At 45.8% G+C, this 72089-nt stretch overlaps 1 protein-coding gene across 1 annotated transcript; it reads right to left on the reverse strand.

Moving 5' to 3' along the window:
* Positions 1-11839: 11839 nt before the first annotated feature.
* Positions 11840-55652, reverse strand: LOC139239485 (mu-type opioid receptor-like). The gene is made up of 6 exons (XM_070868267.1): positions 55577-55652; positions 47433-48384; positions 46575-46743; positions 28724-28829; positions 15621-15720; positions 11840-12218 (listed from the first exon to the last, which is right to left on the reverse strand). Exons 1-6 carry the CDS (start codon positions 55650-55652, stop codon positions 11840-11842), a joined length of 1782 nt encoding a protein of 593 aa, XP_070724368.1.
* Positions 55653-72089: the final 16437 nt, after the last annotated feature.

Genomic DNA, 72089 nt, shown 5'->3' on the forward strand with positions numbered 1-72089 from the left:
TTATCCTCCAAACCTTTTCTTCAACTGACTGACTCCGATCCATTCGTTCTACATCTTCAGAACGCTGCTTCGGTTTGTTCTGCAGACCAAACTCCGAGAGACAATTTGGGTTAACACATTGAGTGAAAGCCCTTATGTAAGGCGGGATAAATCTCCACTGATATAATTAGGGTGTAAGGAGAATGATATTAGTTACAGCGACGAAACAAGCAGATTCAGTTCATCACTTTTTAGAATACATGTTGCAATATCACATTTACATTTAGTCAGATATTGCACAGATGGAAAGTGAATCTCTCCAAAGGCCAGGGAAGAAAAGACTATGTGAAATTTTCAGTCTGACAGCACTGGGTGATCGAGAACCGGTTTGCTTCAGGATTATGATTAATTATTTTATAATGTGTTTCAGTTATTTCAGAACATTTCTCTCTAATTCTCAGTATGCACGTTAAGTTTGGCCAGTGAAACTAGATTATGTGGTTGAACCCCCGGTAATATATTTATATCATTTCTGATGACCGATGGCGAACATTGCTCTATTTCCACAGCCGTTAAAATGCTGACACCCTCCTCGAGACTATAACAGAAGTGTAGTCATGCCGATGAATCGTTCCCAGAAATATACAACCATTGACCCTATACAATGTCAGATCTGACCATGTACCTGTTCTTAATATTGAAACATCCCGGAGTGCGTCCCACCAATGTTGCTACACATCCAGGAGCCTGTCTGACAAGTGTCCAAGGGCAGCATCCCTGTAAATGGTGATGCAATCATTGTTAACTGAATAAAGATTTACAAATTCAATAGACTTCCTGGATTTATGGCACAATTCCTGAGAACACATCTGCATATACAAACTGTTCCACAGAACGACTGCAAACAACGCACTCCCAGGAGTATGTTGCAGTGATGTTCCCACTTCCAAGACAGACTAAAAAGAACACACATTACAGGGGATTCTCATTAGTCTTAAACTCTGAATTGTTGCCAGGCACGATAGTTATGTGGAGAAATTAGAGGAACTGGAAATGTTCTCCTTCGGCAGAGAAGTTTAAGCCGTGATTTGACAAAGACGGTCACTATCATGAAGGTTTTTGTAGATTGGACATGGAGAAACTGCTTCCACTGGAAGGAGGGTCAGTAGCAAGATGCTACAGCAGGTAATATTTTCCCATAATCCAGAAAGAACATGGGGAGTATTGCTTTTATGCATCGCCTTGTGCTGATCTGGAACACAATACCTGAAAAGGTAAGGACGCAGATTCAATAGTAACTTTCAAAAGGATATTGGATATATACTTGAAAGCATGATCAGTTTGCCTTTATATTCTATTCATTTATTTACAAACCCAATCCATTTTAACCAACTTCTCAACTTTCTCTGCCACCTTTAAAGATTTGTGGATATGGACACCAAGGTCTCGTTGCTCATCTAGAATTATCTAAGTCGTGCCAATTATAGTTTAATATAATTCCAGATCAGTGTCCCCAAGGGGTATCCCAAGTTGAAGTCCATCTGCCATGCTTCTGCCCATTTCAACATCCTATCTCAAGCATCCTATAACTATCAACATCACTACCTATTACTATGCCAAGTTTTGTATTATCAGTGAAGTTTAGAATTCCACTCCCTACAACCGATTCGAGGTCGTTTATAAAATATTAAAAATAATGGATCCAAAATTGGCACCTGGCGAACACGACGAAAACCACCTCACAATCTGAAAAACAACGACGCACCACCCTACATTGATGGTGTTACTGAGCTCATGTTGCATGCATACCGTCACTTTCCATTTAATTCCCTGGGCTTCCATCTTCTTAGGGACCTCTGGTGTGTCACTTTTTCGAATACATTCGCAATATCCATAGATACAAAATCAACTACATCAGGTCAAATAATGGCAAGAAAACATTCTGGTGATTACCAATTACCGCCCTCCTTCAGCTGATGAATCAATTCTTCTTCATGTTGAACACCACTTGGAAGAAGCACTGAACATACAATGAGCACAGAATGTAATCTGGGTACGAGACTTCAATGACCATCACCAAGACTAGTACCATTATTGGCAGTGCTGGACGAATCTTGAAGGTCATAGCTGCCAGACTGGCCTTTCGCAACACAAAGGTGGAGTGCAATGTCAACCTCCAACAATCGAGAGTCTAATCACCTTCCCTTGACATTCAACAGCATTACCATCGCGGATTCCCCGACTATCAAATCCTGGGGGGTCACTATTGAGGAGAAACTTAACTTGGCTAACTGCATAGATAATGTGGCAACAACAGCAGGAAGCTGGGTATTCTTGGCGAGTGGCACACCTCCTCAATCAGATTTTCTACCATCTACAAGGCACATGACAGGTGTGTGATGGAATAGTCTCCACTTGCCCTGGATGAGTGCAGCTTCAACAACACTCAAAAAGCTCGAAACCTTTCAGGAAAAAGCAGCCCATTTGATTGGCAAAGCATCCACCACCTAAAGATTCACTCCCTCCAACACCAGTGCACCGTGGCTGCAGTCTGTACCATCGACGAGATGCACTGCAGCAACTCGCCGAGGCTTCTTTGAAATAACCTCGCAAACTAGCAAACTCCACCAGTTAGAAGGACAAGGGCAGCAGGCACATTGGAACATCATCACTTGGAATTTCCCCTCCAAGCTACACAGCAACCTGACATGGTAATATTTTGCCATCGTCGCGGAGTCAAAGTTCTGGAACTCCCTCCCCAACAGTACTTTTATTGCCAGGACAGCAACAGTTCAAGAAAACGGTTCACCACCACCTTCACAAGGGTAATTAAGCGATGGGCAATATATGCTGTCTTTGCCTGCGATGACCACGTCCCGGAATGAATAAAAAAATCTAGGGTTCACCATTTATATCCGCTGATTTGTATTACACGTCGGAGGACTGGAAATTCTCGACACAGAGGTCGCTAGATACTTGTGCGGAGCATAAATGTAGCCAGGAGTGAAGGCTTTCCTTTGCCACCAACGTCAAAATCCGGGTTATTAATTGGCATAGAATTATTGTGAAAGTATAAAGGGTGCGGTCTTCATAAAATATACTGAGGTGAGCATTTTTAGCAAGTACTTAACAAAACAAACAAGAGAGGGACAAGTTCTGAACTCAGTTTTAGTGAATGAAGTTGGGTCGGTGTGTGAGAGTATTTTGGTGGTATTGATCCTAATTCAGTAAGATTTATAGTAGTTATATAAAAGGAGAAAGATACACTCGGAGTTACATTTTTCAAATGGGGAAAGGCCAATTTTTATGAGGTGGGATGTGATTTATCGACGTGGACTGGAAACTACTGAAGGTAAATCAGTGTCGGAGCATTCAATGAGGAAATAGTGAGGGTTCAGAGCAAATATGTTCATATAACGAAAATGTGTGGGACTCAACATCTAGAGTCTCCTGTATGTCAATTAATAAGATAATGCGGAAAGGGATGCTTAAGTCAGATATAGAAAGCTAAATACTGCAGAAAGCCAAGCGGAATGTAGAAAGTGGAATTAAAAGGGAATTAAGTAAGCATGAAAAAATATTGGCAAGTGAAATCAAAGATAACACAAAGATATTTTCTAAATACATGAAGGACAAAAGACTAGCTAAAGACATTTTATGACCAATTAGAGACCAAAAAAGTAACATATGTATGGATTTGGAAGACGTGGGAATGTTCCTCAAAGACTAATTTGTGCCTGTCTTCAAAAGGGCCACAATGCAGACATATTAGTTAAGTTTGGCGTGTGAAATATTAGATTAGATGAACTTAGTTAGAAAGGAAATGTTAAGGAATTTAGCATATTTGAAAGAAGAGACTTCATTAGTCTCAGTAGAAATGTATCCAAGGCTGTTAAGATAATCAATGGAGGAAACAGCGAAGGCTCTGACCATCAATTTCCAATCTGCTCTGGTTAAAAGTGTGGTGCCGGAGGACTGGTGGATTACTAAAGTTGCAAATGTGTTTAAAATGGAGAAAGGGATTCACCGAGTAATTCAAGCTGTGTGATCCTAACATAGACCGTGGGAAAATTATTGCAAAATAATCTGAGGGACAGTATTAATCATCATTTGGAAAGGCACGGATTAATCAAGGACAGTCAGCATTTGTTAAGGGCAAGTTTAGCCTAACTAACTTGATAGAATGTTTTGAGGAGGTAACAAGGATTGTCTATGAGGCAGTGCGTTTGAGGTAGTATGTATGAATTTTAACCGTTGCTTGCAACAAACTCCCACATGGTAGAAAAATAAAAACCATGGGTTCCAAGGGAAAGTGTTAAGTTGGATCCACAACTGTCCCAGTGGCAGGAAACAAAGGATAATGGTTGACGGGTGTTTATGACTGGAAGGCTGTTTCCAGTGGGGTTTGGCTGCGCTCAGTACTTGGTCCCTTGCATTTTGTTTTATATATCAATGATTTAGGGCTCGGCTTTCCATTAGTTTCTGCCCGCTTCCGACCACTTACCACCTACTTAAACGCTGAGGTGTTATAACGCCCATTTATCTCCAATTTACCCCAAAACTAGAAACTAACGTCCATTTATCGCCTATTAATTACTATTTATCTCCAGCATTATTTTTGTAATCAAGTTAACGCCGATAATTAATTAACCGCTCGCACATAGTTTTGTGACATCAATGCACATAATACAGTTTTTAAAGGAAACTAACGCCCATAAACTGCCGAGCAAAACGCTCGCCCATAAAAACGCTGTAAAAATGCTGCATTCACCTGACCTTAACACCGCGGCATGGAATCTATTTTTTTTAAATCGATGGACTTTTCATAGAAAAGGCTGCTTCAATTTCTGGGAAGCTTTGATTTAATCTGTGAGTTATTTTAAAGTGAATATCAAAATTGAAGAAACATCTTATAATATTGTGGACGAATTTACATTATTTTATGAAATTTCGGATGAAAATGTATTATTTCTGAAGAATAGGTATAATTGTAATTGTAATGGGGCCTGCAAGTTCTCAGCCTGTATTGATGACTACTCACATGCTGCAGACTAGAGATAGGAGAAGCTATATTGAAGAGCATTATGTGCCCAATCAAGTAGGGGGCAGATTGAGGAGGAGGAGAACGTACACGTGATGCACTTACAGGGTGAAGCGGTCTCACCTGAACTTGACTGAGAACATGTGCCTTAGGAAAGTGTGAGTGCAAAAGGAGGTCATCGCTGAGATATGCCAGCTCATCAAAGAAATCTGCAGCCTAACAGCACCATCAGAACCGCACTGCCCTTTGAGGTCAAGTTTACATTCCTTTTTTCCATCTGGATCCTTTCAGGCCTCAGCTGGCGAAATTTGCGCTATCTCTCAGCATGCCACACATTGCTGCTTTCGACAGGCGACTGAATGCCTTTACGCTCGGAGGATGGAATTTATAAGGATCCATTTGACTAGTGAGGCACAGACTGAGAGGGCTTTGGGTATCTCCAGAATAGCAAACTTCCCCAAGATACAGGAAGGAATAACACTGTATGTACAGCGCCATGCAAGCCCCCTTTCAGGATGTAGATGTGTTTCTGAATCGAAAGCGATTCCACTCTCTCAATGTGCAGCTCGTTGTTGACCAGAAGTAAATAATCATGGCAGTCAATGCAACATTTCCAGGCAGCATCCTTGATGTGCACATCTTGCGTGAGAGCAGTTTGTCTGAGCTGATTATGAGTCAGCCACAAGGTCACGGTTGGAAATGGGTGATATGAATATGGCCTTACCAGCTGACTAATGAACCCCGCCCCCCCGCCCCCCGCCCCCGCCGCGTAAGCCGCAGACAGATGCCGAGAAGCAATACAATGAAATCTACATAGTCACACACAATGTTGTCGAATGGACAATTGGATTGCTTAAGCTGCACATCAGATGCCTGGACCCCTCAGAAGGTAAATTGCAATAACACCCTGAGCAGGTTGCTCAGTTCATTGTGGTGTGCTGCATGTTGCATAAATTGGCTATCTGGAAGCGACAAGAATTGCCCGAGAGAGATGAAGAGGACGAAGTTGAGGTGGACGATGACCTCGGGGAAGACACTCATGCTGATGTTGAAACCATGCCCCCCACCCCGCTCTGGACCGCAGGAAAATGCCCGTGGTGGCTACACAGCTGCAAGACTGTTGCGTCAGCAGCTCAGAAATGAAAGCTTTGCTTGAAATAATGTGAGTGGTATTTACGCAGTTGCAAGTGTTGTGTCTGCAGCTCATAAATTAAAGGTTTGGGTTACGTTGGTGACAAGTACAGTTATGTTTTAGGTTAACCTTTAATGGTATGGACTCGCCAGTGTTTAATGTTGCAACTAGCTGTATACAATGCACAACAAAGTTAAGTTACATTTATATAAATATGTTTAACGATTAAAAAAAAATCAGAATAATACATAACACAATACAACACAACAATATAGTAATCCCTCCCCCATCCCAACCCAAACATTGTACATTTTAACATTTTAACAAAACAATAACAATATATTTTAATTTAAAAGCCTGCATACCCCACTGTCACCCAAACCATCTAACAATGAAACATTTAAAAACAGCAACAATTTAATCGACTAATACTAAACCGAAACACATACCCACCTCACAGGCAACAATATTAACGTATAACAAACACGACTGCCACCCTCCCTTCGCCAACGCCATTCAGTCCCTTTCCCCATCCAAGTCTGAGCACCACCTCTTCCCTTTCCCCGACCAAAACCAAGTCAATTTGCTGCAATGTTCCTCAAGCCTAGCTTCGATGGGCGGGGGGCAAGGGGGGGGGGTGCGGGGCTGAGGGCGTGTCGCTAGATCTTCCGATTGGGGTGATGATGGTGAAGAGGACATTTCAGTGGCAACATCCTCCCAGCCAGATGCAACAGTTTCCTCCTGGCTCGCATGTGTCTTGGGCATTGCGGGTGCAGCACCTTGGGGAGCATTGCCGAATTCCGCGATCACAAATAGCCCTTTGGCACCAGTGTTCCTGGCTATTCTCTCCACTGCCATGGCTATCCGCGTCATTTTCTCGTACATGTTAGCGGATCGCATGACTAACTGCTGAGATATTCCACCCATTACCGAGAGGAGCAGCTGAACAATCTCAACGCTCCACCTGGGCGATGTACTCGCTAAGATCTCCCGTTCGTGGAGCAGTCCTATTGCACCGAACCAAACTCCGCGGGGACGTAGCCAGCAGTGAATCACTGGAGACACCCTGCGGCAAAGCTCTTGGCCTTGCTAACTCCTCGTTCGCGGAGCACGTGGCCGCAGGAACATTGGGAGCTATTGCCGCTGCAGGCTCCTCCTCCTCCTCCTCACTGTCCTCAGTGGAGAGGAGGACCCGCAGCAGAAAGAGCGAAATTCAGGGCTCCGCGCATCGAGAAATAAGTATGACAGGCTCCATCGGTTGAAACAGTGGTTCGATCTCCATGTCCTGCGCTCTTCCTTGTGCTCGAAAAAAAATGAAGCCAATTCGAGGAGAAGGGGGTGCTCGGGTTACATGGGAATCCAAATGTATAAACAAGCATATGCAGGAAAGCAACTCTAATGTTGTATAAATGATGACAGACTTCACATTTGATCAACATCATGCTGGTACAAAATCAGCACTACAATGATTTTCATGATCCCATCATTATTTACATAATATTACATTACATTTCATAACATTACATAACATTGCATCAATAAATCACTAATGATATATTTTATGGATATAAGTGGCATTAATTGACTTTACATCACCCAATGGTTTATAGTTTACTCACGTGGCATGAAGACAGGTTCCCCCGCAGCACGGGTGGGCGAACGATTGTGGAGTCCCAGAAGTGCCAGCAACCACTCCTCGAGATCAGTGAGGCCGCATACATCTGCTGGGCCGCCACCCGTGCTCCACTGGTCGGCCCTGTTCTTTGAAAGCTTTTTGTGCAAAAGGCGGCGTAAGTTCATTGCCAGGTACAGTTACAGATACAGATACATAGATTACTGTCAGATATAATATTATTTTCATTATTATTATTTATATTATTATTATTACGCAACACTACACAACTCACCTGATTGTCCACCGTAAATGTTATACATATCGCATGCATGGTTACATCTGACGTCTGCAAAAAAATTGTTTAAGATCGTGATTTTTTTAAATGATGAATGAGAGCTGACCTTTTCGAAACGTATAAGATTATTAGGGGTCTTGACGAGGTGGATGCAGAGAGGATGTTTCCACTGATAGGGGAGACTAGAAATGGGGCAGTATATTAGATTAAGGGTTCACCCATTTAGCACTGAGATGGGATGGAATTTCTCTTCCTATTTCTGACGTCCTTATGTTCTTATTGCTAATTAAACTCTCACTGTATTCCCTTAAATTACCCAGTCCTCTATTTCTAACTAAACACTCGCAGTGTTCCCCTAAGTTTCCAGACCTCTATTTCTAATTAAACACTTACTGTGTTCCCCTAAATTACCCAGACCTCTATTTCTAATTAAACACTCGCTATGTTCCCCGAAATTCCCCAGTCCTTTATTTCTGCTGATATACTCACTGTGTTCTCCTAAATTCCCCAGTTCTCTATTTCTAATTCGCACTCACTGTGTTCCCCTAAATTCCCCAATCCTCTATTTCGAATTAAACACTCACTGTGTTACCCTAAATTCCCCAGTCCTCTATTTCTAATTAAACTCTCACTGTATTCGCCTAAATTCCCCAGAGCTCTATTTCTAATTAAACATTCACTGTGTTCCTCTAAATTCCCCAGTTCTCTATTTCTAATTAGCACCCACTCTGTTCCCCTAAATTCACCAGTCCTCTATTCATAATTAAACACACACTGTGTTCCCCTAAATTCCCCATTACTCTATTTCTAATTAAACTTTCATTGTGTTCCCCTAAATTCTCCAGTCCTCTATTTCTCAAAAAACTCTCACTGTATTCGCTAAAATTCAACGTCCTTTATTTCTATTTAAACACTCACTGTGCTCCCGTAAATTCCCCAGTCCTCTATTTCGAATTAAACTCTCACTGTGACCCCTAAACTCCCCAGTCCTCTATTTCTAATTAAACTCTCACTCTTTGCAACTAAATTCCCCAATCCCTTATTTGTAATTTGACAATTACTGCATTTCTCTGCAATTACCTTTATCTGATTTATAACTGAACAGTTGTTCGATTGCCCTACATGCACCAGCTCTCTGCTTCTAATTAAAGACTGACTGTATCCCTCGACATTCACCTGCCCTATATTTGTAATCAAACAGTAACAGCATAACCGAGAATACCCTGATGGACCTCATTTCTTGTCGTGTCCTCGCCGAGCTCATTCTGACCACGTGATCCACCTACTGTTCTCTCGACCCTATTCTGACTCAGTCTCACAAAATTGCTGACATCTCCAATTCCTGATGCACAATGCGAGTTGATACTCTGAATGTTCCCATCTGTTCTCTTACTGACCCACATCCATTCAAATTTGCCATCAAGATTAACTCCTAGCAATTCAAAATTGCTCGCTCTTTTTGAAAGATTTCGCCCCAATCCCTAAATTCCCATTATTCTCCAAGGACCTTGAACTTATTGTATGCGTGTTGCCCGTCATTCCATGGTTGAAAATGTCCAATCAGATTCCTGCTCTTGTCACAGCACTTATTCATTGAGGAGTAAACAAAATCAAATGTCAATATGTATGTCAGACATCCGGGACATAGCTTCCGGTGTACCAGCGCAGAAAGCTGGTCGATGGCTTCCGAATTCCCTCTGTGGGCAGTGCACAAAGACGTGCTCCATGTCTGATCAGGAGCTGCACAGTCGCTTGAATCTTCCAACCCCCGGTGAAGGCGCAGCATTTACCATGACCAGTTCTGAAGGAGGCTAATGACTGTCCATTGGTGCGAGGAAGGTTAGATCCCTCAGGATGTATTATTGGGTCCTCTGTGGGGAACTCAGTCCATCTTAGATTTAATATGGAGTGTGGGAGATTGGGCCTCAGTACCGCCAGGGCAGGGAGAGCGTGTGGGCGTCAGTACTCTCGGGGGAGGGAGATTGGGCTTCAGTATCGCCAGGGCAGGGTGGGAAGGAGTGTGGGCCTCGGTAGCCTCCGTGCAGGGAGGGAGGGCTTCAGTACCCTCTGGGCAGAGTGGGAGGGAGTGTGGTCCTCAATTCCCACAGGGCAGTGAGTCAGGGATATGCGCCTCAGTAGCCCCAGGGGAGGGAGGGAGGGGGTGTAGGCCTCAGTACCCACAGGGAAGGGAGCGAGGTAGTATGGGACTCAGCACCCAGAGGGCAGGGAGGGAGGAAGTGTTGGCCTCAGTACCCCAAGGGCAGGTAGAGAGGGAGTGCGAGGCTCAGTACCGCCATGACAGTGAGGGAGAGAATATGGGCCTCAGTACCCAAGTGGAGGGAGTGTCGGCCTCAGTACCCCAGGGAAGGGAGTGGGGTAGTATGGGACTCAGTATCCACAGGGCAGGGAGGGAGAGAGTTTGGGCCTCAGTACCCCCAGGGCAGGGAGGGAGGGAGTGTAGGCCTCAGAAACCCCAGCGCAGAGAGAGTGGTAGCGTGAGCCTCAGTATGCCGAAGGATGGAGCCTCAGCACCCTCAGTTCAGGGAGGGAGGGAATGTGGGCCTCAGTTCTCCGAAGACAGGGAGAAAGTAAGTGTGGACCTCAGTATCCCCAGGGAGGGAGTGAAGGAATGTGGGCACCAGTTCCCACAGGGCAGGGAGGGAGGTAGGGAGGTAGGTAGTGTGAGGCTCAGTACCCCCAGGGCAGGGAGAGAGGGAGTGTGGGCCTCAGTACCTACAGGGCAGGGCGTCAGGGAGTGTGGGCCTCAGTACCCCCAGGCAAGGAGGTAGTGAGGTAGCGTAGGCCTCAGCACCCCCAGGACAGGCAGTGATGGCGTGTGAGCCTCAGCACCCCCGGGTCAGTGACGGAGGGAGTTGGGCCTCAGTAACCCCAGGGCAGGCTGAAGATGGGGTTGGAAGTCGGAGAAACATAGAAACATAGAAAATATTTGCAGCAATAGGCAATTCGGCCCTTCGAGCCTGGACGAGCATTCAATATGATCATGTCTGATAATGTAACTTCAGTTCCCCATTCTAGTTTTCTCTCCATTTCCCATGATTCCTTTAGTCGTAACGGCCACATCGAACTCCCTTTTGAATATATGTAAAAAACTGGACTCACCAACTTTCTTGGTCGATTATTCCACAGGTTCACAATTCTCTGAGTGAAGGAGTTTCTCCTCATCTCGGTCCAAAATGGCTCACCACTTCTCCTTAGATGGTGACCCCTGGGTTTGCACTTCCCCAACATCGGAAACATTCTTCCTGCATCTAACCTGTCCAATCCCCTCAGAGTTTTATATGTTTCTCGGGGAACCCTCGCATTCTTCTAAATTCTATTGAATATAAGCCTAGATGATCCAAGTTTTCTTCATGTGTAAATCCTGCCATCCCGGGAATCAGTCTGGTGAACCTTCTTTGCACTCCCTCTGTTGCAAGAATGTCCTTCCTGAGATTAGGAGAACAAAATTGAAGTTGTGGCCTCGCCAAGGTCATATACAAATGCATTAACTTACCCCTGCTCCTATACACAAATCCTCTCGCGATGAAGGCCAACATACCATTTGCAATATTCACTGTCTTTTGTACCTGCATGCCAACTTTCAATGACTGATGTTCCACGACACCCAGGTCTCGTTACACCTCCCCTTTTCCTAATCTATCCCCATGAAGATAAAATACTGCCTTCCTGTTTTTTCCACCAAAGTGGATAACCTCACATTTATCTACATTATACTACATCTGCCATGCAGTTGACAGCTCACTTAACCTATGCAAGTCATCCTGCAGCCTCTTGAACTTGTTGAAACCTGCCCTTGTTGGCTGTAGTCTCACGAGTTATGGAAAATGGTCCACGTTGTCCAAAGTCGTGATGGATCTTGATAACAGCTGGGCAGTGCTGAGTGTTGGGGGCAGGTTGGCATTGGACCTTTCTCTTACGGATGTTTAGTGTAAGACCCATGCTCTTGTGTGCCTCGGTGAAGATGTTGATGACGCCTTCGTCTTCAGCTAACGAATGTGCGCAGACACAGGCATCATTGTCGCACTGTCGTCCCATGAAGGAGGTTGGGATGTACTTTCCGCTGGCCAGGAGGCGGCTGATGTTGTTCAGATTCCCGTTTGTCCTGTAATTTAGCTCCTCTCCAGCAGGGAGCTTGCTAAACGTGAGATGGAGCATAGAAACATATAAACATAGAAATTCAGTGCAGGACCAGCACATTTGTCCCTCCGGCCTTGCATCGCGATTCGATAAGATCATGGCTGATCATGCAACCGCAGTACCCCTTTCCTGGTTTCTCTCCCCACCCCTTGATGCCTTTGGCCGGAAGGGCCATATCTAACTCCCTTTTGAATATATCTAACGAACTGGCCTCAACAACATTCTGCGGTAGAGAATTCCACAAGTTAACCACTCTCTGAGTGAAGATGTTTCTCCTCATCTCGGTCCTAAATGGCTTACCACTTATTATTAGTTTTTGACCCCTGGTTCTGGAACTCCACAGCAACAATCCTCAGACCATACCATCCACCCAATATCCCCAGACCCTCCCCACCGCACCCAATATCCTCAGACCCTCCCCACCGCACCCAATATCCTCAGACCCTCCCCACCCCACCCAATATCCTCAGCTACTCCCGACCCCACCCAATATCCTCAGACCCTCCCCACCCCACCCAATATGCTCAGAGCCTGCCCACCCCACCCAATATCCTCAGGCCCACCCCAACACAAACAGTGTCCTCAGCTTCTCCCCACCCTACCCAAAATCCTCAGGCTCTCCCCACGCCACCCATAACCTCAGACCTTCCCCACACTACACAATATCCTCAGAGCCTCCCCACACCTGCCAAATATCCTCCAAACCCTCCTCACCCCACTCAATATCCTCAGATCCTCCCCACCCGCGGAATATCTTCAGAGCCTCCCAACACCACCCAATATCCTCAGACCCTCCCTACCACACACAATATCATCAGACCCTCCCACCCACCAATATCCTCAGACCAGCCCCAAACCACCCAATAACCGCAGACCCTCCCCACGCCACCGAATATGCTGAGACCCACCCCACCGCACCCAATATTCTCAGACTCTCCCCACGCCACCTAATATCCTCAGACCATCCCCACCCCACCTAATATACTCAGCTCCTCCCCACCCCACCCAATATCCTCAGAAACTCCCCTCCCCACACAATATCCTCAGAGACTTCCCAGCCCACCAAGTATCTTCAGCTCGACCCAACCACCCAATATCCTCAGATGCTCCCACCAGACCCAATATCCTCAGCTTCTCCCCACAGCAGACAATATCCTCAGACCCGCCTAAACCCACCCAATATCCTCTACCCTCTCAACGCCACCCAATATCCTGAGACCCTCCCCACCCCACCCAATATCCACAGATCCTCCCCACCCCACCCAATATCCTCAGACCCTCCCCAAACCAAAAATTATCCTTAGAGCCCCCCCCACCCCACCGAATTTTCACAGACCCTCCCACCACACCCAATATCCTCTGACCCTCCCCACACCACTCAATATCCTCAGAGCCTCCCCACCACACCCAAAATTCTCAGACCCTCACCACCACACCTAGTATCCTCAGCTGCACCCCACTCCACACAATATCCTCAGACTCTCCCCATCCCCCAATACTCTCAGACCCTGCCCACCCCAAAAAATATCCGCAGACCCTTCCCACCCCAACCAATAGCATCAGAACCTCCCCACCGATCCCAATGGCCTCAGACCCTCCTCTCCCACCGAATATCTTCAGACCCTCTCCACCCAAATCAATATACTCAGAACCTCCTCACCCACCGAATAACTTTAGACCCGCAGCACACCACCCAATATCCTCAGACCCTCTCCACTCCACACAATATCGTCAGTCTCTCCCACACACCAATATCCTCAGCCCCGCCCCAACCCACAATATAACCACAGACCCTCCCCACCACACCCAATATCCTCAGCTCCTCCCCACTCACCCAATATCCTCATCTCCTCCCAACCCCACCGAATATCCACAGCTCCTCTCCACTCCACCCAATATAACCAAACCCTCCACACCCCACCCAATATCCTCAGACCCTTCCCGCACTACCCAATATCCTCACACCCTCCACACCCCACCCAATATCGTCAGACCCTCACCACCACACCCAATATCCTCAGTTCCTCTCCACCTGACACAATATCCTCACACTCACCCCATCTCCCCAATATCCTCACACCTGCCCGAACCCACAAAATATCCGCAGACCCTCCCCACCCCAAGCAATATCATCGGATCCTCCCCACGCCAACCAATATCCTCAAACCCTCCCCACCACACCCAATATCCTCAGACCCTCTCCATCACACCCAATATCCTAAGATCTGCACCACCCCACCTAATATCCTCAGCTCCTCCCTACCCACCCAATGTCCTGAGAACCACACCACCCCAACCAATATCCTCAGACATTCCCACCCACCCAATATCCTCAGACCTTCCTCATCGCACCCAATATCCTCAGGCCCTTCCCAACCCACCCAATATCCTCAGACCCTACCCACCTCACCGAATATGCTCAGACCCTCGCCACCCCAGCCAATAACCTCTGTCCCTCCCCTCCCCACCCAATAGTCCGTGACACTTCCCACCCACCCAATTTCCACAGAACATCCCCACCCCAACCAATATCCTCAGAAATTCCCACCCAGCCAATATCCTCAGAACGGACATACCACACCCAATATCCTCAGCTCCTCCCCACTCCAGCAATATCTTCAGACTCTCCCCATCCCCCCAAATTCCTCACACCGTCCCCACCTCACAAAATATCCGCAGACCCTCCCCATTCCAACCAATATCATCAGGCCCTCCCCACCCCACCCACTATTCGCAGACTCTCCTCATCCACCGATTATCTTCAGACCCTCCACACCCCAAACAATATCCTCAGACCCTCCCCACCACACCCAATATCCTCAGACCCTCCCCATCCCCCCAATATCCTCAGACCCTCCCCACCCCATCAAATATCCTCAGACCCTCCCCACCCCACGCAATATCCTCACACCCTTTCCATCGCACTGAAATGTCCTCTGAAACTCCCCACCCCAACCAATATCCTCAGACATTCCCACCCACCCAATATCCTCAGACACTCCCCAGCCCACCAAGTATCTTCAGCTCGAACCAACCACCCAATATCCTCAGAGCCTCCCCTCCCCACCGAAAATACTCAAAACATCCCAACCCCAACCAATATCCTCAGACCCTACCCACGCCACCCAATATCCTCAGAGTCTCCCCACCCCACCCAATATCGTCAGACTCTCCAACCGCACCCAATATCCTCAGACACTCCCCACCCCATCCAATATCCTCAGCTCCTCCCCACACCACCTAAAATCCTCAGCTTATCCCCACCGACCCATTATGCTCAGACCCGCCCCAGCCCACCCAATATCCTCAGAGCAGCGTGAGGAGGTGCGTCGATGAGTCGGGAGCAGCGTCGAGGAGGTTCGTGGAGAGCCGTGAGTTCCGGGGTCTGCGAGAGGCCTACAAAAGGCCCAACGCGGCGGCAGTCAGAAGCAGCGTCAGGAGGTGCGTCGCTGAGTCGGGAGCAGCGTGAGGAGGTACGGCGTTAAGGTGAGGTGGTGCAGCTACAGGGAGAAGGCAAAAAAGAAGTAGAAAGAAACAGAAAGGTGACGTCACAGCCAAGGGGGTAAGTGATTGGCTGGTGATTGGTGAGTAGTTTTTTTTTTCTCTTCTATATCAGTGAGTAAACATTAGCACTCTTGTTGCCAATTTAAGTGTATCTAAGGGTTAAGTCATGGCAGGAGAGCTCCGTCACGTGATATGTTCCTCCTGTACCATGTGGGAACTCAGGGACACTTCCGGTGTCCCTGACCTCTATGTGTGCGGGAAGTGTATCCGCCTCCATCTCCTGACAGATCGCGTTGCGGTATTGGAGCTGACGGTGGATTCACTCTGGAGCATCCACGATGCTGAGAATAACGTGAATAGCACGTTTAGTGAGTTGGTCTTACCGCAGACAGCTAGGGAATGGAAGACCAGCAGGAAGAGCAGTGCAAGGAAGGTAGTGCAGGGGTCCCCTGCGGATATCCCCCTGCAAAAAAGATACACCGTTTTGAGTACTGTTGAGGGGGATGACTCATCAGGGAAGGACAGCAGCAGCCAAGTTCATGGCACCGTGGCTGGCTCTGCTGCACAGGAGGGCAGGAAAAAGAGTGAGAGAGCTATAGTGATAAGGGATTCGATTGTAAGGGGAAGAGATAGGCGTTTCTGTGGCCGCACCGAGACTCCAGGATGGTATGTTGCCTCCCTGGTGCAAGGGTTAAGGATGTCTCGGAGCGGGAGCAGGACATTCTGAAAAGGGAGGGTAAACAGCCAGTTGTAGTGGTGCACATTGGTACCAACGATATAGGTAAAAAAAGAGATGAGTTCCTACGAGATGCATTTAAGGAACGAGGAGCTAAATTAAAACGTAGGACATCAAAAGCAGTAATCTCAGGATTGCTAGACCGAGTAGGAATTGCAGGATAGCTCAGATGAATACGTGGCTTGAGCAGTGGTACAGCAGGGAGGGGTTCAAATTCCTGGGGCATTGGAATCGGTTCTGGGGGAGGTGGGACCAGTACAAACCGGACGGTCTGCACCAAGGCAGGACCAGAACCAAAGTCCTGGGGGAAGTGTTTGCTCCTGCTGTTGGGGAGGAGTTAAACTAATACGGCAAGGGGATGGGAACCAATGCAGGGAGACAGAGGGAAACAAAAAGGAGACAAAAGCAAAAGACAGAAAGCAGATGAGTAAAAGTGGAGGGCAGAGGAAACCAAGGCAAAAAGCAAAAGGGGCCACTGAATGTAATGGGGCTGCAGGAGGGGTCAAAACTAAAAATCATGGTTTAAAAACCAGTATTAAAACACTCTACATGAACGCATGCAGCATTCGAAATAAAGTAAATGAGTTGATGGCACAAATCATTACGAATGGGTATGATTTGGTGGCAATTACAGAAACGTGGCCAAGACTCAGAATTAAACATTCAGGGGTATCTGACGATTCGGAAAGATAGACAAGAAGGGAAAGGAGGTGGGGTACCTCTGTTAATAAAGGACGAAATCAGGGCAGTTGTGAGAGACGATATTGGCTTTAATGAACAAAAAGTTGAATCATTGTGGGTGGAGATTAGAGATAGTAAGGGGAAAAAGTCACTGGTGGGCTTCGTTCATAGGCCCCCACATAATAACTTCACGGTGGGGCGGGCAATACTCAAGGGATTAATGGAGGCATGTGAAAAAGGAACTGCAGTAATCATGGGAGATTTTAACCTACATATTGATTGTTCAAATCAAATCGCACGGGGTAGCCTGGAGGAGCAATTCATAGAATGCATACGGGATTGTTTCTTAGAACAGTATGTTACAGAACCTACAAGGGAGCTAGCTATCTTAGATCTGCTCCTGTGTAATGAGACAGGAATAATGAACGATGTCCGAGTAAAAGATCATCAAGGAATGAGTGATCACAGTATGTTTGAATTTGTAATACAGATTGAGGGTGAGGAAGTAGTGTCTCAAACGAGCGTACTATGCTTAGACAAAGGGGACTACAGTGGGATGAGGGCAGAGTTGGCTAAAGTAGACTGGAAACACAGACTAAAAGATTGGCACAATTGAGGAACAGTGGGGAATTTTAAGGAGCTTTTTCATAGTGCTCAACAAAAATATATTCCAATTAAATATAAGGGCGATAAGAGAAGGGATAACCAGCCGTGGATAACGAAGGAAATTGAGGTGAGTATCAAATTAAAAACCAATGTGTATAAGGTGGCCAAGGTTAGTGGGAAAATAGAAGATTGGGAAAATTTTAAACGACAGCAAAGAATGACTAAGAAAGCAAAAAAGAAAGTAAAGATAGATTACGAAGGTAAACTTGCGCAAAACATAAAAACGGATAGTAAAAGCATTTACAGATATATAAAACGGAAAAGAGTGACTAAAGTAAATGTTGGTCCCTTAGAAGATGAGAAGGGGGATTTAATAATTGGAAATGTGGAAATGGCTGTGACCTTAAACAATTATTTTGCTTCGGTCTTCACAGTGGAAGACACAGAAACCATGCCAGAAATTGTTGGTCACAGGAATATGGGAAGGGAGGACATGGAGACAATCACTATCACGAGGGGAGTAGTGCTGGACAGGCTAATGGGACTCAAGGTAGACAAGTCCCCTGGTCCTGATGAAATGCATCCCAGGGTATTAAAAGAGATGGCAGAAGTTATAGCAGATGCATTCGTTATAATCTACCAACATTCTCTGGACTCTGGGGAGGTACCATCGGATTGGAAAGCAGCTAAACTAACGCCTCTGTTTAAAAAAGGGGGCAGACAAAAGGCAGGTAACTATAGGCCGGTTAGTTTAACATCTGCAATGGGGAAAATGCTTAAAACTATCATTAAGGAAGCAATAGCGGGACACCGAGATAGGAATAGTGCAATCAAGCAGACGCAGCATGGATTTATGAAGGGGAAATCATGTTTAACTAATTTACTGGAATTCTCTGAGGATATAACAGAGGTGCACCGATGGATGTGGTGTATTTAGATTTGCAATAGGCATTCTAAAAGGTGCCACACAAAAGGTTACTGCAGAAGATAAAGGTACGTGGGGTCAGTGGAAATGTATTAGCAAGGATAGAGAATTGGCTGGCGAACAGAAAGCAGGGAGTCGGGATAAATGGGTCCTTTTCGGGTTGGAAACCGGTGGTTACTGGTGTGCCACAGGGATCGGTGCTGGAACCACAACTGTTTACAATATACATAGATTACCTGGAAGAGGGTACAGAGTGCAGATTAACAAAATTTGCCGATGACGCAAAGATTAGTGGAAAGGCGGGTTGTGTAGAGGATACAGAGAGGCTGCAAAGAGATTTAGATAGGTTAAGTGATTGGGCTAAGGTTTGGCAGATGGAATACAATGGCGGAAAGTGTGAGGTCATCCACCTTGGAAAAAAGAACAGAAAAACGGAATATTATTTGAATGGGGAGAAATTACAACATGATGCGGTGCAGAGAGACCTGGGGGTCCTTGTGCATGAATCCCAAAAAGTTAGTTTGCAGGTGCAGCAGGTAATCAGGAAGGCGAATGGAATGTTCGCCTTCATTCCGAGAGGGATGGAGTACAAAAGCAGGGAGGTCCTTCTGCAACTGTATAGGGTATTGGTGAGGCCAAAACTGGAGTACTGCGTGCAATTTTGGTCACCTTACTTAAGGAAGAATACTCTAGCTTTGGAGGGAGTACAGAGACGATTGACTAAGCTGATTCCCGAGATGAGGGGGTTACCTTATGATGATAGATTCGTTGGAGTTCAGAAGGATGAGGGGTGATCTTATAGAAACATTTAAAATAATGAAAGGGAGAGACAAGATAGAGGCAGAGAGGTTGTTTCCACTGGTTGAGGAGACTAGAACTAGGGGGCACAGCCTCAAAATACGGGGGAGCCAATTTAAAACCCAGTTGACAAGGAATTTCTTCTCCCAGAGGATTGTGAATCTGTGGGATTCTCTGCCCAAGGAAGCAGTTGAGGCTAGCTCATTGAATGTATTCAAGTCACAGATAGATAGATTTTTAATCAAAAAGGGAATTAAGGGTTATGTGGAGCGGGCGGGTAAGTGGAGCTGAGTCCACGGCCAGATCAGCAAAGATCTTGTTGAATGGCGGAGCAGGCTCGAGGAGCTAGATGGCCTATTCCTGTTCCTAATTCTAATGTTCTTGTGTTCTTATGTTCTTATGTATCCTCCCCAGCCCCACCCAATATTCTCAGCTCCTCCCCACCCCACCCAATATTCTTAGACCCTCCCACCAACCCAAAATCCTCACACCCTCCCCAGCCCACCCAATATCCTCAGCTCATCCCCGCGCACACATTATGCTCAGACCCGCCCCACAGCACTCAATATCCTTATACCCTCTCACCCACCAAATATCTACAGGCCTTCCCCAACCCACCCAAGTTCCTCAGAATGTCCCCACCCCACCCAATATCATCAGACCATCCCCACCCCACACAATATCCTCCGACCCTCCCGACCCCAGCCAATATCCTTTGACTCTCCGCAGCCCACCCAATATCCTCAGACCCTCCCCGCCTCACCCAATATTCTCAGACCCTCCCACCCAACCAAAATCCTCAGACTCTCCCCAGCCCACCCAATATCCTCAGCTCATCCCCACCCACCTATTATGCTCACACCCGCCCCACACCACCCAATATCCTCATATCCTCTCACCCACCAAATATCTTCAGGCCTTCCCCAACCCACCCAAGATCCTCAGAAAGTCCCCACCCCACTCAATATCATCAGACCATCTCCACCCCACACAATATCCTCCGACCGTCCCGACCCCAGCCAATATCATCTGACTCTCCGCAGCCCACCCAATATCCTCAGACCCTCCCCGCCCCACCCAATATACTCAGACCCTCCCCAACACACCCAATATCTGCATACCCTCCCCACCCCACCCAATATCCTCAGAACCTCCCCACCCACCCAATATCCTCAGATCCTCCTCACCCCACCCAATATACTCAGACCCTGCCCATCCAACCCAATATATTCAGCTCCTCCTCACCCCACCCAATATCCTCAGACCCTCCCCAGCCGAGGCAATATCCTCAGATGCTCCCCACCCCACCCAATATCATCCGACCCTCCCCAACCCACCTAATATACTCAAACCCTCCCCACCCCACCCAATATCCTCAGCTCCTCCCCACACCACCCGATATCCTCAGACACTCCAACCCACCCAATATCCTCAGACCCTCCCCAACCAACCCAATTTCCTCAGACTCTCCCCACCCCACCCAATATCCTCAGAACGTCCACACTCCACCCAATATCCACAGCTCCTCCCCACCCTTCCAATATACTCAGACCCTTACACCCACCCAATATCCTCAGACCCACCCCACACCACCCAATATCCTCAGATCCTCCCATCATCCAATATCTTCAGACCCTCCCTAACCTACCCAATATCCTCATACGTTCCGCACCCCACCCAATATCCTCAGACCACGCCCACATCACCCAATATCCTGAGCTCTTCCCCACCCGACCCAATATCTTCAGATCCTCCCACATAAGCAATATCCTTAGGCCCTCCCCACCCACCCATTATCATCAGACCCACCCAACCCCACACCATATCCTCAAACCCTCCCACACACCCAATATCTTCTCACGCTCCCCAACCCACCCAATATAGTCATACCATCCCCACCCCACCCAATATCCACAGATCCTCCCCACCCCTCCCAATATCCTCATACCCTCCACACCCCACCCAATCCTCAGCTCCTCCTCACCCCACCCAATATCGTCAGACCCATCCCACACCACCCAATATCCTCAGACTCTCCCCACCCCACCTGATATCCTCAGACCCTCCCCACCTCACCCAATATCCTCAGACCCTCCCCACCACACCCTATATCCTCTGACCCTCCCCACCACAAACAGTAGCCTCAGACCCTCCCCACCCCAACCAATATCCTCCTACCCGCCTCACGCCATCCAATATCCTCTGACCCTCCCCACCCCACCAAATAGCTTCAGACTCTCCCCACCTCACCCAATATCCTCAGACACTCTCCAACCCACCCAATATCCTCAGAGCCTCCCCAACCCACCCAATATCCTCAGACCCTCCCACACCACTCAATATCCTCAGACCCTCCTACACCACCCAATATCCTCAGACCCTCCTCAACCCCACTCATTATCCTCAGCTCTTGCACACCCCACCCAATATCCTCAGACCCACCCATCCAAACAATATCAGCAGAACCTCCCCACCGCACCCAATATCCTCAGCTCATCCCCACCCAACCATTATGCTCAGACCCGCACAACCCCACCCAATAACCTCAGACCCTCTCACACATCCAATATCTTCAGACATTCCACAACCCACACAATATCCTCAGAGCCTCCACACCCCAACTAATATCCTCTACTCCTCCTCACCCCACCCAATATCCTCTGGGCCGCCCCACCCCACCCAAAATACACAGACCTTCGCACCCACCCAATATCCTCAGACCTTACCCTACCCACCCAATTTCCTCAGACTCTCCCCACCCCACCCAATATCATCAGAAGGTCCACACCCCACCCAATATCCTCAACTCCTCCCCACCCACCCAATATACTCAGACCCTCGCACCCAACCAATATCATCAGACCCACCCCAACCCACCCAATATCATCAGATCCTCCCACCTATCCAATATGTTCACACCCTCCCCAACCCACCCAATATCCTCATATGCTCCGCACCCCACCCAATATCATCAGACCCAGCCCACACCACACAATATCCTCAGCTCCTCCCCACCACGCCCAATATCCTCAGACCCTCCCACATAACCAATATCCTCAGACCCTCCCACATAACCAATATCCTCAGAACCTCCTCACCCCACCCAATATCCTCAGCTCCTCCCAACCCAACCATTATCCTCAGAGCCACCCCTCCGCACCCAATATCCTCAGACCCTCGCACCCACCCAATATCTCCAAACCCTCCCCAGCCCACCCAATATCCTCATACCGTCCGCACCCCACCCAATATCCTCAGACCTTCGCCACCCCACCCAATATCCACAGATCCTCCACATCCATCCCAATAACCTCATAATCTCCACACCCGACCCAATATCTTTAGCTCCTCCTCATACTACCCAATATCCTAAGACCCTCCCCACCCTCCCAATATCCTCAGCTCGTCCTCACCCCACCTAATATCCTCAGCCCCTCCCCACCCCATACAATATACTCAGACCCTACCCACCCAACCCAATATCCTCAGACCCTGCCCATCCCACCCAATATAAACAATCCCTCAACACCCCAAACAATAACCTCAGACTCTCCCCACCCCATCCAATATCCATCAGAACCTCCCCACCCCACATAATATCCTCAGAGACTCCCCACCCCACGCAATGTCATCAGACCCTCCCACCGAACCCAATATCCTTACACCCTTCCCACCCCACTGAATATACTAAGCTCATCCCCACCCACCCATTATGCTCAGACCCGCCCCACCCCAGCCAATATCCTCAGACCCTACCATCCCCACCCAATATCCTGAGACCCTCCCCACCCCACCCAATATACACAGTCCCTCCCCACCACACCCTATTTCCTCAGACACTCCCCACCCACCCAATATCCTCAGCTCCTCCTTACCCCACCCAATATCCTCAGACCCTTCTCACCGACCCAATATCTTTAGACCCTCCCCACCCCACCCAATGTCCTCTGACCCTCCCCACCCCAAACAATATCCTCACACCCTACCAACCCCACCCAATATCCTGAGACCCTCCCCACCCCACCCAATATACACAGTCCCTCCCCACCACACCCTATATCCTCAGACACTCCCCACCCACCCAATATCCTCAGCTCCTCCTTACCCCACCCAATATCCTCAGACCCTTCTCACCTAATAAAAATATCCTCAGCTCCTCCCAACCCCACCCAATATCCTCAGACCCTGCCACCCAAACAATATCCTCGGACCTTCCCCATCCCACCAAATATCCTCAGCTCCTACCCACCCACCCAATATCTTCAGACCTTCCCCAACAGAACCAATATCCTCATAACCTCCGCAACACACATAATATCCTCAGACCGTCCCATCCCACTCAATATCCTCAGATCCTCCCCACCCCACAAAATATCCTCCGACCCTCCCCAACCCATCCAATAACCTCAGAACATTCCCACCCCACCGAATATCCTCAGACCCTCCACACCACACCCAATATCTACAGACCCACCCCACCCAATATGCTCAGACCTTCTCCACCCCACCCAATATAGTCTGACACTCCCCACCCCACCCAATATCCTCAGACGTTCCCCACTCCACCCAATATCTTCAGCTGCTCCCCACCCACCCAATATCCTCAGACCCTCCCACTTACACAATATCCTCAGGCCCTCCCCAGCCCTCACAATATCCTCAGCTCATCCCCACCCCACCCCATCTCCTCAGACACTCCCACCCCACCCAAAATCCTCTGACCCTCCCCACCCCACCCAACATCCTCAGACCCTCCCGAGCCCATCCAATATCCACAGTTTCACCCCACTCCACCCAATAACCTCAGAGCCTCCAACCCCACCCAATATCCTCTGAACCCCCCCACCCCACCCAATATCCTCAGACCCTCCCCACCCCACCCAATATCCTGCGACCCTCCCCACCCCACCCAATATCCTCAGACCCTCCCCACCCCACCCAATATCCTCAGACCCTCCCCACCCCACCCAATATCCTCAGACCCTCCCCACCCCACCCAATATCCTCCGCTCCTCCCCACCAATGCTGCCTGTAATCTTTTGTACTGAGCGAGCCAGAATTCCTTTTATTGCGACCTTTTCACCTCTGGGCAAAGTTTACAACAACATTATTCGCAACAATTTTTACATCAACATCAGCAGCAGCAACCATTTGAAATCATATATAGATTCATGCCATTTTGGCAGCCCACCGTCTCAGGTCATTAGACAATCAGACAAGGTTCGATATAGGGTTTACATAACTTCTCTGCTGTTGAATTATAATCACCTATAAATGATCTTCAGTGCTTTATTTGCACGTGTATGGCCTTATTATCCTCCATTGCTATATTTAGTGACTTGTGCATCTGTATCCAGAGATCCGTTTGCACTTCTAACCGATTTAGTTTCCAAGGATAGGTTGGTTCCCTATCTCTCCTACCAAAATGCACCAACTCACACTTATCTATCTTGAAAATCGTCTGATATTTACATGACCATTATGCACGTTTGTGTACGATAGAATTAATTAACATCTTTTCGTTCGTCATGTACAAAATCTATAAAGAAAAGAGAACTGATCACAAATGTGTGGGATATAAAGGAACTGCATAATAATGCATTAACACTACATAACCATCACTCAGTTGCACGGTTATGCATCGACTAACAGTCCAAAAGCGCAAGGTGAGCTGAAAGGGGCATATTTATTCGTGCAATTTGCATTAATTTTAAAGTTGTCAACCGATTAGCCGTATCGCTCATGTCACCATAGCAATGGCAGCACAAGCAGCAGGAACAGTGACTTTCCTAGAATGCTGATAACCTGTATGTCCACATAAGTAATTAGAATATTAATCATAAAACAAACAGCCAACCAGCGCAGAAAATTGCCGTAATTCTTTAGTTCAGCGTATAAAAAGCATTGAATTAAATGGACCGCACTTTCCAACTACAATCACTTCCATTAATAAAGGTTACCTTCTTGTCGCAGCACCACCCCATGTAACATGTTGGAAATGAGACACTTATTGACAAGGCAGGAAAACACATGAATGCGTCACCGAATTCAAAACCAAATGCAGGGAGAGCTATGATTTAACAGAAATAAACATTCATCTTTCTTCCTGGACACGGCAACCAATCAGTCCGACTTGGAAATGTTTACTAATATGGTGAAATATAGACGTTAAAATACAAATTTTGCTTCTAATGATTTTCTCTCAAATATTCGGCAATAAATTAATTACCAAAAGTGTTGAATTATTTTAGGTACTTACCAATTATATAGTAGGAAACAAACTTCATTGTACACTCACATTTTATTCTCTTATTTCAACATATCTACCAAATCGAAATTGTACATTGTCAGTTTAATCAAAGTATTTTTTGTGTCGTTCTCAAAAACCAAACAGTTTCTTTTTAAACTCGCTTCCTGCTATTTTATACATCATTACATAACTCTTGTTTCTTTTAACATTGCATAAAATGTTTCGAAGGAAATCTATAATTGCATTTTTCCTGAGACTTGTTTGGACTATAGAACGACAGACAAAATAAAATAGTTCACAATAGCAATAAATAGCGGACGCTGGAAACTGAAACTAAACAGAAAATGCTGGAACTACTCAGAAGGTCAGGCAGCCTCTGTGGAGAGAGAAACTAAGGTAGCCATTTAGGTCTGTGAGCTTTCGGATAGAAATGGAAGAAGTTAGAAATGTTACAGATTTTAACCAGGATTTAACCTCTCCTGTCTTCCACCATAATACAGAGCTTTTCTTTTGTTCTTTCCTCCCCTCCCAGCTTTCTCTGTCTGCAGCTGGTTTAAATCTGTTACATCTCTAACATTTTACAGTTCTGATGAAAGTTGACAGACCTGAAACATTAACTCTGTTTCTCTCTCCACAGTTACTGCCTGAGCTGCTGAGTATTTCCTGTAATTTCTGTTTTTAAGTTGTGTAAAATAAAAAGGTTTGTGTTTTTACCTCTTTTTTGCTTCTCTTCCTAAACGGCTTAATGATACTTTTTAATGTATATGAAAAAGAAGATGTAACTCCGACACTTCCTCCCCTGCCCTCCCCTGATCAACAGCATGGGGTGCGTGTTTGTGTAAAGCTGCTCACTTTATTCAATCGCTCAACGTCAAATATTGAAGACCATCAAATTTAAACGTGTTAAGCAATTCGGAGCCTCTTTGGAAGAGTTTGGCTTTCAAGACCAGGTTGGGACTTGTTCAGAGGAAGCGAAAACTGATTTCTGCCTGTTTCTTCCGAAATCATCTTCGAAACTTAGGGGGAAACGTGTTTTCAACGCTAGTTTTTTGTGAAAGGTTCATTAAAAATCTTTACACAGTTTATAGTCTCGTTATAGCATTGTGAGAATAATATTTCTCTGTCCCGCTTCAATGCTGTCGTTAAACACTCAACAAGAATATTAAACAAACAGATTCCAAACGGAGCTCAAATAAGAAGTTGAGTAAAGTGGTGAAACTTCCTAAAACTTCCTAAGAAAGCGGTGAGCTTATCTACCCTCAAACTTGGTGATGAGTTGGGATCAGTTTTGGAGACGTTGTTTTCTCTTTTTCTGCTGCCGTTCCCTCCGTTTCTCACAGACTCTGAGGTACAAACGGGTCCACAAACATTATCCCGTCTCTCGTAACATGATTTGAATAACCCTGAGAAATACTTTCAAAAAGGGGACCAAAATCTCGCAAAATGTAACTGGAACTGAGCTCGGGACTCCTTGAGACTAAGTATTGTTGTCTTTAGCCTCCGCCGTGCGTCCACCGAACCTGAGCTGCACCTCCAGCTGTGTTGTTCTGGATGACTAGAAATTTTCTCCAAGTGAATATTTGGAAGACCGAAGCTATTTTTTTCCGCCCCCGCCACAAACTCCGTTCCCTAGCTACTGTCTCCATCCCGTTTCCCATCTATCGTCTGAGATTCAACCAGGCTGTTCGCAACCTTAGTGTTACATTTGACCCTGAAATTAGCTTTCGACCACATATTCCGCAGCATAACTAAGACTGCCTATTTCCATCTCCATAACATCGCCCGTCTCTGCCCCTTGCCTCAGCTCGTCCACTGCTGCAATTTCTCTTCAATGCCTCCGTTACCTCGAGACATGACTATTCCAACACACTCTCATATTCTGCCCTATGTATCCTAGAGGTTATTCTAAATTCGGATGCCCATGATCTAACTCGCACCAATTCCGCTCACCCTTCACCCTTGTTTTCGCTGACCTTCATTGGCTCCCAGTTAAACAAGGCCTCGTTTTCCAAACCTCATAATTGTTTTAAAATCCCTCCATTGCCCTTACCCCCTCTTTATCTATGTAGCCTCCTCCACCCCACAACCCTAGAGATGTCTGCAATCCGCTAAAGCTGCCTTCTTGAGCATCCCTGATTATAATCGCTCCACCATTGGTGGCCGTGCATTCTGTTGCCTAGGCCTCAAGCTCTGCAATTTGCTTCCTAATCCTCTAAACTTCCCTACCTCGTTTTCCCGTTAAAGATGTTCCTTATAACCTTCCACTTTCAGCAACTTTTTGATCATTTGCACTAATTTCTACTTGTGCAATTCAGTATCAAGTTTGTTTTATCTCATAATACAACGATGGAGGATCTTCTTGGGACGGTTCCCAACGTTAAAGGCACTATATAAACACAAGGCTTTGTTCTAGTCCAAAATGCGACCGCTGTGCTGTCCCTGGGAACGGAGTAGACAAACCTCAGTCTCACCACTGTCTCTCTCTCTCTCTCTTCCCCTCTTTTACTGTCTATCTCTCTCTGTCCTTTTCCGTATGACACTGTCTCGCAATCTCCCTCGCTCTGTCTTTCCCTCTCACTCTCTCTTTCTCTGTCACTGTCTGTGTCTCTGTCTCTGTTTCTCTCAGTCGCTCTCTCACTTACACCACCAGATCTCTGTCCCCTGCTCTCTCTGTCTCCTCTCTCTTTCCGACACTCTCTTTAGCCCCTCTCTCTATTTCCCTCAGCCATGCTCACTCCAGTGTCTCTCTCTCCCCAGTGTTTGTCTCTCAATCTCTTCCAATTACTCTCCTGAATCCCATTCTCTCCCAATCTATCTCTCTCCCCTCTTTCGAGTTGCCCCAGCCTCACTTTCCAACATTTATTTTCTCCCACTATCTCTCCACCAATGCAACTGATGGTCTCGGGCCTGAAGCGTTCAGTGTACCAACGCGCTTTATAAGAGCACAGTCTTTCAAGCCACAGTTAACAGCACAGTATCTGCATTCAACTCCTCTTCACATACTAAGTGGCTCAGGACTCCAGACTCTAGCGGTTTCCAGGTAACAGGCTCCGAAATGGAGCCAGCCCGATCTCACCGAAGTTTGCTCCAGCAGGTCTGAGGAACTAGCCTGTGAAATATGACGAATGAATGCGTGCGTGTTGAAGCCTCTGCTAGGAAGACTGCGCGACATGCAAATCCTGGTGTGGGGAAGCATCGAGATCAACAAAATGCTGCACAGCTGTGGTGGTACAGTATGTAATACGCATCCAGATACATCACTAACCTCACTCATACTGTCACTACCCATCCAAATACATCACTGACCTCACTCATACTTTCACTGCCCATTCAGATACATCACTGACCTCACTCACACTGTCACTACCCATCCAGATACAACACTGCCCTCACTCATACACTCAATTCCGATCCAGATACATCAGTGTCATCACTCTGACTTTTATTACCCAATCAGATACATCACTATCGTCAATTACACTGTGATTTCCCATCCAGACACATCACTGACCCCACTCATACTGTCACTGCTCATCCAGATACATCACTGACCACAGTGATACTGTCACTACCCATCCAGACACATCACTGACCACGCTCATACTGTCAATACAAATCTAGATACAACACTGACCTCACTCACACTGGCACTACCCATCAAGGTACATCCCTTACGTAACTCATACTGTCACTACCCATCCAGACACATCACTGACCTCACTCATACTGTCACTACCCATCCAGGTACACGGCTAACCTCACTCATACTGCCACTACCAATCCAGATTCTTCGATTTATCTCACTAATACTGTCACTACACATCCAGAACATCACTGACCTCACTCATACTGCCAATACCCAATCAGGTATATCAGTGACCTCACTCAAACTGTCACTACCCATCCAGGTACATCACTGACCTCACTTTGACTGTCACTGCACATCCTGATTCATCACTGATCTCACTCATAATCTCACTGCCCATCCAGATACATCAGTGACATCCCTATGACTTTTATTACCCATTCAGATACATCACTGACTTCAATCATACTGACATTACCCATCCAGACACACCACTGAACTCACTCATACTGTCACTACTCATCCAGATACAACACTGACCACACTCACACTGTCGCTACCCTTCCAGACACATCACTGACCAGACTCATACGGTCACGACACATCTCGATACAACACTGCCCTCACTCATACTGTCATTACCCATTCAGGTACATCACTGATCTCACACTTTATGTCACTGCCCATCTACACACATCACTGACCTCACTCCTACTGTCACTCCCCATCCAGATACATCACTGACCTCACTCATTATTTCACGACCCACCATCGTACAACCCTGACTTTATTCTTACAGTCACTGCCATTCAGATACATCACTGATCTCATTTATACTGTCACTTCCCATCCAGATAATCACTGACCTCACTAATAATCTCACTGCCCATCTAGATACATCCCTGACGTCACTCATACTGTTACTTCCCTTCCAGATACATCGCTGACTTCACTCATTATGTCAGTAACCAAATAGGTACATCACTGGTCTGACTCATACTGTCACTGCCCATCCGGATACATCACTGACATCACTCAGACTTTTAATACCCTTTCAGATACATCACTGACCTCACTCATACTGCCACTACCCATCAAGATACCTCGCTGACCACACTCATACTGTCACTACCCATCCAGATACATCACTGACGTCATTCATACTGTCACTACCCATCGATACATCACTGACCTCACTCACACTGTCACTGCCCATCCAGATACGTCACTGACCTCACTCATACTGTCACTACCCATCCAGACACATCACTGACCACGCTCATACTGTCAATATACATCTAGATACAACACTGACCTCACTCACACTGGCACTACCCATCAAGGTACATCCCTTACGTCACTCATACTGTCACTACCCATCCAGACACAACAGTGACCTCACTCATACTGTCACTACCCATCCAGGTACACGGCTAACCTCACTCATACTGCCACTACCAATCCAGATTCTTCGATTTATCTCACTAATACTGTCACTACACATCCAGAACATCACTGACCTCACTCATACTGCCAATACCCAATCAGGTATATCAGTGACCTCACTCAAACTGTCACTACCCATCCAGGTACATCACTGACCTCACTTTGACTGTCACTGCACATCCTGATTCATCACTGATCTCGCTCATAATCTCACTGCCCATCCAGATACATCAGTGACATCCCTATGACTTTTATTACCCATTCAGATACATCACTGACTTCAATCATACTGACATTACCCATCCAGACACACCACTGAACTCACTCATACTGTCACTACTCATCCAGATACAACACTGACCACACTCACACTGTCGCTACCCTTCCAGACACATCACTGACCAGACTCATACGGTCACGACACATTTCGATACAACACTGCCCTCACTCATACTGTCATTACCCATTCAGGTACATCACTGATCTCACACTTTATGTCACTGCCCATCTACACACATCACTGACCTCACTCCTACTGTCACTCCCCATCCAGATACATCACTGACCTCACTCATTATTTCACGACCCACCATCGTACAACCCTGACTTTATTCTTACAGTCACTGCCATTCAGATACATCACTGACCTCATTTATACTGTCACTTCCCATCCAGATAATCACTGACCTCACTAATAATCTCACTGCCCATCTAGATACATCCCTGACGTCACTCATACTGTTACTTCCCTTCCAGATACATCGCTGACTTCACTCATTATGTCAGTAACCAAATAGGTACATCACTGGTCTGACTCATACTGTCACTGCCCATCCGGATACATCACTGACATCACTCAGACTTTTAATACCCTTTCAGATACATCACTGACCTCACTCATACTGCCACTACCCATCAAGATACCTCGCTGACCACACTCATACTGTCACTACCCATCCAGATACATCACTGACGTCATTCATACTGTCACTACCCATCGATACATCACTGACCTCACTCACACTGTCACTGCCCATCCAGATACGTCACTGACCTCACTCATACTGTCACTACCCATCCAGACACATCACTGACCACGCTCATACTGTCAATATACATCTAGATACAACACTGACCTCACTCACACTGGCACTACCCATCAAGGTACATCCCTTACGTCACTCATACTGTCACTACCCATCCAGACACAACAGTGACCTCACTCATACTGTCACTACCCATCCAGGTACACGGCTAACCTCACTCATACTGCCACTACCAATCCAGATTCATCGATTTATCTCACTGATACTGTCACTACACATCCAGAACATCACTGACCTCACTCTTACTGCCAATACCCAACCAGGTATATCAGTGACCTCACTCAAACTGTCACTACCCATCCAGGTACATCACTGACCTCACTTTTACTGTCACTGCACATCCTGATTCATCACTGATCTCACTCATACTCTCACTGACAATCCAGATACATCAGTGACATCACTCTGACTTGTATTACCCATTCAGATACATCACTGACTTCAATCATACTGACATTACCCATCCAGACACACCACTGAACTCACTCATACTGTCACTACTCATCCAGCTACAACACTGACCACACGCACACTGTCGTTACTCTTCCAGAAACATCACTGACCAGACTCATACGGTCACGACACATCTCGATACAACACTGCCCTCACTCATACTGTCATTACCCATTCAGGTACATCACTGATCTCACACTTTATGTCACTGCCCATCTACACATATCACTGACCTCACTCCTACTGTCACTCCCCATCCAGATACATCACTGACCTCACTCATTATTTCACGACCCACCATCGTACAACCCTGACTTTATTCTTACAGTCACTGCCATTCAGATACATCACTGACCTCATTCATACTGTCACTTCCCATCCACATAATCACTGACCTCACTAATACTCTCACTGCCCATCTAGATACATCACTGACGTCACTCATACTGTTACTTCCCTTCCAGATACATCGCTGACTTCACTCATTATGTCAGTAACCAAATAGGTACATCACTGGTCTGACTCATACTGTCACTGCCCATCCGGATACATCACTGACATCACTCGGACTTTTAATACCCTTTCAGATACATCACTGACCTCACTCATACTGCCACTACCCATCAAGATACCTCCCTGACCACACTCATACTGTCACTACCCATCCAGATACATCACTGACCTCATTCATACTGTCACTACACATCGATACATCACTGACCTCACTCACACTGTCACTGCCCATTCAGATACATCACTGACCTCATTCATACTGTCACTTCCCATCCAGATAATCACTGACCTCACTAATACTCTCACTGCCCATCTAGATACATCACTGACGTCACTCATACTGTTACTTCCCTTCCAGATACATCGCTGACTTCACTCATTATGTCAGTAACCAAATAGGTACATCACTGGTCTGACTCATACTGTCACTGCCCATCCGGATACATCACTGACATCACTCGGACTTTTAATACCCTTTCAGATACATCACTGACCTCACTCATACTGCCACTACCCATCAAGATACCTCCCTGACCACACTCATACTGTCACTACCCATCCAGATACATCACTGACCTCATTCATACTGTCACTACACATCGATACATCACTGACCTCACTCACACTGTCACTGCCCATCCAGATACGTCACTGACCTCACTCATACTCTCACTACCCATCCAGATACAACACTGCCCTCACTCATACACTCACTGCCGATCTAGATACATCAGTGACATCACTCTGACTTTTATTACCCATTCAGATACATCACTATCTTCAATCATATTGTGATTTCCCATCCAGACACATCACTGACCCTACTCATACTGTCACTAACCATCCAGATACAACACTGCCCTCACTCATACACTCAATGCCGATCCAGATACATCAGTGTCATCACTCTGACTTTTATTACCCAATCAGATACATCACTATCGTCAATTACACTGTGATTTCCCATCCAGACACATCACTGACCCCACTCATACTGTCACTGCTCATCCAGATACATCACTGGCCACACTCATACTGTCACTACCCATCCAGACACATCACTGACCACGCTCATACTGTCAATAAACATCTAGATACAACACTGACCTCACTCACACTGGCACTACCCATCAAGATACATCCCTTACGTCACTCATACTGTCACTACCCATCCAGACATATCACTAACCTCACTCATTCTGTCACTACCCATCCAGATTCATCGGTTTATCTCACTGATACTGTCACTACACATCCAGGTACATCACTGACCTCATTCATACTGTCAATACCCAACCAGGTACATCAGTGACCTCACTCAAACTGTCACTACCCATCCAGGTACATCACTGACCTAAATTTTACTGTCACTGCACATCCAGATACATCACTGACCTCGTCATACTGTAACTACACATCTAGGTACATCACTGACCTCACTCATACTCTCACTACATTTTCACATACATCACTGACCTCCTCATATTGTCACTACCCATCCGATACATCACTGACCTCACTCATACTCTCACTACCTTTCCACATACATCACTGACCTCACTCATACTGCCTATCCCATCCAGGTACATCACTGACCTCACTTCCTACTCTAACTACCTTTCCACATACATCACTGACTTGACTCATACTGTCCCTACACAACCACGTATATCGCTGACCTCACTCTTACTCTCACTACGTATCCAAATACATCACTGACCTCACTCATTTTGTCACTGCCCCTCCATACACAGCACTGACCTGATTCATATTTTAAGTGCTCATCCATGTACATCACTGCGAATATAGGGCCGGCGCTGACCTGGCCGAAGGGACTAAGGAGCTGGCATCGAAATGGCTGCTTCATCTCTGGAGCCGGCGCTGAAATGGCCGCAGGTATTTAATTTTTAAACTTTGAATCAACTTTTAAACTTCGTAATCTATTCTGGTAATCTTTTAAATTTTAATCAACTTGGAGAACTTATTTTAATACATTTTAATCAAGTATTAATCTATTTATTAAATCTTCAATCAACTGTGTAATTTAAAAAAAACTAACTTAGACATACTTTTAAATACCAGTGAGGTCAGTGATCTTCCAGAAAGTGTAGTGGCAGTATGACTGAGGTTAATGATGTATCTGAATGGGTACTGAGAGTATGAATGGGGTCAGTGATTTATCTGGATGCGGAGTGACAGTATGGGTGAGGTCAGTAATGTATCTGGATTGGTAATGAGAGTATGAGTGATGTCACTGATTTACCTGAATGTGTGGTGAAATTATGTGTGAGGACAGTGATATATCTGGATGGTAAGTGATAGTATGAGTGAAGTCAGTGATGTACCTGGATGGGTAGTGACAGTATGAATGAGGTCCGTGATGTATCTGGGTGGGTAGTGACTGTATGATGAGGTAAGTGATGTATCTTGAAGGATATTACACTTTTTCCTCCAAGGCTGTGCAGTTGTATGTTAATCTCGATGCTTCCCCACACCAGGATTTGCATGTCGCACTGTCTACCTGGCACAGGCTTCAACACGCAGGCACTCATTACAATCATATTCCACCGGTTCATTCCTCAGACCTGTTGGAGGAATTTTCGGTGTGAACGGACTTGCCCCATTTCTGAGCATGTTACCTGGAAACCACTACAGGCCGGAGCCCTGAGCCACTGAGTATGTGAAGAGCAGCCGAATGCAGATAATGTGCTGCGAATCGTGGCTTGAAAGACGGTGCTCTTATTAAATGCGTTGGCACACTGAATGCTTTGGACCCTAAAACATCAGATGCAGTGGTGGAGAGCGAGTGGGAGAGAGAACATTTTGGATAGTGAGGCTGGGGAAAATCGAGAGTGGGGAGAGAGATAGAGTGGGAGAGATTTAGATTAAGGAGAGAAAGTGCGAGAGATTGAGAGACAAAGACTGGGGAGAGATACTGGAGTGAGCATGACTGAGGGAAATCGAGAGAGGGTCTGGAGGGTGTGTTGGAAAGAGAGAGGAGACAGAGAGTGCGGGGGACAGAGAGATATTGGTGTGAGTGAGAGAGAGACTGAGAGAAACAGAGACAGAGACACAGACAGACATACAGTGATAGAGAGAGAGAGGGAGAGGGACAGACAGAGCGAGGGAGACTGCGAGACAATGTCACACGGAAATGGAGAGAGAGAGAGATAGACAGCAAACTAAGAAGAAAGAGGGAGAGAGAGAGAGAGAGTGGTGAGAATGAAGCTTGTCTAGTCCGGGGACTACACTGCGGTCGAAGTTTGGACGTACAACAACACGTTGTATTTATATAGTACCTTTAACGTTGCGAAACGTCCCAAGGTGCTCCATCGGTGTATTATGAGATAAAAGAAATTTGACACTGAACCTCGCAAGTAGAAATTAGTGCAAGTGATCAAAAAGCTGCTGAGAGAGGGAGGTTATAAGAAACATCTTTAAGGGGAAAAAAAGGTAGTGAGGTGGAGCGGATTAGGGACAAATTGCAGAGCTTGGGGCGCGGACAACAGAAGGCATGGCCACCAATGGTGGAGCGATTATAATCAGGGATGCTCAAGAGGCACAATTATCGTATTGCAGACATCTCTAGGGTTGTGGGGTGGAGGAGGTTCCATAGATATTCAGGGGTTAAGGACAATGGAGGGATTTTAAAACAAGGATGAGGATTTTGAAATAGAGGCGTTGTTTAACTGGGAGCCAATGTCGGTCAGCGAGCACAGGGGAGATTGGTGACCGGAGTTTGTTATGACTTAGGTCATGGGCAGCAGAGTTTCGGGTCACCTCCAGTATACGTCGGGTAGAATGTGGGAGGCCAACCAGGAGTGGGTTGAAATAGTCATGTCTAGAGGTAACAGAGGAATGGACGAGCAGCGGATGAGCTGAGGCAATGGGCGTAGATGGGCGATGTTACGGAGATGGTAATAGGAAGTCTTAGTTATGCTGTGGATATATGGTCGAAAGCTAATTTCAGTGTCAAATGTAAGACCAAGGTTGCAAACAGCATGGTTCAGTCTCAGACAATAGATGGGGAAAGGAATGGACTCAATATCTGGGGAACGGAGTTTGTGGCGCGAACCGAAAACAATGGATTCAGTCTTCCCAATATTGAATTGGAGAAAATTTGTGCTCATCTGGAACAATACAGATGGAGGTGCAGCACATGTTCTGTGGCTGCTGGTATGAGGCTAAAGACAACAATCCTTCGGCACACGGAGTCCCGAGCTCAGTTCCAGGTACATTTTGAAAGGTTTTGGCCCCCTTTTTGAAAGAGTTTCTCAGGGTTATTCAAATCATGTTACGAGAGATGGGATAAGGTTTGTGGACCCGTTTCTACCTCAGGATCTGTGAGAGACAGAGGGAACGGCAACAGACAAAGAGAAAACAACTTCTCCAAAACTAATCCTAACTCATCGCCAAGTCTGAGGGTAGATAAGCTCACCGCCTTCTTAGGAAGTTTCACCACTTTACTCACTTTCTTATTTGAGCTCCGTTTGGAATCCGTTTAGTTTATTATTTTTGTTGAATGTTTAACAACAGCATTGAAGCAGGACAGAAAAACGTGGAGCAAATTATTCTCACAATGCTTCAACGAGACTAGAAACAGTTTAAAGATTTTTAATGAATCTTTCACAATAAACGAGCATTGAAAACACGTTTCCCCCTACGTTTCGAATATGATTTCGGAAGAAACAGGCAAAAATCAGTTTTCACCTCCTCAAAACAATTCCTAACCTGGTCTTGAATTCCAAACGCTTCTAAAGAGGCTCCGAATTGCTTAACACGTTTCAACTTGAACGTCTTCAATATTTGATGTTGAGCGATTGAATAAAGTGCGCAGCTTTACACAAACAGGCACGCCATGCTGTTGAAGAGGGGAGGGCAGGGGAGGATGTGTCGGAGTTACATGTTACTTTTTATTGACATTAAAAATTATAATTAAGCTGTTGAGGAAGAGAAGCAAAAAAGATGTAAGAACACAAACCTTTTTATTTTATATAACTTAAAAACAGAAATTGCAGGACATACTCAGCAGTTGAGGCAGTAATAGTGGAGAGAGAAACAGAGTTAATGTTTCAGGTCTGTCAACTTTCATCAGAACTGAAAAATGTTAGAGATGTAACAGATTAAAACCAGGTGCAGACAGAGAAAGTTGGGAGGGGAGTAAAGAACACAAGCAAAGGTCTGTGTTATGGTGGAAGACAGGAGAAGTTAAATCCTGCCTCTGCACCTGCTTAAATCTGTTATATCTCTAACTTCCTACAGTTCTGACCGAAAGCTCCCAGAACTAAATGGATACCTTAGTTTCTCTCTCCACAGAAGCGGCCTGAACTTCTGAGTATTTCCAGCATTTTCTGTTTAGTTTCAGTTTCCAGCATCCGCTGTTTATTGCTATTGTGAGCTATTTTATTTTGTCTGTCGTTATATATTCCAAACAAGTCTCAGGAAAAATGTAAATATAGATTTCCTCCTAAACGTTTTATGGAATGTTAAAAGAAACAGGAGTTATGTAATGATGGATAAAATAGCAGGAAGCGAGTTTAAAAAAAAACACTATTTGTGTTTTGAAAATGACACAGCAAATACTTTGATTAAACTGAAAATGTACAATTTAGATTTGGTATATATGTTTGAAATATGAGAATAAATATTGAGAGTACAATTAAGTCTGTTTCCCACTATATAATTGGGAAGTACCTAAATTAATTCAGAAGTTTTGGTGATAAAAGCAGGGGTTAATATAGTGATGAATGTTCGAGAGAAAAACATTAGAAGCAAAATTTGTATTTTAACCACTTTAATTCACCATATCATTAAACATTTCCAAGTGAGACTGATTGGTTGCCCTGTCCAGGAAGAAAAATGAATGTATATTTCTATTATATCATAGCTCTTCCTGCGTTTTGTTTTTAAGTCGGTGACGCACATTGTGAAGAAGTGTCTAATTTCCAACATGTTACATGGGGTGGTGCTGGTACAAGAAGGCAATTTCATTAATGGAAGTGATTGCAGTTGGAAATTGGGGTGCATTTTGTTTAATTCTTTGAATTCCCTGAACTAAAGAATTACGGCAAGTTTATGCGCTGCTTGGCTGTTTGTCTTATGATTAATATTCTAATTACTTATGTGGACATACAGGATATCAGCATGCTAGGAAAGTAACTGTTCCTGCTGCTTGTGCAGCCACTGCTATGGTCACATGAGAGATGCAGCTAATAGGTTGACAACTTTAAAATTAATACAAATTGCAAGAATATATATGCCTCTTTCAGCTCACCTTGGGCTTTTGGATTATTTGTCGATGCATAACCGTGTAACTGAGTAATGGTATTGTAGTGTAAATGCATTATTATTCAGTTCCTTTATATCCCAGTAATTTGTGATCAGTTATCTTTTTTCAACAGAGTTTTTACATGACGAACTAAAAACGTTTAATTAATTCTATCCTACACAAACGTGCATAATGGTCACGTAAATATCAAACGATTTTCAATATCGATAAGTATGCGTTGGAGCATTTTGGTCGGAGAGGTAAGGACCCAACCTACCCTTCGAAACTAAGAGTACAAATGGGGTCGAAGTGCAAAGGGATCTCTGGGTACAGATACACAAGTCACTAAATTTATCAATGGAGGAGAATAAGTCCATACATGAGCAAATGAAGCACTGGAGATCATTTACAGAGGATTATACTTAAACAGCAGAGAAGTAATGTAAACCCTGTAACGAACATTGTCTGATTGTCTAATGACCTGAGACGGTGGGCTGCCAATATGGCATAAATCTATATATGATTTCAAGTGGTTGCTGCTGCTGTTGTTGTTGTAAAAGTTGTTGCAAATAATGTTGTTGTAAACTTTGCCCAGAGGTGAAAAGGTGGCGCTAAAAGAAGTTTCTGTCCCGCTAAGCTAACTAGCTTAGTTAACTTGGCTATCTAACTGAAAACAGAGAGTCGGGATAAATGGCTCATTTTTTGGTTGGCAATCAGTAACTAGTGGGGTGCCGCAGGGATCAGTGCTGGGACCCTAACTATTTACAATCTATACTAACTACTTGGAAGAAGGGACTGCGTGTAACAGAGCAAAGTTCACTGACGATACATAGATGGAAGGAATAGCAATGTGTGAGGAGGACACATATAGCTGCAAAAAGACATAGACAGACTAAGTGAGTGGACAAAAAATTGGCAGATGGATTATAATGTTGGAAAGTGTGAGGTCATGCACTTTGTCAGAAAACATAGCAAAGAGCAAGTTATTATTTAATGGAGAAAGTTTCCAAAGAGCCGCATAGCGCGGGAACTTGGGGTACTTGCATAGTGTACAGGTACAGATATTTATCAGGAAGGCCAATGGTATCTTGGTCTTTATTGCAAAGGGGATGGAGTATAAAACAGGGAAGTCTTGCTACAGTTGTACAACGTATTGGTGAGGCCACACCTGGAATACTGCTTGCAGTTTTGATTTCCGTATTTACGAAAGGCTATACTTGCTTTGGAGGCAGTTCAGAGAAGGTTCACTATGTTGATTTCGGGAATGGGCCAGTAGACTTATGAGGAAAGGTCTGGTAAATTGGGCCTCTATTCATTGGAGTTCAGAAGAATGCGATGTGATCTTATTGACACGTATAAGATTATGAGGGGGCTTGACAAGGTTGGTGCAAAGAGGGTGTCTCCACTGATGTGGGAGACTAGAACTAGAGGGCATGATCTTAGAATATGATGCCCCCCATTTAAAACAGAGATGAGGAGGAATTTCTTCTCTCAGAGGGTTGTATATCTATTGAATTTGCTGCTTCGGAGAGCTGTGGAAGCTGGGACATTGAATACACTTAAGACAGAGATAGACAATTTCTTGAGAAATAAGGAGATAAGGGGTATGGGGAGTTGGTGGGGATGTGGAGCTGAGTCCAGTATCAAATCAGCCATTATCTTATTGAATGGCGGAAGAGGCTCGAGAGGCCGAACTGCCTACTCATATTCCTATTTCTTATGTACTCATGTTCTTTGTTAATGAGAGATTGACCAGAATGGTTCCCTTAATATGGACCTTCCGTTGTGTGAGATGCTGGGCTTGTTCTCCTTAGAGCTGAGATGGTTAAGGGAGATTGACCAGAATTGCTCCAGCGATGGGGGATTTCAGTCATGTGGAGAGATTGTAGAAGCTGGATATGTTGTCCTTATCGCAGAGAAGGATAAGAAGAGATTCAATAGAGGTCTTTAAAATCGTAAATACTTTCAATAAAGTAATAAAGGAGCAATTGTTTCCAATGGGCCAATAACCAGCGGACACAGATTTAATGTGATTGCCAAAAGAACCAGAAGCGATTGAAGGAAGATGTTGTTTAAATGGCGAGATGTTGTGATCTGGAATGAACTGTCTGAAAGGGAGGTGGAAGCAGATTCAATCGTAACTTTCAAAAGGGATTTTGCCAAAAATACTTGAAATAAAAAAGATACAGGGGATTGAGCAGAGGATTGGGATTTATTGGAAAGCTCTTCCAAAGGAACAGCACCGGCACGATTTGCCGAATGAACTCCCTGCGCTGTACAATTCCCTGATTCTACGATCACCTACACCTTAGAAAATAAGAAACTGAATGGGCCAGAAGAGCAGAATGAACCTGTGGTTCAGGTGAACAAATCATTAAATACTGTATCACAGGTCAGCAAAGCGATTCAAATGAAACAGTGAATTAGGATTTATTTCTAAGCCAATTTAAATCAAAAGCAGTGAAACGGGCAAAGGTGAACAATCGTGTTCCACAAGCATCGGTGCTGGGACCACTCCTGTTCAACATTTACATAACCAATTCGGACTCGGGAATCGGTAGTGAAGTTTCAAACTTTGTGGATGCTACCAAAATGGGCATGTATCGTTAACACTGAGGAGGTAAGCAGCAAAAACATTGATTACAATATTAAATTGCAGACTGAACGTGTAATTGGCAAAGGAACTTCTGTTGTGTATCTTTAAAGCATGCACTCCCATGTTCTGCCACCAGGGATCGCATCCACTAAAGTCCCAAGGTATCCCAGCATCAGTTAGGAGCAATGTATATAAGCAGGCCTCTAAGGCCTGTTCCTCACTCTGGAATGTCTTAATAAAGACTGAGGTCACTGTTACTTTAACCTCCCTGTGTGCAGTCTGATCTGTGTTCGGAACACAATACATCAATACAGAGGAGTGGGAGTTGGTGCATTTTAATAGGAAGAATACGAAGGTGACATTCTCCTTGGAAAATAATTATCTAAACGGGAATGAGGAACAGAGAGATGGGACTGTACAGTTACGCAAATCACTAAATGTTGTGATGCAGGTTCATCAATCCATAAACAACAAAGAACAGGTTTGGGTTCATGTCTAGAGGGATAGCATTGTAAAACATTGAAGATAAGTAAATTTGTTTGGAACTTTGGTGCAAATATTATAAAAATGACATCGAGGCAGTAGAGAAGGTGCAATGTATATTTCCTGGAATGATACCAGAACTGAGAGGCTGTACTTATTAGGAAATTTTGAACAGGCCGTGGCTTTTTTCTTTAGCAAAGAGAAAACAGAGGGATAATCAGATTGTGTCTTTCATGACATGAAAGGCTTTGATAGGGTACAGGGAGAAAAGATGTTTCCACATGCGGGAGAGACCAAAACTCAGGAGCATAAATTTAAGACACCCATTAATAAATCCAACAGGTCAGAGAGGACATCTTGACATCGAGGCAAATAATCCTGATCAAATATTTAGTCTTAAGGAGGAGGAGAGATAGAGAGGAAGAGAGGTTTAGGCAGGGAATCCAAGAGCTTGGCATTCAGGTAGCTGGAGGAGGAGGAGAGTTCGCGAGGTGGAGAGGTTTTGGGATGGAATCCCAGAGCTTGGGACCAAGGGAGCTGAAGGAGGAGGAGAGTTTGCGAGGTGGAGAGTTTAGGGAGAGAATCCCAGAGCTTGCGACCCAGGCACCTGAAGCAGGAGCAGAGATGGCGAGGTAGAGAGGTTTATGGAGGGAAGCCCAGACCTTAGGAACCAGGCAACTGAAGGAGGATAAGAGTTCGCGAGGTGGAGAAGTTTAAGCAGAGAATCCCAGAGATTGGGACCCAGGCTGCAGAAGGAGGAGGTGAAGAGTTCGCGAGCTGGAGAGGTTTAGGAAGAGAATCCCAGAGTTTGGGAATCATGAAGCTGAAAGAGAAGGAGAGTTCGCGAAGTGCAGAGGTTTAAGGAGAGAATCCCAGAGCTTGGGAATCAGGCAGCTGAAGGAGGAGGAGAGTCCGCGAGGTGGAGAGTTTAGGGAGAAAATCCCAGAGCTTGGGACCCAGGTAGCTGAAGGTGGAGGAGAGTTCACGAGGTGGAGAAGTTTTGGGAGGGAATCCCAGAGCTTGGGGCCCAGGCACTGAAGGAGAAGGACAGATCGCGAGGTGGAAATGTTTAAGGAAGCAGTCCTAGAGCTTGGGACACAGGCCGTTGAAGGAGAAGGACAGATCGCGAGGTGGAAAGGTTTAAGGAAGGAATCCCAGAGTGTGGGACACAGGCAGCTGAAGGAGGAGGAGAGTTCGCGAGGTGGACAGGTTTAGGGAGAGAATACCATAGCTTGGGGCTCAGGTAGCTGAAGGAGGAGGAGGTTTCGCGAGGTGGAGAGGTTTAACGAGGGATCCCCAGAGCTTGGGACCCAGGCACCTGAAGGAGGAGCACAGATGGTGAGGTCGAGAGGTTTAGGGAGGGAGGCCCAGACCTTGGGAACCAGACAGCTGAAGGAAGAGGAGAGTTCGCGAGGTGGAGAGATTTAAGCAGAGAATCCCAGAGCTTGGGACACAGGCTGCTGAACTAGGAGTTGGATAGCTCGCGAGGTGGAAAGGTTTAGGGAGAGAATCCCAGAGCTTGGGGCTAGGCAGCTGAAGGAGGAGGAGAGTTCGCGAGGCGGAAAGGTTTAAGGAAGGAATCCCAGAGCTTCGGACACAGGCAGGTGAAGGAGGACGACAGATCGCGAAGTGGAAAGGTTTAAGGAAGGAATCCCAGAGTTTGGGAGCCAGGCAGCTGAAGGGGGAGGAGAGTTCGCGATGTGGAGAGGGTTAGGGAGGGAATTCCAGAGCTTGGGGCCCAGGCAGCTGAAGGAGGAGGAGAGATGGCGAGGTCGAGAGGTTTAGGGAGGGAAGCCCAGACCTTTGGAACCAGGCAACTGAAGGAGGATAAGAGTTCACGAGGTGGAGAGGTTTAAGCAGAGAATCCCAGAGCTTGGGACCCAGGCTGCTGAAGGAGGAGGTGAAGAGTTCACGAGCTGGAGATGTTTAGGAAGAGAATCCCAGAGGTTGGGAATCAGGAAGCTGACTGAGAAGGAGAGTTCGCGAGGTGGAGAGGTTTAAGGAGAGAATTCCAGAGCTTGGGAACCAGGCAGCTGAAGGAGGAGGAGAATCCGTGAGGTGGAGAATTTAGGGAGAGAATCCCAGAGCTTGGGACCCAGGTAGCTGAAGGAGGAGGAGAGTTCGCGAGGTGGAGAAGTTTTGGGAGGGAATCCCAGAGCTTGGGGCCCAGGCACTGAAGGAGAAGGAGAGTTCGCAAGGTGGAAATGTTTAATGAAGCATTCCTAGAGCTTGGGACACAGGCCATTGAAGGAGAAGGACAGATCGCGAGGTGGAAAGGTTTAAGGAAGGAATCCCAGAGTTTGGGACACAGGTAGCTGAAGGAGGAGGAGGGTTCGCGAGGTGGAGAGGTTTAGGGAGCGAATCCCAGAGCTTGGGGCCCAGGCTGCTGAAGGAGGAGGAGAGTTCGCGAGGTGGAGAGGTTTAGGGAGAGAATAGCAGAGCTTGGGGCCCAGGTAGCTGAAGGAGGAGGAGGGTTCGCGAGGTGGAGAGGTTTAAGGAGGGATCCCCAGAGCTTGGGACCCAGGCACCTGAAGGGGGAGCAAAGATGGCGAGGGCGAGAGGTTTAGGGAGGGAGGCCCAGACCTTGGGAACCAGGCAGCTGAAGGAGGAGGGGAGTTCGCGAGGTGGAGAGATTTAAGCAGAGAATCCCAGCGGATGGGACACAGGCTGCTGAACGAGGAGGTGGAGAGTTCGCGAGGTGGAAAGGTTTAGGGAGAGAATCACAGAGCTTGGGGCTAGGCAGCTGAAGGAGGAGTAGAGTTCGCGAGGCAGAAATGTTTAAGGAAGGAATCCCAGAGCTTCGGACACAGGCAGGTGAAGGAGGATGACAGATCGCGAGGTGGAAAGGTTTAAGGAAGGAATTCCAGAGATTGGGAGCCAGGCAGCTGAAGGGGGAGGAGAGTTCGCGATGTGGAGAGGGTTAGGGAGGGAATTCCAGAGCTTGGGGACCAGGCAGATGAAAGAGGATGAGACTTCGCGAGGTGGAGAGGGTTAGGGAGGGAATCCCAGAGCTTGGGACCCAGGTAGGTGAAGGAGGAGGAGAGTTTTCGATCTGGGGAGGTTAAGGGAGGGAATCCATGAGCTTGGGGCCCAGGCCGATGAAGGAGTAGGACAGATCGCGAGGTGGAAATGTTTAAGGAAGGAATCCCAGAGTTTGGGACCAAGGCAGCTGAAGGAGCATGAGAGTTCGTGAGGTGGAGAGGCTTAGGGAGGGAATTCCAGAGCTTGGGGCCCACGTAGCTGAATCCGGAGGAGAGATCGCGAGGTAGAGAGGTTTAGGGAGGTACTCGCAGAGCTTGGGGCCCAGGCAGCTGAAGGAGGAGGAGAGTTGGCGAGGTGGAGAGCTTTAGGGAGGGAATCGCAGAAATTGGGGTCCAGGCAGCTGAAGGAGGAGGAGAGTTGGCGAGGTGGAGAGGTTTAGGGAGGGATTTCCAGAGCTTGGGACCCAGGCACCTGAAGGAGGAGCAGAGATGGCGAGGTCGAGAGGTTAAGGGAGGGAAGCCCAGACCTTGGGAACCATGCAGCTGGAGGAGGAGGAGTGTTCGCAAGGTGGAGCAGTTTAAGCAGAGAATCCCAGAGCTTGGCACCCAGGCTGCTGAAAGAGGCGGAGGAGAGTTCGTGAGGTGGATAGGTTTAGGGAGAGAATCCCAGAGCTTGGGACCCAGGTTGCTGAAGAAGGAGGAGAGTTTGCGAGGTGGAGAAGTTTAGGGAGGGAATCCTGGAGCGTGCGGCCCATGCAGCTGAAGGAGGAGGAGAGTTCGCAAGGTGGAATGCTTTATGGAAGGAAGCCCAGAGCTTGGGACTCAGGTAGCTGAAGCAGGAGGAGAGTTCGCGAGGTGGAGAGGTTTAGGGAGTGAATCCCAGAGCTTGGGACCCAGGTTGCTGAAGGAGGAGCAGAGATGGCGAGGTCGAGAGGTTTAGGGAGGGAATCCCGGTGAGTGGGGACCAGGCAGCTCAAAGCATGGCTGCCATTGGTGGAGCAGTTTGAATCTTTGATTTGCAATCTGCCAGATTTGGAGCAGCGCAGAGATCTCAGGAGGTCTAATTGCTGGTACAGGTTACAAAGGCCGTGTAGTGTTTTGAAAAGAAGAATGATCGTTTTAAAATTGAGGCGCTATCGGACAGGGAGTCATTGTATGTCAGCGAGCACAGGTGTGATGGGGTATTGCAATAATGTGCAAGTTAGAACACAGGCAGCAGAGTTTTGGAAGAGCTCAAGTATATGGATGGTGGGAGATTGGATGCCGCCCAGAGAGCATTGTAGGAGACATATATCGAGCTAGTAACGGCACGGATGAAGGTTTCAGCAGCAAGTGAACTGAGTCGTGGGATGTAACAGAGGCACATAGATGCCATCCAGGGAAGACCATCTCCCGTTCAAATAAGGCACCAAGGTTGCTAACGGCTGGGTTCAGCCTTAGACTGGTGACACGGAGAGGGATGGAGTCAGTGGCTAGGGCAACAGAGATGTTGACGGGGGCCACTAGTACGGTCTCACAGATTTTGGTTGGACGGCACCAGAACTGAAAGATAACAGTTGTCAGGAACGATTGAGCAGGTTGTGCTTCGTTCCTGTAGAAGACAGAGAACATAGAGAAGTCGTGATAGAAGTCTTGTAAATTATGATTGTTTTGGACCAGGTCGATGGGGAGAGAAACATTTATGCTCTTGGGAGCATCCAAATCTATGGAGCCATATATGCAGCATAATCACTAATAACACCAATAGGGAAATAAAGAACAATTTATTCACTCAGAGAGTGGTTAGAATGTGGAATTACCTGCGACACGAAGTGGTTGAGATATATAGCTCAGATGCTGTCAAAGTGAAACTAGACGAGTAAATGTGAGAAATGAAATAGAAAGATAAGCAGAGAGGCTGAGACGAAGTATTTGCAATGAGAGGAGTCTCGTCTGCAGCATAAACACCAGCACAGACTAGTTGGACAAAGTGTATTTTTCTGTGCTGTATATTCTATTTAATGTAATCCTCTGAATTGCAGCTCCACTCTGCCTGCCTACGTATTGACGAGTCTCTCACTCTGGAAGTTGCAATTAATTCCTTCAATAAATTGCTGTAGTGACCCTTTACAGAAGTCCTGAGACAAAATGCAGCAAGCTCGTGGTGCTGTCCAGAAAGACAACGTCGGTTATGTCAATCAGAAATAGTGCCGTGTCCTAAACACGTCGCTGAATGTATTATCAGATCACCAGCCAGTCCTGGTGTAATTAAGTGGATCGAAGTCTGGGGCTAAATATTACATTCCTGGACGGGAAACACTGTGACCCGCTTCTGGGCTGTGCTCAGTAGTTCTGTTATTAATTAATTGTATAATTGAGGTAACCGGATATTTCACCGCGCTCTTCAACTGCTCTCTGAACTTGGACTGGGTCACCCCGTAAATAAATGTGTTTGTGCAGCAACTTAAATTCTGCAGTATAAATCCGACTTGTTGAAAGATATATAAAGAATAATTGTAATAATCGGGATTTATTCCTGCAATGCTATAATATAAGAATTGTATAACATATATCAGCCACAGCAGTATGAAGCTGCCTGATATGGTGAAGAGTAAAATCACAGACTTCCTCCTGCTCACCATCTCTGGGTCACTGCCATTTTCCCTCTTGCTCCCATGCCTCAGTCTCTTCCGGACTCGACTGGCCATTAAAATGTGTCTGACTGTCAGAGCGTTGAGCAACAAAATTACAGTGAATGGGAGCAGTGGGGTTAAAACCGTATCAAACCAATCAAATCCCAACCATCCAGGCTCAGTATAATAGCCTGGGATTGTGATACAATCCCACGGAAGATTGTCGACTATCTCCCTAGGTTCAAGTGCAAAGTAGTGAGGAACGTTTTTTGAAGAGAGGAGAATGCAGCTTGTTGCCAGAACCACAACCGCAGTTCTCCCGGTGCAATATTTGGTTTTCAGCTTCTGGCAACAAATGGCCACAAATCGATCAAAGGAGAAAGTGACGGTGAACCAGACAGAACAGTCTGTGGCTGCACGCATCAGGACAATGATAACACTACATACAGGGGTGACATCCAGGAAAGATCCCGGGAAATAATACCAACTGATCCGCCACAGTATGACCTCAGTGATGACAACCAGTAGATCCGCCGCTGCCATGGCCACCAGGTAGCGAGTGGTGCAGGTGGACAGCCCGCACTTTCCCCGGGACAGGATCACAATCGCCACTAAATTCACTGTAATAAAAAGAAGAGACAAGAGATGGTCAATTATTGGTCACGCATTCTCGGTGATGGAGCCCAGACCGTAAGGCCTGTGATTTAGTACAGAAACGGCCGGGTTGACGTCGGGTCAGGGGTTAACATGTAAGGTTTATTATCCCAACCGAACCAACCTCCAACCGGCTGCTTCCGAGTTTAGCAAAGACGGGGCAGTGGGACAGAAGCCGAGCGATGCCGGCGGGCGGGTGGGCAATATAAATGTATTAATGTGGCTGGCAGCTTCTGGTTTAACCTGTTTTACTGGTTTAACTGTGGCCGGCTGTGTTTCTCAGGCCTCGGGATAACCGGCAGCTAAAGTGAGACGAGGACAGCTTCGGAGACAATGGAATTGCCTTCACGGCCCTTGTTGTGGGCCAGGAGATGCAGGTGTGCCTTCCGCAAGGCCCCACAAGCTCTCCCTCTCTCTCCCTCTGCTTAGACTATCCCCCATACAAACGGCTGTAAATCTGATAAAATACAGAGAAAGCTGTAAACACTCAGTATGCGAGGCAGCATATGTGGAGAGAGAAAGAGTGTTACCGTTCCAGGTGATAATCTTTCATCAATACTGGAATCCGTGAGCGATGAACAGTTTTAAGGCAATGTTAGAGGCAGAGAAAGTTGTGGTAGTAGGAGGAAAGAACAACGTTGAAGGTCTTTGATGGGATGGTGGGCAGGAGTGATTCAACGACAAAAGGGGTGATGGTGGAAGACAAATGGCACAAGTAAAGGAACAGGAAATAGGTCCAGAGGAGATGTAACTGGATAGAACAGGATTAGAGAGTGGGGGGAGGTGGAGAGCAAGGCTAATCTGTCAAAGATCAGAAGGCTCCCATGGCCCGGGAATGAGGCAGAGAAACGTCAGTAGACCCCAGGAGTGCGGACCAGCCCTACTGCCATGTACCGAGAGGGGGTCCCAAGCACCAGCACACATGTCCTCCACTCCCATGGCACGGAATGTGGTGGAGAAAAGTTAGTAGACCCCAGGGGTGCATACCAGCCCGCCCTCGTGTACCGAGAGGGGTTCCCAAGCACCGACAAACATATCCTCCACTTCCAGTGGCTAGGGAATGTGGTGAAGAAAGTTCACTGCACCCCAGTGGTGCAGACCAACCCATCTGCCGTGTACCGAGAGGGACTCCCAAACACCAGCACACACGTCCTCCACTCCCAGTGGCTCTGCTGAAGGCATCCTTCATTAGCAGCACATGCTGTCTGAGGAAACGGGAACGGTATTATTGATCTGAAAAGTTTAAACTGAGTTTTATGTCTGGGTTGCAATAAATGCATAATCGAAACATGAGGTGCTGTTCCTCATTGAGTTACAAAGGGCAACTTTAAAAGGTGGAAGTTAGAGATGTCAGACTGGAAGTGGGATGTAGAAATGTAGAATTGAAGCGGCAAGTGACCGGGGGAGTGTGCGACAGAGGGAGGGAGAGAGACACGTTTTTATACACAATTGAGAAGTTCAGGAATGTAATCACACAATCTCCCCAATCTACAGGAGACTGCATCGTGAACAGCGAATACATTATACTACATTGGAGGAAATACAAGTCAATTACTGTTTCACGTTTAAGGCCTTGGACAATAGAAGGAATGGAGGTGAAAGGGCAGGTGTTGCATCTCTTAGGTTTTGCATGGGAAGGTCCAGCCGAAGGGGAGAACTGTTGGGGGCGATTCAGGAGTGGTACAGGTTGTCATGGAGGGACCGATCCATTGGGAATGCTGAAAGGGGATGTGTTTGGTGGTGGGAAAAAGAAGGAAGGGACAGAAATGGTGGAGGATGATCTTTTGAATGTGTGGGGTTGGTTGAATGGAAGGTGAGAATAACGGGACACTATCATGATTCGAGCTGGGAGGATCAAAATCGAAGAAATTAATGCAGCAAATTGGATTGACACTGCGGTGGGCCTTTTCCACCTCTGTGGTGGGGAATCCTCGGCTGAGGATAAATGCGGGAAATTGGATTGACATGGCCGAGGATCCTGTCCACCACAGAGGACGGGTATCCTCAGCTCAGAAAAAGGAAGACTGGTAGCAATGCGCTGGAGCAGGATTTCCTGGAATGTATTAGGGATGGTTTTCTTGACCAATATGTCGAGAAACCAACTAGAGAGCTGGCCATCCTCGACTGGGTGATGTGTAATGAGAAGGGACTAATCAGCAATCTTTTTCTGATAGCCCCTTTGTGGAAGAGTGACCATAATATGGTTGAATTCTTTATTAAATTGAGAGTGGAACAGTAAATTCAGAAACTATGGTCCTGAACTTAAGGAAAGCTAACTTCGATGGCATGAGGCGTGAATTGGCTAGAATAGACTGGCAAATGATAATTAAAGGGTTAACGGTGGATAGGCAATGGCAAACATTTATAGATCACATGGATAAACTTCAACAATTGTACAACCCTGGCTGGAGTAAAACTAAAACAGGGAAGGTGGCTCAACCGTGGCTAACAAGGGAAATTAATGATACTGTTAAATCCAAGGAAGAGGCATATAATTTGGCCAGTAAAAGCAGCAAACCTGAGGTCTGGCAGAAATTTAGAATTCAGCAGAGGAGGACAAAGGGTTTAATTAGGAGGGAGACAATAGAGTACCAGAGGATGATTGCCGGGAACAGAAAAACTGATTGCAAAAGCTTCTATAGATATTTGTGAAGAGAAAACGATTAGTGAAGTCAAACGTAGGTCCCTTGCAGACGGAGCCAGATTAATTTTTAATGGGGAACAAAGAAATGGCAGACCAATTGAACAAATATTTTGGTTCTATCTTCACGAGGGAAGACACAAATAACCTTCCGGATATACTAGGGCACCGAGGGTCGAATGAGAAGGAGGTACTAAAGGTTGTCCTTATTAAGCTTGAAATTGTGTTGGGGAAATTGATGGGTTTGAAGGCCGATAAATCCACGGGGCCTGATTGTCTGCTTCCAAGAGTACTTAAGGAAGTGACCCGAGAAATAGGGGTGCATTGGTGATCATTTTCCAACAGTCTGTCGACTCGGGATCAGTTTCTATGGACTGGAAGGTAGCTCATGTAACACCACGTTTTAAAAAAGGAGGGAGAGAGAAAACGCCTAATTACAGGCCGGTTAGCCTGACATCAGTAGTAGGGAAAATGTTGGAATCAATTATTAAGGATGAAATAGCAGCTGATCTGGAAAGCAGTGACAGGAACGGTCCAACACTGCATGGATTTACTAAAGGGAAATAATGCTTGACAAATGTTCTGGAATTTTTTGAAGTTGTAACGATTAGAGTGGACAAGGGAGAACCAGTGGATGTGGTGTATTTGGACTTTCAAACGGCCTTTGACAAGGTCCCATATAAGAAATTGTTCTGCAAAATCAAAGCACATAGTATTGGGCTTAATGTACTGGCGTGAATAGAGAATTGGTTGGCAGACAGGAAGCAGAGAGTCGGGATAAACAGGTCCTTTTCGGAATGGCAGGCAGTGACTAGTGGAGTGCCGCAGTGCTCAGTGCTGGGACCACAGCTCTTCACAATATACTTTAATGATTTGGATGAAGGAATTGAGTGTAATATATCCAAGTTTGCACATGAGACTAAACTGGATGGCAGTGGCAGCTGTGAGGAGGATGTTAAGAGGCTGCAGGGTGATTTGGACAGGTTACGTGAGTGGTCAACTACATGGCAGATGCAGTATAACGTGGATAAATATGACTTTATCCATTTTGGTGACAACAATCACGAAGGCAGAATATTATCTGAATGGGGACAGATTAGGAAAAGGGGAGGTGCAACGAGATCTGCGTGTCATGGTTGATCAGTCATTGAAAGTTAGCATGCAGGTACAGCAGGCGTTGAAGAAGGCAAGTTGCATGTTGGCCTTCATAGCTAGGCGATTCGAGTATAGGAGCAGGGAGGTCTTACGGCAATTGTACAGGGCCTTGGTGAGGCCTCAACTGGAATATTGTGTTCAGTCTTGGTATTCTAATCTATTAAAAGACATTCTTGCTGTTGAGGGTGTGCAGCGAAGGTTCACCAGACTGATTCCAGGGATGGCTGGACAGACATATGCGTAGCGACTGGATCAACTGAGCCTTTGTACACTGGAGTTTAGAAGGCTGAGAGCGGATCTCATAGAAACATATAAGATTATGACGGGACGGGACAGGTTTGATGCGGGAAGAATGTTCCCGATGTTGTGGAAGTCCAGAACCAGGGGACATAGTCTTAGGATAAGGGGTAATCCATTTAGGACAGAGATGAGGAGAAACTTCTTCACTCAGAGAGTTGTTAACCTGTGGAATTCTCTGCCGCAGAGTTGGTGATGCCAGTTCATTGGTTATATTCAAGAGGGAGCTAATTATAGCCCTTACAGCAATTAGGATCAAGGGGTATGGAGAGAAAGCAGGAAAGGGGGACTGAGGTGAACGATCTGCCATGATCTTATTGAATGGTCGTGCAGGCTCGAAGGGCCGAATGGCCTACTCCTGCACCTATTTTCTATGTTTCTATGTTTCTATATTGTAAGCACTGGTGTGGGAGGTGGCATCATCGGAACAGATGCAACGCAGGCATCGATACTCGGAGAATGTAATCTAGTCCTTCCAGCAAGCTGGGTCAGAGGGCATGTAAGCAAGATAGCTGTCAGAGTCGACCGGATTATGGTAGATATTTGTAGAGAGCCTATCCTCAGAAATGGACTTAAAGATTTCGAGGAAGGGAAGGTAAGTCTCAGACGGAGCATAAGAAAGATAGAGAGGGGTGTAAATTAGAAGTAAGATTGACTGCATCATTATAATTGTAATAATAATTATTATTATTGCTAATATGAACAATATTAATACTAACTAATATTATTATTAATAATAACAATATATTTTATTTATATCGCAAGATTAACGTAGTTAAACGTCCCAAGACTCTTCAAAGCAGTGTTAACAGGACAATACAGATAGATTTGACACCGAGGCAAAAAATATTAAATTAAGGCATATGACCAAAAGCTCGGTAAAAGAGGTTGATTTTAAGGAGCGTTTTCAAAAGAGAAAGATGGTTAGAGAAGCGGCGAGGTTCAGCGAGGGATTTCTGAGTTCAGGGCCCAGAAAGCTGAAGGTAAGGCCACCGATGGTTGAGCATTATAATGAGGGATGTTCGAGAGGGCAGCAATTGAATAGCGGAGACATCTTGAGGGGTTGTGAGTCTGAACAATCTTACAGAGGTAGGGTTGTGTAAGGACATGGAGATATTTGTAAACAAGGATGAGACTGTTCAAAATCGAGGCGTTCTTTAACTGGGAGCCAATGTAGGTCAGAAAGCATAGGGGTGAGGTGATGGGTGAATATTACTTTGTGCGAATTAGGACACTTTCCAGTTCATGGCTAGAAAAGTAAATTGCGCGACCACAGTCATCAATGTACCTGAAAAATATGTGAAGGAGGGGACCTGAGTATAATTGGAACATTGAAGGTTACCCGTATCCCAAGAAAAGGCAGCAGAGCTGGGGACTACCCGAGCTCCCAGACTGGCACCATTGGAGTGTTGGGATAGAATATTGTTCAGACCAGAGGTCCAGCACTTGTACTGTCAGCAGGGGCAGTGCACTGGGGTCAGGATCAGGATCAGCAACCTGCAAGTGTTTTCATTCCCAGCCCAAAGCCGGTGAGGGCGAGAGTACTTCCAGTGTGAATGGCGAGTGAATTAACTTGAAAATGGAGCCATCAGAATGTATCAGCGGGGATAGGCGCAGGGAAACTGGCCATCCGCTGCTAGTTTTAGGGGCGCTCGGGTTTACTGGGCCATTTTCCATACCTCGGGAACCTACTGTCAACAAGGGCAGACTTTAATGGCAAGGTCCAACACTGCCCTCAGTGCGCAAGTGTATCCTTCGGACGCCTGAGGAAAGAAGTGTTTTAAGGCCAGGACCTCAAACTCCGGACCAAGCTCATGGTCTACAGGGCAGTAGTGATACCCGCCCTCCTATATGCTTCAGAGACATGGAATATTTACAGCAGGCACATCATCACATCACCGAAGAAGTACCAATACTATCTCCGCAAATTTCCTCCAAATTAATTGGCCAGAGTGGCGCACCAACATCAGTGTTCTCGGTCAGGCCAACATCCCCAGCATCGAAGCATTGACCACAGTCGATCAGCTCCATTGTCCGGCCACATCGTCAGTATGCTGGACATGCGATTTAAAAAGCAAATGCTCTACTTGGTGATTCGTTACTGCAAGCGAGCCAGAGGTGGCCGAGGAAACGCACCATGACACACTCAAAATCTCTTTGAAGAATTGCAACGTCCCTACCAATGCCTGGTAATTCCTGGCCCAAGCCATTCCAAAGTGGAGGAAAAGCATCCGCATGGCACAGAGCACCTCGAGTCTTATCGCCGAGAGCAAGCTGAAGCCAAGCGCAGATAGCAGAAGGAGCGCGCAGCAACCCAAGCAGCCCACACTCCCGTTCGTTCAACCACCGTCTGCCCCACCTGTGACAGAGAATTTACGTAATGTATTGGACTCTTCAGCAGCCTGCAAAATATTTTTTAGTGTGGAATCGAGTCAGCCTCGCTTCCGAGGATATGCTTCAGAAACGGAAGTAGAAGAAATAGTGACCCACACTGAGTTATCCTATAGTGACAGAAACTCCCAGTAATACATTTTCACTGGGGTACGGTGTTCCACACTTGTTAGTGACCCACACTGAGTACATCCCACAGTGATAGATACTCCCAGAATTACATGGTCACTAGAGTACGGTGTTCCACACCAGTTAGTGATCAACACTCAGTACATTTTACAGTGAAAGACACTCCCAGTAATACGTGGTCACTGGTGTGTGATGTTCCACGCCGGGCAGTAAATCATACAGTGATAGACACTGCTACTAATACCTTCTCTCAGATAGTTGCGCAGATTCAGGACTGATTGAAAAGTACACAATATTCCATTAAAGACAATCGCTTGATAATTCAATCAGCCTGTCAGTTACAAACACAAGTTAATGTTCATTTTGAGCAATTGAATCAAACCGCAGTGGTTATTCGGGCCACTTGAGGGAACAGAATGATATCACCGATCAAATGTCTATACCGGTGACTACTAGTCCAGGATGTAACATTATCAGCCACAGAGCAAAACCAGACACCAGCTCACACACAGATTTGCACAACTTCAATGATTATAGTCACTTACCAGGAACACCAATGACGGCAATGAATGTGTAGCATATTCTCTTGGCATATTGAATTGGAAGCATTTTCTGCTGCATGCAATTTCCCTGACTTATACTCTGAGGCGGTACAATTCCAGCGCCTTTAATTTATACCCTGCGGGCTCTCCACAGGGATATTGAGGTTGCGACATCGATCAAAATAGTTGTTTTTAAACTTCAACAAACAGATTACGACAGCCGATTTGAGTGCCTGTTGTGAACGAATCTATTTACTGCAGAGATTCAAATTGGAAACGCCGAAGACTGGACAATTCTGCTCACATTAATTAACTCATGAAAGTTTCCATCTGTATTCTCCCAGCAATTGGGTTGTTATTTCAAAAACCATCAGGCCAAACTGGAGATCGCATATTGTTTCGGGTGATATCCTTTACTCTGCTGTGGCTATTCAGTTATTATATTCCCAATGTTAGAGTATGCCTCACAGGGCTGCTTTGCTGCATTCTGTGATGTGGCTGCCTTCTTTAACTATAGCTATTCAGTAATTACATTTTCAATGTTAGCGTTGCTCTCTTCGGGCTGCTCTACTGCACTTTGTGATGTGGCTGCCTTATTTAACTGTAGCTATTCAGTAATTACATTCCAAATGTTTGAGTTTCTCTCTCAGGGCTGCTGTACTACAAAGGAGTCGTGTCTGCCCTTTGAAATGCAGCCATTCAGTACTTCAATTTCAAATGTTAGAATGTCCTTCTCAAGGCTGTTCTACTGTGGTCTAGGAAGTGACTAATCTCTATAGCTACGGAAATCCAGTTAAACAATTAAAGTGGGACATTTCTATGATAGTCCTGAAACTAATACAGGCCCTCATATTAATTAAGCCTCTCATACCCATACAACACCACATACACAGGCGGTGCCTCATACTCGTAGATTACCTAAAAGTAATACAGCACCTCAACTCATGCAGCAAAAACAATGCAAACTCATACAGCATGTCTCATCATACAGACACTCAAAATAATACAGCACATCAAACTAATAGAGAACCTGAAACTAGTACAGCCTCTCAAGCCAAGAGAACCTCAAACTAAAACAATCCTTTCGTCTTACAAAGTACCTCAAACTCAAACTAAAACTAATACAAACCCTTAAACTAAAAGATAACATCAAACTAAAAGAGAACCTCAAAGTAATAGAGAACCTCAAACAATAAAGAAGATCAAACTATTTTTAATAAATCTATAGAGAACTTCAAAATAATATAGACCCTCAACATAATAAAGAAACTAAAACTAATACAGACCCTAAAACTAACAGAGACACTCAAGTTATTAACGAAACTCATACTAATATTGAAATGAAAACCGAGAGAATCTGAAAATAATAAACTGAAACTAATTAGGAGCCTTAAAACAACCCACTCAAACTAATAGAAAACCTCAAGCTAATCCAGACGCTTAAATAATCCAAATATTCAAACTAATAGGGAAATTCAAACTAATACAGCCCCGGCAAATTAATTAGGAACATGAAACGAATATCAAAGGTCAAAATAACACAGCCCAATCATAGACAGCACCTCATACTAATAGAGGAACTTAATCTAATACAGCCCATCAAGCTAATGCACTCTCTCAAACAATTAGAGAAACTCAAACTGATAGAGAACTTCAAACTAATAGAGAACCTCAAACTAATAGAGAACCTCAAACTAATAGAGAACCTCAAACTAATAGAGAAACTCAAACTAATAGAGAACCTCAAACTAATACAGATCCTCAAATTAATACAGTCCCTCAAACTAGTATCGTCCTTCAAGTTAATACAGTTCCTCAAACTAATACAGCCCCTCAAACAAATACAGACCCTCAAACTAATACAGTCCCTCAAACTAGTACCGTCCCTCAAGTTAATACAGTTCCTCAAACTAATACAGTCCCTCAAACTAATACAGTCCCTCAAGTTAATACAGTCCCTCAAACTAATAAAGAACCTCAAATTAATAGATGTCCTAATACCCGTAGAGGACCTAACGCAAGTACAGCCCCTTAAAATAATACAATAAAACTTGTCGAGAACATCAAATTAACATATTTCCTCAAAGTAATAGAGAAACTCAAACTAATGCAACCGCTCAAACTATTGGAGAACTCAACATAATAGAGAACCTCAAACTAATAAAGAACCTCAAACTAGTACAGCCCCTCAAACTAGTGCAGTCCATCAAAGTAATAGACATCTTTAAACTATTAGATAACCCCAAACTTAAAAATAAATGCAAACTTATTGGGAACATATAACTTACAGAGAAGCTCAAAATATTACCGCCTATCAAACTGATAGAGAACCGCAAACTAATAGAGAACATCAAAACAGGACAGGACCTCAAACGAATACAAAACCTCAAACTAATAGAACTGCGCAAAATAATAGAAAAACTTTAAATAATGCAGACCCTAAAACTAATAGAGAACCTCAAACTAATACAATAGATAGAGAACGTCAAACTAATACAGAACTTCAAGCTAACAGAGGACCTAAAACTGATACAGCAAATCCGCCACACACAGCCAGTTATATTCATACAGCCATTGAAACGAACACAGTATTACTGATAAAACAGCTTATCAAACGAATACAGACAGCCCCGAGAACTAATAGAGAACGTGAAACAAATACAGTCCCGAAAACACTAAAGATCCTCAAATTAATAAATAACCACTAACTACTCTAGAACCTCAAAATACTACAGCCCAAACCGATAATACCCTCAAATTGATACAGAATGTCAAATAAATACAGCAGCGTAAAGTAATATAACACTTCCAACCATTTAGAACCTCAAACTATGAGAGAAACTCAAACCAATATGAGATCCTCAAACAAATATAGCCACCTAAAATAATACACTTCAAACTATAGAGATACTCAAACTAATACAGCCCCTCAAACCATTAGAGAACATGAATGTAATAAAGAAACTCCAACTAATATATAATTAATTGCGCATGAGATTTAGCTTCTAGCCGACATTAACGACGTGGGTGGATTTTTCAGTGCGGTCGATCCTATGGCCCAAGGTCCTAATCCACTGAAAGCCAAGAACAGAGAGGTGCTCATCAAGGACAGTGAGGCTGTCAGTGCCCGCTGGAAAGAACACTTCGAGGATCTTCCAAGAATCACAACCTTCGACGTGAGTGTCCTTGACTGCATCCCACAGCACGTTCCCATCACCACCTTGGCACAATCACAGCTCGGCACGAGTTTGAAAAGGCCATCCGACAACTAAAAACAACAAGGCCTCAGGAATAGATGGAATCCCCTCGAATGTTCTGACGCTTGGCGGCAAAGCACCACTGGCACGGATTCATGACCTCATCTGTCTTATCTGAAAGGAGGAGATCATGGAAGGAGATCTCAGAGTTGCTTTAATTTTGATTATTTTAAAGAAAGGTGACGAGTCGGACTACAGAGGAATATCGCTGGTCTCGAATAACAGCAAGAATTCTCCTCAACCAACTTCTCCCTGTGGCTGAAGAACTCCTCGCAGTGTCGCAATGCCGAATCCCCCAGTAATTGGCACAATGGATATGATCTTCACCAGGTGGCAGATACAAAAGAAATGCAGGGAATAGCACCAACACATGGTAGATGGAATTCATTGATCTCACGAAGACCTCCAACAGTGTCAACGGTGAGGAATTATTGAGCATTCTCCTCAGATTCGGCTGCACATAAAGTTTTGTCACCATGCTCCGCCTTCTGCAGGATGAATTGCAACTCGCGCTCCCGATCAAATCATTCACCACAGAACAATTCCACGTACGGACCGGGGTCAAGCAAGGCTGCGTAATCGCACCACGCTCTTCTAATCTGACTTGATGCTGTGCTCCATCACACGTTCAGCAAGCTCACGCTGGAGAGGAGCAAAATTATAGGACAAATGGGAATCTGTACGACATCCGCCGCCTCCCGGCCAGAGGAAAATTCATCCCGACCTCCTTCCTGGGACAAGAGTACGACCACGATGCCTGTGTCTCCGCACATTCGTTGGCCAAACATGAAGCCATCATCAAAACATTCACCGAGGCAAACGAGAGCATGGGCCTTGCACTAAATACCTGCCCCCAACACACATCACTCCCTCCACCACCCCCCCCTCCTCTCCCGTTATCAAGATCCATTACGAGGCTTTGGACAACGTGGACCATTTTCCATACCTCGTATGCCTACTGCCAACAAGGACAGAATTCTATAACTTCATGAGGCGGCAGCTTCTTTCTGATAGGATGGGTGAGTTGTCAAATTCATGGCAGATGCAGTATAATATAGATACATGTGAAGTTATCCATTCTGGTTCCAAAAACAGGAAGGCAGAATAGTATCTGAATGGTGACAGATTAGGAAAAGGGGAGGTGCAACGTGCCCTGGTGTCATGATACATCAGTCATTGGAAGTTGGCATGCAGGTACAACAGACAGTTAAAATAGCAAACTGCATGTTGGCCTTCATAGAGAGAGGATGCGAGTGCAGGAGCGGGGCAGTCATAATACATTTGTACAGGGCCATGGTGAGATTACAAATTGAATATTGTGCAGAGTTTTGCTCTTATAATCTGAGAAAGTATATTCATGCTACTGAGCGATTATCAGACTGATTCCCGGGATGGCAGGAGTGACATATGAAGAAAAACTGTATCAACTCGGCATATATTCACTAAAATTTAGAAAAATGAGAGGGGATCTCATCGATGAATGTAAAATTCTGACGGGATTGGACAGGTTAGATGCCGAAGAATGTTCCCGATGTTGGGGAAGTCCAGAACCAGGGGTCACCGTCTTAGGATAAGTTGTAAGCCATTTAGGACCGAGATGAGGAGAAACTTTTCGCTCATAGAATTGTGAACCTCTGGAATAATCAACCAAGAAAGTTGTTGAGTCCAGTTCTTTAAATATATTCAAAAGGGAGTTAGATGTGACCCTTATGGCTAAAGGAATCACGGGGTATGGAGAGAAAGCAAGAATGTGGAACTGAAGTTGCATGATCAGCCATGATATTGAAAGCTCGTGCAGCCTCCAAGTGCCAAATGATCTATTCTTGCACATATTTTCTATGATTCTATTTTTCGACGACGTCCAATCACATCTTCAGCCTGCCCTGTGGTTGCTGAGGCCCCGCTCCCTCTCATCCTGCCCCGGGGGTCTGAAGTCCACACTCCATCCCTGCTTGCCCTGCGCTGCTGAGGCCTAAGCTACGTCATTACATCCTTGCTGTGGGGGTGCTGGGGCCAACACTCCCTCACTCAATGCCGTGGGGGAGCTGAGGCACCACTCCCTCCCTCCCTCCATCCCTGCTCTGGGCGTACTGAGCCTCACACTCCCTACCTCTATGCCTGGTCGTACTGAAGTCCACACTCCCTCCCTCCCTACTTGACCTGTGGTACTGAGGCCCACACTCCCTCACGAACTGCCTGACGGTATTGATGCCCACTCCTTCTCTCTCTGCCTAGGGGCTACTGAAGGTCACACTATCACTTTCCCAGCTCTTGTGTTACTGAGGCCCACCCTCCCTACCTCGCTGCCCTGCGGTTACTGAGGCTCACACACCCATCCTGCCCTGGTGGTACTAAGCGCCAATTTCCCACATTCCATATTAAATCTAAGATGAAATAAGTTCCTCACCGAGGACCCCAATAATACAAACTCAGGGAACTACCCTTCCTCATACGAGTGGACAGTCATCACGCTGCTCTGGACTGGCCATGGTAAATGCTGCCACCTTCACAAGAGGTGGAAGATTCAAGCGACTGTGCAGCTCCTGATCAGACATGGAGAACCTCATTGGGCACTGCCCTCAGAGGGAATGGGGAGGCAACCTACCAGATATCTGCGTTGGCACACCGCAAGCTTTGTCCCTGATGTCTGACTGAAATATTGACATTTGATTTGGCTTGCTCCTAAGATGAAGAAATGCTGTGACAAGGGCAGGAAGCTGATTGGGCAGTTTCAAACATGGAATTACGGGCAGCATGGACACAATAAGTTCATGCACCTTGGAGAGGAATGAGAAGTTGGAGATTGGGGCAAACGTTTTTAAAAAGGGGGATGAATTTTGATTTGTTAGGATTTAATCTTGATGGCAGATTTGAAAGGAACTGGGTCAGTCAGAGAATAGAGAGAAAGATTCAGTGTATCATCTGGACTGGTGGGCCAGGATCGGAATTTGAGATGTCAGCCATTTTGTGGGACAGAGTGAGACTAGGGTCGAGAGAACACGAGGTGGATCAAACGGTCAGAATGAGCTCGGCGAGGATACAGCAGGAAATGGGGATCATCAGGGCATTCAGGGTAATACAGGTACTGTTTAATTACAAATATAGGGCACGTGCATTTCGAGGGATGCAGTCACAGTTTAATTTGAAACAGAGAACTGGTGCATTTAAAGTAATAGAACTATTGTTCTGTTATCAATCATATAAAGATAATTGCAGAGAAATACGTAATTGTCTAATTACAAATAGAGAACTCGGGAATTTACGGTTCACAGTGAGTGTTTAATTAGAAATAGAGCAGTGGGGATTTTAGGGGAACACAGTGAGTGTTTAATTAGAAATAGAGAACTGGCAATTTAGAAGAACACAATGAGTGTTTAATTAGAAATAAAGGAATGGGGTAATTTAGGGGGACACAGTGAGTGTTTAATCAGAAAGAGAGAATAGGATTATTTAGGGGAACATAATGAGTTTTTGGTCATAAATAGAGGTTAGGAAATTTAGGGAAACATAATGAGCGTTAAATTAGAAATAGAGGAGTGGGTAATTTAGAGCAACACAGTGAGTGTTTAATTAGAAATAAGAACATACAAACATAAAAAATAAGAGCAGAAGTAGGCCATACGGACGCTCGAGCCTGCTCCACGTTTTAATAAGATCATGGACTCAGGTCCACTTCCCTGCCCGCTCCCCATAAATCCTTATTCCCTTATCCTTTAAGAAAGTGTCTATCTCGGTCTTAAGCTTACACAGCTCCCCGAGGCGGCAATTCCCATAAGTTTACAACTTTCTGATAGAAGAAATTCCTCCCCATCTCAGTGCTAAATAGGAGGCCCCTTATTCTAATATTATGCCGCCTATTTCTAGTCTCCCCTATCGTAAAAACATCCTATCTGCATCCACCTCGTCAAGACCCCTCATAATCTTAGACCTTTCAATAAGATCACCTGTAATTGATCATTAAAAACAAACCTCGATCTTAAACATTTTTTTCTGCAGACATCAGATGTTACCATGCAAGCAATGTATGTAAAGTTTACGGTGACCAATCATATGTGTTGTGTTCGGTTGTGAAATAATAATATTAATAATAATAATGACAGTAATAAAATATCTGTCACTAATCTATGTACATCTATCTCTTACAGTACCTGGCAATGATCTTACACCTTGCCATACCGTTGTCACCTTTTGCAGAAAAAGCTTTCATAGAACAGAGCAGAGCCGCGGCGCAGGTGACAGCACAGGAGATCTATGCGCCCTCACCGATCTCGATGAGCGGGTGCTGGCACTTTTGATTTTCCACAATTATTCGGCCATCTGCGTCGGAACCTGTCTTCATGCCAGGTGAGTAAACTATAAACCATTGGGTGATGTAAAGACAATTAATGCCACTTATACCCATAAAATATATCATTGATGATTTATTGATGCAATGTTATGTAACGTTATGTTATGGAATGTAATTTTATGCAATTAATGATGGGATCATGAAAATCATTGCAATGTTAATTTTGTACTAGCATGATTTTCAGCAAATGTGAAGTCTGTCATCATTCTTAATACATTACAATTGCTACCCTGCCTATCCTGTGTAACGTGTGGATGCCGATATGACCCTAGCACCCACTTCTACTCTAATTAGCTCATTTTTTTTCTGCTCAGCCAAGAGCACAGGCCATTGAAATCGAACCACATCTTCAACCGATGGAGCTGGTCATATTTATTTCGGGGTGCGTGGAGCCCCGAATCTCGCCCCTTCTGCTGCGGGTCCTCCTCTCCACTGAGGACAGTGAGGAGAAGGAGGAGGAGCCTTCAGCAGCAATAGCTGCCAATGTTCCTGGGGCCACATCCTGCTCGAACGAGGCGTTAGCGAGGCCAATCGCTTTGCCACAGGGTGCCTCCAGTGATTCACTGCCGGCGACGACCTCACGGAGGTTGGTTGGGCGCAGTATGATGGCTCCACGAAAGGGAGATCTTAGCGATTACATGGTCCAGGAGGAGTGTTGAGTTGTTTCAAGAGCTCCTGCAGGCAATGTGTGGAATATCTCAGCATTTGGCCACTCTATGCACTCACATGAACGAGAAGCATGATGCGGATAGTGGTTGCCCTGGAGGTAATAGCCAGGAAAACTAGTGCCAGAGGGCGATTATTGGTCCCAGAATCCGGCACTGCTCAGCAAAGTGCCGCACCCCCATTGCCCGAGACTCATGCGAGTGAGGTAGAAGCTGTTGCATCTGGCTCGGAGGATATTTCCACAGAATTGTCCTCTGCAACATCATCAGCCCAATCTCAAGATTTGACGATACCCTATCTGCCCCGCCCATCGAAGCAGCGTTTGAGGAACACAGCGGCAAAGCGGCTTGGTGTTGGTAGGTGAAAGGGAAGAGGTGGTATTCAGATCCATGGGAAAGTGAAGGAGGGCCATGGCCGCAGGGATCGAGTGAGTGTGTTTTGTTATAGGTTAATATTGTTGTCTGTGGGGTGGTATTTCTTTCGGTTTAGTGTTTGTTGATAAATTGTTGCGGTTTTTAAACGTTTCATTGTTGGGATGGTTTGGGGGATGTTTTGGATCGATAATAATAGATCCAGGTTCTGGATCTGCATGAATATTAAATATGAGACAAGACAAATGAAGTAATGATAAAACACCGTTTACTGAGAGAAAAGAAATGTAATAATACAGTTTAAAAAGAAAAGAAAAGGATGAACAAAGCTCACGGCCTTCAGCCCATCGGAAATTCCTCAACGATGGCTGGTCAGGAGCCTTGGGGGTCTGGGCACCGCTCGCGAATCACGGTCCAAGGTGAAGTTCAAAGAGCTACTGGACAGTTCTGTTCCTTTATACTATTAAACAAACATGGGTGCATGTGGCTTATGGCCAACTCCGAATCAGTAAGGCCCCAGCTGTTCTTCCCCAAAGCATGACATCTCGAAGCGCCGATCGTTCCATAAACAGGCTAGTGTGCGCCTTAAGGTGTCCCTCGCTCTCTCTGCATTAACAACATTCCACGAGGCATGGAGCAGAAACACACTGTAAATGCCGAAATATCATAATTAACCTATGTGCTTCACCCTATACAATCCACACTTGATATTTAGGCATTCTAAGTAATATAATCGAGTAGAAGGTGTAATGCATCAGTTACACGTTGAGTATGCGCAAGCAACGCCCGCAATCTACACCAAAGAATACATACAAGCAGTAATATCAGTAATAACGTGAGAATTAAGGCAACGATAGGATGTATTAACAGCTTCAAAGCGGCGGATGTTTTTTGCGGACCACCCATAAAAGATGTCCCACCAATGGTGTAACATAAGTTCAGTGACTGTTGTCACAACTCTGACCAAGGCGCCGTCATCGTAACTCATAGCTACTTGCCGAATATGAAGAGTACGCCCTCGTTTGCTCGATTTTTCAGTGACCTTTTTATTATCTTTTAGAAATTAAACTAAACGAGTTAGGTCTACAGTGAGAGGAAGGTCAGTAAGGCCTAGGATGGTGCGATGGCGCACAACATTTTACCATCGTCCCAATCGATATGTCCTTTTAGAATGAAGTATACACATCTTTAAGCCAAGCATTTAGAGGAGGATCTTTATGGGCGCCGTCAAGTATAAATGGGATAGACACTGGTAATACAAACATTATTCGGTCTGATTTCATGTAAAATTGTATCATTGTATGGTACAAGTATCCAAATACATGTTCCCGCGGTATGCTGTAGGGAGCATGGTTCAAACACAGGTCCGATTTAACAATCTTGAGCTTGGTGAGTTCTATTGCTAGCATCAATCCATCGACCCTTGAACTCGGGTACGCACAGATTTTGGCCATACAGGTGGAGAAGCATTACAAACTGTCACCAGATGTTGTTTTTTGTGATGTTACTATTCTCATGGTAAAGTTACACTCCTGATCATCAGAATGTGTATGTTGCATATCAGGTTTTACCACTAGATTTCTGTTGCCGAAGTGGAATATTTTGCTCCAACTATCTGCATGCCCTTACATGGCAATACGTTCTAACTCGGCCCTTAATCGTTGCCGGGTTAATTCTTCAAACATGCATTGTGTTTGATGGCCTAATTCCTGTTGTCGCCCTGTGACACTCCCTATCTCTTGAGTAGTTTGTTCGATGTGTTCCCATCGCATTACGTCCGACAGCCAACGAGAAAACATCTGTTCTGTGAGACCTCTGTCCCATGCATTTCGCAATCAAATTGCTTCTCCAGTGGGTCTCCCTACCTTTTGTGTATTGTTTTGTAAGGTCTCGATATCCGTAGAGTTTAATGCTCCTATTTCTGTTCCTATGCCTCCTAATATTGTGGCTAATATATCACGCCTTTGTCTCACTGACGTTTTCAGATTTGCTTAATTGTTGTTAGATTACAAATGTCAGATGGCTTGTCCGCATACCTGACTTGTCGTGTGAGAGTTAACATGGGTAGGGATGTAAGTAGAGGTGTACATATAGAGTGTAGTCGTTGCAAATGATCCATGGGGCTCTTGGAATACTTAATTACACGCATTGACCAAAAGTGGCCCATAATCGCCCTAACAGTGATTACAGACGCATTTGTACATCGATACCATAGAGACGCATTTAAATTAATTTCGTCTGACGTAGTGTCATTGCTTGACGTAATGTTGTAGGCCCAACTCCTTAACCATGTGCCGTTGTGCAACGATGACCCATTGGAGTGCACATTGCATATCGTTGTCATATCTTTTTGCAATTTGATTGATAACGTGAAGCTGGCCCCCGTGCTTACTGTTAATAAAATCTGTCCTGGGCCTCCCCAGTACCTGCATGCGTCACAAATTACGCTCCAGTGTCCTACAGTGAAGGCTTGCCCGGAAGGACAGTAAAATTGTTTTGCATACGATCAGTGTTAGCTAACCGCGACCGTATAAGGCCATCACATGCTATGTTTGAAGATGGAAGCAGCACAGTCACAGATAACGAGACACGGAGCCTGGCCAGCACGAATTGATACGTCGATATTTTGTGCAGAATTCCTGTGGGAGGAAGCATAACTATATTAATTCAACCCCGTTTAGTCAATTTACCCTTGTCAACACAGAGAGGAATATGTTGACCAGTCAGGAGCACCCAATAAGTGTTTCCTTCTTCTTTCGCTAAGATTTCCCCTGCTTGTAAGTGTTTCTGGGGGTACTGCACCCGCACTTTTCCTCCTTCACAAACTGTGTCCTGAGTCTGATTTCGTTTTTCAATCGTAGGGACACTAACTTTGCCTAACATTTGGCTTATGTGAGTTCCCCCCCGCAATGGTCGGTGATTCAGATTGCGCACTGCTTGTGGTAAGAACTTTAACCACCCTTGTAATGTGTTAGTGTGAGTTAATATTTTAATCTGTTGCTTAAGTAGTCCATTCATGCGTTCTAATAACCCTGCAGCTTGTGGATATTAAGGTGTGTGAAACACCCAATACATCCCGTTGTCTACCGCCCACTGTTGCACTGTTTGACCTGTGAAGCTCGACCCATTATCGGACTGTACTTCTGCTGGCTCACCGTAGTATGTGATTAAACTCTCCAGTCCTTTAATCGTACTTTGTTGATTCGCTTTAGTCACTAGATAAGCTATCAAAAGTCCAGAATAGGTGTCAACAGCAGTGAGCAAATATTGGATCCGTTGTTGCAATGGTAAAGGTCCTATATAATCAACATGCCAAATTTGTGCTGGTTGAGTCCCTCTCTTAATATGGGCACCGGGTTTTCATTGTAGGGGAAAATGCTTCACCTTTTGACAAATTTCACAGATGTTTATGATCTGTTTAACACCGTCCGTAGTCAAGTGTAACCCCCTATTTCGTGTCCATTGTATCGTACCCTGAATGCCCAAATATCTAGATTTGTGGTGGGCCCTCTTGCCTAAGCCATATTCTTCCTCTTCTGCCTCTTTGTCAGCATGTACACGGGCTATATTATCAACGGTGTTATTATATTCAGAGGTCTTTGAATTGTTTTCATGTGAGCGTCCACATGAGATACAGTTATTTTCATCTTCTGTGCTTTGGATCATATTTGTTCCGATAGGTGCTTTCCCCGCAAGTCTTTCCTCGTTATTTGCAAGTTTCGCATCCAACTCTCCATGCCATTGGCTACTGCCCATGAGTCAGTATATATGTGCAATTGTTGCTGTTCCTCTTCTAACGCAAGGACTACAGCTGGTAGTACTGCTAGCTGGCTGGAGCCTCCCACGCCCTCATCATGCACAATTGTCTGGGTTTGTGGATTGAAGGCAGCGGCTCGCCATCGCCGAAGACCATTTCGCCAGACCGCTGAGCCATCTGTGAACCAGGCAGGGCTACGCTCTTCAGGTGTTAACTGTTCAAAAGACACGCTCCAGGAGATCGGTGATCTTTGGTAAAACTGACAGACAACTCTCAGCTGTTTGTGGGTATTCAGCCACATGCTCATGTAGTCTGGTTATTCCATCTTTATCTTTACTTGCTCTGTCTGCGATGTATCATTTCCAGCACAGTATGCTGCTTTGCTGCGCTCGCCCGACCTTATGTAGCTCGTTTTCTGAGAGAATCCAGGATAATATGGGTAGGTCTGGTCTTAATCTGACTTTTCCATCCCCTTTCTGTCCTTCTGTTTCGGTTAGGGCCCAATAACATGCTAATAATTATTTCTGAAATCGAGTGTAACAAATAGCAGCACCTGTCAATTTTCTCGACCAGATACCTAATGGTATATGAGTGCCAGTTTGAACCTGCCACAAACTCCATACTGCAGTATCATTGGTAACTGATACCTGCAGCTTATAAGGCTGTCCAGGCACTGGTGAGGCTCGGGGTGAAGCTTGAGCGATGGCTTCTTTGGCTGCATCAAAAGCCACATGCTGTTCCTTTCCCCATTTAAAGTGGGCCTTTTTTCGTGTTACGGCATAATGCGGTTTTAATAACATCGTGAGGTGAGGTTTGTATCCCCACCAGTAACCCAATAGTCCCATGAACCGTTGTGTCTCAGTTTTATTCGTGGGGGTGGCCTTTCTTCAATTTTATTATTCACAGGCTCGGGTATGACGCGCTCACCCCATTTGATCCCCAAAAACTGGGCAGTCTGGCTAGGGCCCTGCACCTTCTTCGGATTTATCTCCTAGCCCCTGTCCCGCATTTGTTGGACTAAAGTAGCTCGGGCTTCTGACACCACTTCCTCGATGGGACCACTTATTTGTACATCATCGGTGTTGTGTGCCAGTGAGGTATTAGGAGCCAACGTGCACATGTCCAGGTCCAGGGCCACCAATCCGTGGCATAGGTTAGGGCTATGTGGGTAACCTTGAGGTAGGCGTTTAAACGTGTATTGCCTCCCTTCCAACGTGAATGCAAACTGGTCCTGTGATTCTTCCGCTATGGAATGGAGAAAAAAGGCATTGACCAGGTCGATTACCACATACCACCCCGTACCTTCTTCAGACAGCCGCTCTGTTATAGTTGCTACATCTGGGACAGCAGTTGCCAGGGAAGGGGAAAATTTGTTCAGTTGCCGGTCGTCCACAGTCAGCCTCTAACTTGTCGGGTTTCTGCAAATGCCAAAAAGAGCTATTGTAGGGGCATACCGCATGTCTGATGATCCCCGCCTCCAACAGCACTTGTATGGTTTCCCCTATTTCTTCGTGTCCCCCAGGTATTCGGTGCTGTTTCATAGTCACTATACGCGATGGCCCTGGTATTACCATTGGTTCCCACTTCGCTTCTCCGGCAATCACAGTGATCGCCCGTATCCCGAATGAGAATCGCCCGAAAGATGTGTTGTGTGTGGTTCTCTTTAAATGGTCCATCCCAATAATATGTTCCTTTACTGCCGCTATTAAGCCCGTTATCTAGCGCGGAGGCCCATGTCCCAACGCCATTCAGATAGTTGTTTGGACAGCGGGCGTTTATGCCGCTCTGAATTCATTAATCATCATACGGGTCCTTGTGTGTTTCCTACGATTTCCATGGATAATAGTAACTTCGGCCCCTGTGTCTAGTAAAGCAACATCTCTTTGTATATTCCCCCGCGGCTCCGCCAATGCATCGTAATCGTAATTTGTGGCCTCACAACCCCGCGAGCTTGGGTTGATGTGGTTCTAACGGGGGGTACTCCCGGATCGCGGCCACGCCCCTAGTCGAGGGGATTACTACCCTTCTACAGCTCTTCTACATTGGGGCATACGCTAACGGGAGGTGGAATCGCCGCATCCGCAGACTTATCGCCATCCGACTAAATTCCCTGACCTCCCTCCTTTCACTCTTCCCTCTTCGCGGGACGCAGTGTTGCTTCCACATAGAATACATCGCTCCTGTTGAGATTCCATCAATTTTTTCCTTGGGGACCCCTGCCTTCAGTAAAGCCGCGATGATGTCCCTCTGCATATTTCTTTTCCTTGTATTTTCTGACCCTGCACCTTTCCCAGAGGTCGAACCTTGAAGCTGGTCCCGATCCCTCTCGACATTAGCCGTTCTCGACTCATGCATACTATCTTCTGCATCCTGTAACTGTCCAAACAATAGGCAAGCATGCCTCAACCACAGCCCCTGGCTGGTCCCAATAATGCGAGTAGCGCACCACTCATCATAGGAAGGTCACTCTTCATCAGCCTGCTCCGCATTCCTGCCGTAAAGAGCTCCTGATCTGGCCCCCGATATGGTTGGTGATCGAAACATAGAAACAGAGAAAATAGGTGCAGAATTAGGCCATACGGCCCTTCGAGCCTGCACCGCCATTCAATGAGTTCATGGCCCATTCCTGCTTTCTCGCCATACCCCTTGACCCCTCTAGTAGTAAGGACAACATCTAACTCCTTTTTGAATATATTTAGTGAATTGACTACAACAACTTACTGTGGGAGAGAATTCCACAGTTTCACCACTCTCTGGGTGAAGAGGTTTCTCCTCATTTCGGTCCTAAATGGCTTACCCCTTATCCTTAGACTGTGACCCCTGGTTATGTTTGTCCCCAAATTTGGGAACATTCTTCCTGCATCTAACCTGTCTAAACCCGTCAGAATTTTAAACGTTTCTATGAGATCCCCTCTCATTCTTCTGAACTCCAGTGAATACAAGCCCAGTTGATCCAATCATTCTTGATATGTCAGTCCTGCCATGCCGGGAATCAGTGTGGTGAAACTTCGCTGCACTCCCTCAATATCAAGAATGTCCTTCCTCACGTTAGGAGACCAGAACTGTACACAATACTCCAGTTGTGGCCTCAGCAAGCCCCTGTACAACTGTAGTAACACCTCCATGCTCCTGTATTAAATTCCCTCGCTATGAAGGCCAACATGCCAGTTGCTTTCTTAACCGCCTGCTGTACCTGCATGCCAACCTTCAGTGACTGATGTGCCATGCCACCCAGCTCTCGTTGCACCTCCCCTTTTCGTAATCTGTCACCATTCAGATAACAGTCTGTCTCTCTGCTTTTACAACCAAAGTGGATAACCTCACATTTATCCACATTATACTTCATCTGCCATTCATTTGCCCACTCACGTAACCAATCCAAGTCACTCTGTAGCCTCACAGCATCCTCCTCGCAGCTCACACTGCCACCCAACTTAGTGTCATCCGCAAACTTGGAGATACTACATTTAATCCCATCATCTAAATCATTAATGTACAATGTAAACAAATGGGGCCCGAGCACAGAGCCTTGTGGTACACCACGAGTCACTGTCTGCCATTCAGAAAAGTACCCATTTACTTCTACTCTTTATTTCCTATCTGCCAACCAGTTCTCAATCCACGTCAGCACACTACTCCCAATCCCATGTGCTTTAACTTTGCACATTAATCTCTTGAGTGGGAATTTGTCGAAAGCCTTCTGAAAGTCCAAATGCACCACATCAACTGGTTCCCCCTTGTCCTCTCTACTGGAAACATCCTCAAAGAATTGCAGACGATTTGTCAAGCATAATCTCACTTTCACAAATCCATGCTGACTGGGACCTATCATGTCACCTCTTTCCAAATGCGCTGCTATGACATCCTTAATAATTGATTCCATAATTTTCCCACTACCGATGTCAGGCTGAGTGGTCTATAATTCCCTATTTTCTCTCTCCCTCGTTTTTTAAAAAGTGGGGTTACATTGGCTACCCTCCACTCTATTGGAACTGATCCAAAGTCGATGGAATGTTGGAAAATGACTGTCAATGCATCCGCTGTTTCCAAGGCCACCTCCTTCAGTATTTTGGGATGCATACCATCAGGCCCTGGGGAATTATCGGCCTTCAATCCC

The sequence above is a fragment of the Pristiophorus japonicus genome, chromosome 27 (genome assembly GCF_044704955.1).
Source record: "Pristiophorus japonicus isolate sPriJap1 chromosome 27, sPriJap1.hap1, whole genome shotgun sequence".
NCBI classification, from domain to species: Eukaryota; Metazoa; Chordata; class Chondrichthyes; family Pristiophoridae; genus Pristiophorus; species Pristiophorus japonicus.

Bases quoted from the DNA above. Each gene is read 5' to 3' on its own strand.
- LOC139239485 (XM_070868267.1), bottom strand. From the start codon at position 55,652: ATGCAGCAGAAAATGCTTCCAATTCAATATGCCAAGAGAATATGCTAC. The intron at 48,385-55,576 runs GTAAGTGACTAT...TTTTTATTACAG, and splicing joins TGCCGTCATTGGTGTTCCTG to TGAATTTAGTGGCGATTGTG. The intron at 28,830-46,574 runs GTTAGCAACCTT...CATATTTCACAG, and splicing joins GTCTAAGGCTGAACCCAGCC to GCTAGTTCCTCAGACCTGCT.